This window comes from Apodemus sylvaticus, chromosome 2 (assembly GCF_947179515.1).
Source record: "Apodemus sylvaticus chromosome 2, mApoSyl1.1, whole genome shotgun sequence".
Lineage (NCBI taxonomy): Eukaryota > Metazoa > Chordata > Mammalia > Rodentia > Muridae > Apodemus > Apodemus sylvaticus.
The window spans coordinates 159,474,901-159,536,067 of NC_067473.1; the positions used below are offsets into that span (position 1 = coordinate 159,474,901).

The 61,167-nt window shown below is 38.8% G+C and overlaps 1 protein-coding gene across 1 annotated transcript; it reads right to left on the bottom strand.

The window, feature by feature from the left end:
* Positions 1–3,092: 3,092 nt before the first annotated feature.
* Positions 3,093–40,380, bottom strand: LOC127677652 (vomeronasal type-2 receptor 26-like). The gene is made up of 6 exons (XM_052172686.1): positions 40,163–40,380; positions 39,554–39,851; positions 35,838–36,647; positions 17,613–17,837; positions 13,983–14,106; positions 3,093–3,985 (listed from the first exon to the last, which is right to left on the bottom strand). The coding sequence occupies exons 1-6, from the start codon at positions 40,375–40,377 to the stop codon at positions 3,093–3,095; spliced, it is 2,565 nt and encodes an 854-aa protein (XP_052028646.1). The 5' UTR covers positions 40,378–40,380.
* Between the last annotated feature and the right edge of the window lie 20,787 nt (positions 40,381–61,167).

The following is a 61,167-nucleotide window of genomic DNA, read 5'->3' on the forward strand; positions in this document are numbered from 1 at the left end:
AAATTAATAGTTTGGCAATTGTAAAACCAAAATGGTGAAAGTTGAGTCATATCTGGCCCCAAAAAAACCTAAAGAACTGATGGGAGGAGAAAGTAAGGTATGTTCAACATGGAGAAGGTACTTATATGTTGATGTAGAAAAACAGAAGGGATGCAGTGGACCCTGTCTCTAATTCAGTGTTAAAAATCAATGGAAATACAGAGCATATGTGCCCAGTACTTGAACTCTAACTGAAATTCATATGGCTTCCCACTAAAATAGAAGATGACGTTTAAAAACACCATGTCATAATTTGCAAAAACTTTTATTTGGACTCATTATACAACTATATCAAGAAACTAGGAGGTTAACGTTATTCATAGAGATAATCATGCTCTTTCCCTCAAATAAAATATAAAGTATAATTTAAGACACATTAAGCATTGAATAATACTATTTATTGTTATATCCTGTGAGGTAGGAGATAGAAAGGAAAAGAAAACTTTGAAGGATGAAGTCAAAGAACAGCCATGAAAAGAGAACACTATTTGAGATACTGAGTAAGCCATGAAAATCATAGCTGGGATGAATAAAGAAAACTATTTTTATATCATTGTGCACCTGTAGAATTTCCCAAAAAGTTATAAATTGCAATCTGATTGTTCACAGTTTCAGTATAAATTAAGACAAAATGTAACACCATTTTATAATCACAATGTGAAGGAAGTTAACTGTAACAATGACTAAGTAAGGATTGCATCTTTTAAAGACTTTATTGAGGACTGAATTATTCAAATAAAATTTAGAAAATGATTTGGTAGGTGATGACAAATTAATATTTCCTACTATAACAATGATTATAAAGTAAAATTCTAGATAATATGTATGGGTATATACCAATAGACTATTCGAGAAATAGAATAAACTTTACTTGTGATGGGAAAATGATAAAAGTTTCAATTTCTAGCATGAAGAGTATCTGTTGCTTATTGAAGTAATTTTATATACAGAGATTTAATACTCCTCAGTGGAAAAGATGAATATAGCTACATTATAGATGATGACATGTGTAAACTCCTAAAGCTGTCTTAAGAAAAGCTGTAAATCAGAGAATACATGAAGTATGCCACATTTACATGAACTGAAAACTGACAATTGTACAATGCATAACATAGACATGAAAATAACTGCTTAAGGCACAACAAAGGAATCAACACAAAACTTACACTAACGCATCCCTCTAGAGAACTGCAAGTAAGGGAACATGCTTGAAGAAGGGAAAAAGTGGACTGGAATCATTACAAAATTTCATATGGAAAGTGGTGCAAAATGATTGTTTATATAATGAAAATTCTCTAAAGAATTTATGAGATTTTAATACATTATTCCTCCATGTACTTAAAAGTCAAAATCAAGCATTAAATTTATATTGGTTTTAAGAAATTACTGGGTGATGAGTAGTCTCCATTAACCATACAGTGATTGACACAATGTAACAATTTACAACATACTTGAATGTCTAAAGATTTAGTTAGCAACATATATTTGATGAACAATTTCATATTCTTTCTGATAACTTCAACCCGGATGTGAGATTCCTGCCATCCACTTGGAAATGTCCCTGGGCTGTGCTTCGCTTCGAACACTATGGTACATGGCTTCAAGAGAGGAAGTGGTTCTAGGAAACAGGGATTTCTTTACACTTATGGTGTCCATATGTCTGGCAGCTTTTCAGAGTGGGATGTCTTCCTCTTTAAGGTATCAAAACCCGATGATTGAACAGTTTCAGACAATTTGATTCCAAGTATCTATGTCCATCAAGTAATATCTTGGAACAAACTTTACTATACCGCTAACAAACAAGATTCCCATGGGATCTTCTGTGCTGCTTTTATTGCCAAATAAAAGCAACTCAGTCTAGTATGACATAAGTTTGCCTAAGTGAAAGATAAGCAACAACTGAGAGAAAAGGTAGACTTGAAATACCCTAAATGTTTCTTGATCTTAAGATGGCAATGTATCCAACATTACAGAGTGCAAACACACTCTTGATTTAAAATCTAAGGAAGACATAAATAAGCTTTGTTCCAAAACATAATGAAAACCACTTTGGCCAAGTAGTCTTTCCTGTGCTGGTTTTTGAGGATGGTTGAGCAATGATCCCCCACAGTGTTGCAAGGTCCAACTTTAGTCTGAACTGGGCTTGGTCTGGTAATCTTGTTTAAAACAAGTCCTTTGCTAGATAAAGAAAAATTCCTGAAAATTACATGGTCTAGTATATAAAATTCTATGACTCTCCAAGTCCTGTGGAATCCCTGTCCTTATACCTCTTGTCCATACACACATTTTACCATAATACAATCTCTCCTTGAGAGTAGATTCCAATGATTGTAAATGATATCAGCTTTCACTCTGTGAAGACAATATGAAAACTCCTAACTCTGGAAGAGAAAAGCACTTCCCAAGGTGACTGTTTACTATCTCAGGAGACTCCATCCACTGATCTTTTGGATATCCTCAGGATGAAACTCTCTGTGTTTCCCCTGGTACTCTTCCTAATCTTGCATTCATGTTGTTTCACCTGAGCATAGAGAAGACATCAAAAACATCCCAAGATGGTGAAACTTACATGATAAACTGTGTTCTTTGTCAGGCCCTTCAGAACTGAGAAACAGCAACCATGAAATTTCTGTTATAGAACTCATGATTACATTGAAATTAACCTGTATTGAATATAAAGAGTAAGGCTGCATATGACTAACAGAGAAGAATAACATTTTAAAAAATCTGTTACTTTTATTCCACACAAATAATGTGCTCTCATTCTTAAAATTAGCATTTCCAGTCTTGTTACATTGTTTAAAAATTAAAAAAAAAACTGTGATTTAAAGAAACATCTAGGAAGCATACGTAAAGTCACCACTAGTAGGCAACTATCTAAACTTTGATGGCTTTCTTCATGGTGTCTAGTCTTCTCAAATGATTGCAGGGACAGGTAAGTAAATTGCAGATGCCATTCTTTGATGAAATGCATTGGCTTCACACCACTCTTTGGATATTCTGACATGATTCATTTTACACAAATCACAATAAATTCCTTTGTCTTAAAGAATTTATTTAAAGACCTTCTTTCTGAAATGGCTACCTGACCTCAGTAGGATCATATAGCATTTGGGAAGAAACATACATCCTAGTAAACCAGCACTGGAGGCCAAAATTGAAAAGATTTCCACAGCTACCATGGTTTTGCCTGTGGAGCTTAGGTAAGTAGGTATAAAAGAAATCCACACACTACAGAAAACCATCATGCTGAATGTGATTGTTTTTGCCTCATTGAAGGTGTCAGGTAGCCTTCTAGCTAGAAAAGCAATCAGCAAGCTGAGACTGGCCAGAAAGCCCAAGTACCCCAGAACACAATAGAAAGCAAGGGTGGAACCCTCATTACACAAGAGGATGATTTGCCCATACTCTGACTGCATGTCAACATCAGGGAAGGGAGGATATGTTCCCAGCCAGACTGCACAGATGCACACTTGAATGATGGAGCCACAGCAGACTATAGCATTTGAGACTCGGGTCACCATCCACATTTGTAAAGTGCTTCCTGGTTTGATGATTTTGAAGGCCATTACCACAATGAAGGTCTTTGCCAAGATAGCAGAAACAGCAACAGAAAATACAACCCCAAAAATCATTTGTCTCAAGACACAAGTGACTGTTCTGGGTTGCCCAATGAATGTCAATGAGCAAAAGAAACAGAGCATTAAAGAAACAAGGAGGACATAACTGAGATTTCTGTTATTTGCTCTGATAATGGGTGTGTCCCGATAGTGAATGAATAATCCTAAAATCATGGCTGAAAAGGCAGATAAACTAATGGCCACAGAGACCAAAACCACTCCCAGAGTATCTTCATGGGATAAAAATGCTATAATTTTAGGGAGACATTGATTCCTCTGCTTATTTGAATACTGATCTTCAGGACATTTGAAGCATTGGTCCATACCTGAAAATGAGGCAGATTGTTTTATTACATTCAACCCTTAAATTTCCAAATATACCTATAAGACCTATATCTTGCACAGAGAAATTTTTGAATTCCCTAGAAAATGTCTGTGGATATATTCACTGAAACAAGATATTGAAAAACATTTAATGACTAAGTTATTTTTTCTGAGAGAAAAATACAGATATACTGTATACATAATATATTCAGAACATGAGTGGACTTGAACAATACGAGAGAATGAGAAATGTTGAAATGATGTTGAGAGGAAATCAGACAATATGAAAATTATATTTGTTTATGAAAGAAAGTAAAAGTTGACTTTGAGAGTTTAATATTTTTCTCTTTGTTCCATTTGTTTAGTAAATATTGTTTATTACTTGAGAACATCATATATGCATATCATGTATTTTAATCAAATCTACCCCAATTCCTTCCCCTGCAGCTACTTCTCTTTGCCCCTCCAATAATTCTTTATCCCAACTTTATTTCTATTTTGGTTTCTTTTTCCCCACTGAGTTCACTTCATGCTACCTGTATGTATATCAATATATAGCCATTGACCATAGCATGAGCAGGAACACATATTTGAAACAAACAAACAGATGATGCTGATAGAGGATTTCAAGAAGGACATAAGTAACTCCATTAAAGAAGTACAGGAGAACATGAGTCAAATGACCCTATTAAAAATGGGGTGCAGATCTAAACAAATAATTTTCACCTGAAGAAATTCGAATGGCTGAGAAGCACATTAAGAAATGTTCAACATCATTAGTCTTCAGGGAAATGAAAATCAAAACAACCCTGAGATTTCACCTCACACCAGTCAGTATGGCTAAGGTTAAAAACTCAGGAGACTGCAGGTGTTTGGAAGCATGTGGAGAAAGAAGAACACTCCTGCACTGCTGGTGGGATTTTAAGATGGTACAACCTCTATGGAAATCAATCTGGCGGGGTTCCTCAGAAAACTAGACATGACACTTCCGGAGGATCCTGTTACACCTCTCCTGGGCATATACCCAGAGAATTCCCCAGCATGCAATAAGGCACATGCTCCATTATGTTCATAGCAGCCTTATTAATAATAGCCAGAAGCTGAAAAGAACCCAGGTGTCCCTCCATGGAGGAATGGATACAGAAGATGTGATATATTTACACAATGAAATACTAGTCAACAATTAAAAACAATGAATTCATTAAATTTTTATGCAAATGGTTGAAACTGGAAAATAACATCCTAAGTGAGGTAACCAAATCACAAAAGAATACACTTGGAATGCAATCTCTGATAAGTGGATATTAATTAGCCCAGAAGCTCTAAATAAGCAAGACACAATTAGCATAACAAATGACTCCCCTGAAGAAATAAGGAGAGGGCCCTGATTCTGGAAAGGCTTCATCTAGCATTGTAAGGGAGTACCAGGACAGAGAAAAAAAAAGGGAGTTGATTGGAGAATGGTTGGAGAGAAGAAGCCTTAAGGAACATATGGTGAGGGGGGAACTGAGAAAGGGGAAATCATTTGGAATGTAAACAAAGAATATAGAAAAAAAAGAAAAAAGAAGAGAACATGAGTCAACAGGTAGAAGCCCTTTAAAAGGAAACACAAAACCGCTTAAAGAAATACAAGAGAACATGGGTCAATACCTAGAAGCCCATAAAAAGGAAATACAAAAATCACTTAAAGACATACAAGAGAACAAGGGTCAACAGGCAGAAGTCCTGATAGAGGAAACACAAAAATCCCTTAAAAAATTAGAGGAGAATGCAAACAAACAAATCAAGGAACTGAGCAAAACCATCCAGGATCTACAAAGGAAGTAGAAACAACTAATAAATGATAAAGGGAGACAACTTTAGACATACAAAACTTGGAAAGAAATCAGGTGCCATAGATGCAAACTTCAACAATAGAATACAGGAGATGGAGGAAAGAATCTGAGGTGCTGAAGATCCCATAGAAAACATTGACTCAACAGTCAAAGAAAATGCAAAATGAAAAAAGCTTGTAACCCAAAACACCCAGGAAATCCAGGACACAATGGGAAGACCAAACCTAAGGATTATAGGTATAGAAGAGAGTGAAGATTTACAACTTAAAGGGTCAGTAAATATCTTCAACAAAATTAAAGAGCTCTTCCCTAATCAAAAGAAAGAGAAACCCATGGGCAGACAAGGAGCTTACAGAACTCGAAACAGGCTGCACCAGGACAGAAATACCTCCCATCACATAAAAATCAAAACCCCAAATGTACTAAACAAAGAAAGAATATTAAAAGCAGTAAGAGAAAAAGGCCAAGTAGCATATAAAGGAAGACCTATCAGAATTACACCAGACTTCTTGCCAGAGACCATGAAAACCAGAAGATCCTGAGCAGATCTCACACAGACTCTAGAAGAACACAAATGCCAGCCCAGACTACTTTACCCAGCAAAACTCTCAATCACTATAGATGGAGAAACCAAGATATTCCATGATAAAAACCAAATTTACACAATGTCTTTCCACAAATCCAGCCCTAAAAAGGATAATAAGTCAAAAATGACCATACAAGGAGGGCAATTACACCCTGCAAAAAGCAACATAGTAATCTAATTTCAACAAACCCTAAAGAAGATACCCACACAAACATAAAAATAACATCAAAAATAAACAGAAAACAACAATCACTATTCCTTAATATCTCTTAAAATCAATGGACTCAATTCCCCAATAAAAAGACATAGACTAAAAGACTGGATACATAAACAGGACCACAAATTTTATGGCATACAGGAAACCTACCATGTTGTCATAGAAAAACACTACCTCAGAGTAGAAGGCTGGAAAATAAATTTCCAAGAAAAGGGTCCGAGGAAATAAGCTTGAGTGGCCATTCTAATACAAGATAAAATCAACTTTCAACCTAAAGTCATCATAAAAGACACGGAAGGACACTTCATATTCATCAAAAGAAAAATCTACCAAGAAGAACTCTCAATTCTGAACATATATACTCAAAAGGGCACACTCAGTCATAAAAGAAACTTTACTAAACCCCAAAGCATACATTGTACCTCACACAATGTTTGTGGGTGATTTTAACACTCCACTCTCCACAATGGACCAATCAGGGAACACAAACTAATCAGAGACACAGTGAAACAAATTGAAGTTTTGTACCAAATGGATTTAAAAGATATCTATATAACATTTCAACCTAAATCTTAAGAATAGACCTTCTTCTCACCACCTTTTGGTATCTTCTTCAAAATCGACCACATAATTGGTCACAAAACAGACCTCAAAAGATATGAGAAGATTGAAGTAATTCCATGCCTCCTATCAGATAACTACAGATTAAGACTGATCTTCAATAGCAACAAACAAACAAACAAAAAAAACCAGAAAGCCCATATAAACATGGAGGATGAACAATGTTCTACTCAATTATACCTTTGTCAAGGAAGAAATAAGGTTAAAAATTAAAGACTTATCAGAATTTAATGAAAATAAAGGCACAAAATTCCCAAACTTATGGGACACAATGAAAGCAGTCCTAAGCGGAAAACCTATAACCCTGAGTGCCTCCAAAAAGAAACTGTAGAGAGTATACACTAGCTTCTTAATGGCACACCTGAAAACTCTGGAAAAGAAAGAAGCTAATACACTGAAGAAGAGTAGAAGGCAGGAAATCATCAAACTCAGGGCCGAAATCAACCAAGTTTAAACAAAAAGAACCATACAATGAATCAACAAAACTAGGAGCTGGCTCTTTGAAAAAACAACAAAGATAGATAAATGGTAAGCAAGACTAATCAGAGGGCACAGAGACAGTATCCAAATTAACAAAGATCTTTACCAACCTTATGATAGACAGAGGGCTAATATCCAATATATACAAAGAACTCAAGATGTTAGTCCAGAGAAACAAATAACACTGGTAAAAAATGGGGGCAAGAGCTAAACAAAGAATTTTCAACTGAGGAATATTGTACGGCTGAGAAGCACCTAAATAAATGTTCAACATGCTTTTTCATCAGGGAAATGCAAATCAAAACAGCACTGAGATTTCACCTCACACTGGTCAGGATGGCTAAGATCAAAAACTAAGGGGACAGCAGGTGCTGGAGAGGTTGTGGAGAAAAAGGAACACTCCTCCACTACTGGTGGGATTGCAAAGTGGTATTACCACTCTGGAAATTAGTTTGGTGGTTACTCAAAAAACTGGGCATAATACTACTGGAGGACTCTGCTATACCACTCCTGGGCATATATCCAGACGATTCTACAGCATGTAATAAGAACACATGCTCTACTATGTTCATAGAAGTCCTATTTATAATAGCCAGAAGCTGGAAAGAACCAACCTGTCCCCCAACAGAGAAATGGATAAAGAAAATGTGGTATATATACACAATGGAGTGCTATTCAGCCATTAAAAGCAACGAAATCTTGAAATTCTTAAACCAGTGGATGAAACTGGAAAATATCATCCTTAGTGATGCAACCCAGTCACAGAAGAACACTCATGGTGTGCATTTACTGATAAATGGATATTAGCCCAGAAGCTTGGAATACCCAAGACACATTTTACATATCAAATCATGCCCAAGAAGGATGAAGAACAAAATATGGATTTTTGGGTCCTTTATAGAAAGAAGAAAACATACCCACAGAAGGAGATACAGAGACAAAAATTGGAGCAGAGTCTGAGGGAAAGACCATCCAGAGACGACCCCACCCAGGTATCCATCCTATACACAGTTACACAACCCAGACACTATTGTGGCTGCCCACAAGTGCTGGCTGACCTGAGCATGATATACCTATCACTTGGGAGGCTCTCCTAGTGCCTGAATACCTTGGAGGCCAATACTATATCAAAGCAGGAGGTGAGAACAAGAAGGGAAGGAGAAGAACAGCACAGTAGAATAACTTACAGATTTTAAGAGATCTTAGATATTAAAAAGGAACTTAAAGATTGGGAAGATTTTTTAATGAGAGAGTTTAAAATATAGAGAGTAAAAATCGCGTTTCAAAGTGTCCCTTTTTCTTCCAGAGACTTTCCTTAGCAGGCTGTAAGTCTCAGCCTCCAAGTTCATGCAGAGATATGAAGGAAGGCTACTTTACATAATCCCCGACTCTTTTATTATGAAGTTCTAAATGCCAGAGGCTATAGTTTCTGGCCCCTAGAAGAACTGAGAGGCAGGCCAGGTACTACTGCAAAGTAACTTAAACTTAAGCCAGGTAAATGTTTCATTATTGAAAGGCATCTATAAATATCTCACAAGACCAAGACTTGCTCTCCATCCACCACCACTCAACTCTTTACCACCTCAGCTACCTCCAAGAGAGAACTAGACTGTCAGAGCAGGTCTCTAACAGGAACACCTAGAAAATAAAACTCTCTAGCATTTACTGTCATCTATGTTTAGGAACAGTAATATTTTCTTTTGATTCTTTCATTTCGTTTTTTATCCAAGGATGTATCATTGTTCTAGAAATAATGCTGAAGCCAATACATTTTAGGAGAATAGTTTTTTTTAGGGTGAAAAACTCTTGTTTCTGACAAGTTAATATCCTAGAGTAAAATCAATTTTGAATTTACCACTAGAAAAAATTTTGTGGTGACAATGGCATGATCTGTGGATACAGTTGAATCTAGGCCTGCATATAAAGCTTTAGGTTCTATTCCCAGCACAAAAATGTGTTAAAAATATGATGATGGTAGAAATATTATTCTCAGAAATTTTAGTAAACTAGAAAGATATCACCCAATTAAAACACTTATTTTCAGTAAATGTAGACTTGCAAATCACTCAGAGTCCTCCCTGCACATCACTCACAACCCCACACATCACTCACAGCCCTGCACATCACTCACAGCGCCTCAAATCATTCATCCTCTGGGATCTCTCAGTGCTTGGTTATACTGTGACCTGATGCTGGCTTACCATACCAAGGAATGCATAATGACAGCTCCCTCAAGAATCAAAGTATTTCAAAGGCAACCTTTTAGTTCATACAGGAAATACGTATTTAATCATAAACAAATAGTTATGGATTTTCTACAATTCACCATAGGAAATAAACCATGGGTCCCAGTGTCCATGTGTCCCAGTGTCCCACTGTCCCAGGGTTCCAGAAAATGTATTTGCCATCAATGTCACTCTGATACATTCTTTTCAGCAGTTGCTCTCACTTGACAAGTCTGTATTTTCTCTCAACCGACTCTAGGTTTTATGACTTTAGCACATTATATGGTTTCTCGGAAGTCTTATTTCCATGTAAATAAAAATATTGCTTATATTAATATTTATTGTAAGCATGACATAAGGTCATGCTCTATAATGCATCTCATAGTTTAGGGTATACAGGGAGTACTAGGTGTTTATAGTATACACAGAGCACTAACCTTACCCATTAAAACTGCTCTACCTATAATAGAACCAGTAGTGAAAAACAGGGAACCAATGAAAAGAAACTTAAACTCCAAGCAGATGTGCAGAAGACAAAGCTGGACCAGATACAGGAGAACACTCTTGCGGTCATAGTCACCAGGAGGCTCAGCTGTAGGATTGCTGTAACCCAGGAGTTTGAGATCAATACACACAGCATAGCAAATAAAACAAACAGATAAATATATATCAGTAACAAAAATGACTGGGTTGAGATCAATGTTTTTCATTGTTTTTTGTTTTCTTTTTCTTTTTTATTTTTTTTATTCGATATATTTTTTATTTACATTTCAAATGATTTTCCCTTTTCTGGCCCCCACTCCCCGAAAGTCCCATAAGCCCGCATCCCTCCCCCTGTTCTCCCATCTACCCCATCCCACTTCCCTGTCCTGGTTTTGCCCTATACTGCTACACTGAGAATTTCCAGAACCAGGCCACTCCTGAATTCTTCTTGTACATCATTTAATTTGTGGATTATGTTTTGGGTATTCCAATTTTCAAGGCTAATATCCACTAATTAGTGAGTGCATACCATGATTAATCCTTTGAGACTGGGTTACCTCACTTAGTATGATGTTCTCCAGCTCCATCCATTTGTATAAGAACTTCATGAATTCATTGCTTCTAATGGCTGAATAGTACTACATTGTGTATACCACATGTACCACATTTTTCTGCATCCATTCTTCCGTTGAGCGATACCTGGGTTCTTTCCAGCTTCTGGCTATTATAAATAGGGCTGCTATGAACACAGTGGAACACATATCCTCATTACCTGCTGGGGAATCCTCTGGGTATATGCAGGATCCTCTGGCAGTGAAGTGCCCAGTTTTCTGAGGAACCACCAGACTGATTTCCAGAGTGGTTATACCAATTTGCAATCCCACCAGCAGTGGAGGCATGTTCCTCTTTGTCTACATCATTGGAACAATTGCTGACTCCTGAATTTTTAATCTTAGCCATTCAGACTGGTATAAGGTAAAATCTCAGGGTTGTTTTGATTTGCATTTCCCTAATGACTAATGAAGTTGTGCATTTTTTAAGATGCTTCTCAGCCCTCCAAAGTTCTTTGGGTGAAAATTCTTTGTTTAGCTATGTACCCCATTTTTAATAGGGTTATTTGGCTTTCTGGGGTCTAACTTCTTGAGTTCTTAGTATATATTGGATATTAGCCCTCTATCAGATATTGTGTTGGTGAAGATCTTTTCCCAATTTGTTGATTGCCGATTTGTCCTTTTGATGGTTTTCTTTACCTTACAGAAACTGTAATTTCATGAGATCCCACTCAGGGTTAAAATCAATCGAGTGAAAACAAAGAGAACCATACAAAGAATCAATGAATCCAGGATCTGGTTCTTTGAGAAAATCAACAAGATATATAAACACTTAGCAAGACTGAACAAAGAGCACAGAGAAAGTATCCAAATTAAAATTAGAAATGAAAAGGGGGATATAACAACAGAAACTGAGGAAATTCAAAAAAATAATCAGATCCTACTACAAAAGCCTATACTCAACACAACTGGAGAATCTGGAGGACATGGACAATTTCCTAGACAGATACCAAATACCAAAATTAAATCAGGACCAAATAGTTCATCTAAACAGTTCCATAACCCTTAAAGAAATAGATGGGTTCATAGAAAGTCTTCTAACCAAAAAAAGGACAGGACCAGATGGTTTCAGTGCAGTATTCTATCAGACCTTCAAAGAAGACCTAACACCAATACTCTTCAAACTATTCCACAAAATAAAAATGGAAGAAACACTACCCAAATCCTTCTACACAACCACAATTATGCTGATACCAAAACCACACAAAGATCCAACAAAGAAAGTGAACCAATTTCCCTAATGAACATCAATGCAAAAATACTCAATAAAATTCTTGCCAACCGAATCCAAGAACACATCAAAACATCATCCACCATGATCAAGTAGGTTTTGTCCCAGGGATCTAGGGATGGTTCAATATACAGAAATCCATCAATGCAATCCACTACGTAAATAAACTCAAAGAAAAAAACCACATGGTCATTTCATTGGATGCTGAAAAAGCATTTGACAAAATTCAGCATCCTTTCATGCTTAAAGTCTTGGAAAGAACAGGAATTCAAATCCCATACTTAAACATAGTAAAAGCAATATACAGTAAACTGGTAGCCAACATCAAACTAAATGAAGAGAAACTTGAAACAATTCCACTAAAATCAGGGACTAGACAAGGCTGCCCCCTCTCCTCTTCTCTTTTCAATATTGTACTTGAGGTACTAGCTCAGGCAATTAGACAACATAAGGTCGTCAAGGTGATACAAACTGGAAAGGAAGAAGTCAAACTATCACTATTTGCAGATGATGTGATAGTCTACCTAAGTGACTCAAAAAACTCCACTAGAGAATTCCTACAGCTGATAAACAACTTCAGCAAAGTAGCAGGTTATAAAATCAACTCAAGCAAATGAGTAGCCTTCCTATACTCAAAGGATAAGCAGGCTGAGAAAGAAAATAGGGAAATGACACCCTTCACAATAGTCACAAGCAGTATAAAGTACCTTGGTGTGACTCTGACCAACAAGTGAAAGATCTGTATCATAAGAACTTCAAGGCTCTGAAGAAGGAAATGGAAGAAGACCACAGAAAATGGAAAAATCTCCCATGCTCATGGACTGGCAGGATTAATATAGCTAAAATGGCCATTTTGCCAAAAGCAATATATAGATTCAATGCAATAACCATAAAAATCCCAATTCAGTTCTTCATAGAGCTAGTTAGAAAGAGCAATTCTCAAATTCAGCTGGAATAACAAAAAACCCAGGATAGATAAAACTATTCTCAACAACAAAAGAAATACTGGGGGAATCAGTACCCCTGACCTCAAGCAATACTACAGAGCAATAGTGTTAAAAACTACATGGTATTGGTACAGTGACAGGCAGGTGGATCAATGGAATAGGATTGAAGATCCAGAAATGTACCCACACACCTATGGCCACTTGATACTCGACAAAAGAGCTGAAAACATTCACTGGAAAAAGCCTTTTCAAAAAATGGTGCTGGTTCATCTGGAGGTCAGCATGCTGAAGAATGAGAATTGATACTTACTTATCTCCTTGTACTAAGCTCAACTCCAAATTGATCAAGGACCTCCACATAAAGCCAGACACTCTGAAGCTAATAGAAAAGAAACGGGGGAAGACCCTTGAGGACATCCATACAGGGGGAAAGATCCTGAACAGAACACCAATAGTTTATGTTCTAAGATCAAGACTTGTTTTGTTTTTCAAGACATGGTCTCTCTCTTCAGAGCTGGCTGTCATGGAACTCACTCTGTGGATCAGAATTGCCTTGAACTCAGATATGCACATACTGAGAGTTGGCTTTAAGAACTTTGCCACCTCATCCAAGCATTAATTTGTTTTAAAATATTAAGAGTCAGCCATATAAATATAACTGTGTCTTCAGGTGTTGTATTTTCACCCCTATCTAATGGGGCATTATTTCCACATTCAGAACCATTTCTAGAAATTTCCACACTTAGAACCATTTTATAAATACCTGTTTCATTTGTAATCTCTCCAGCTGGACATGGGACACAGTAATAACAACAGATTGCATACCAACTGTATTGTGTTTTCCTAAATCCAAGAGGACAACTTTGTTTGCAAAGAGAAAAAGGAATCTGTATAGGAGACATGAGAGGAGCAAAGGCAGTCAGCTCATGACATTCAGTATTAGCATCGAGATGGTAAATTTCAGCAGAACATCTGTGTACTATAAGAAAGAAGTATCAGACTTTTAGAGAGTATGAAGCCAAAATGCCTGTTTCTCCCTATCCCTAATTCTCTTTTTAAACTGTTGCTTTATTTTATTTCATTGTTTGATTGATTTTCTTGCTTTCATTTATTTCATTTTATTTATTTCATATATTTTGATCATCTCCTTCCCGTCTCCCATCTCTGTTCAGGTCCTCACCTTCTCTCAACCTGCCCAAAATTGAGTTCTTTCTCAAAAAAACAGACTGAAGTCCCAAAACTCAACTAAGCATCAAAACCTTGAAAATAAAACACAACAGCACAAAAAGCAAAAGAAATAAAAACAAAACTGTAACTAAATAAAAGATGGCTTCTGGCTATTTAATTATCTCTATTCTGGTGGTAGGAGCTGATGGCTTTGGACAATTAATTGGTTTTGCTTATCCTGGGCCAAAAGCTGATGTCTTCTTGCAGGTTACTCCTCCTGCAGCAGAAAAGAAAGAAAGAAAGAAAGAAAGAAAGAAAGAAAGAAAGAAAGAAAGAAAGAAAGAAAGAAAGAAAGAAAGAAGGAAAGAAGGAAGGAAGGAAGGAAGGAAGGAAGGAAGGAAGGAAGGAAGGAAGGAAGGAAGGAAGGAAGGAAGGAAGGAAGGAAGGAAGGAAAGAAAGAAAGAAAGAAAGAAAGGAGGGAGGGAGGGAGGGAGGGAGGGAGGGAGGGAGGGAGGGAGGGAGGGAGGGAGGGAAGAAGGGAGAGAGGGAGGGAGGGAGGGAAGGAAGAAAGAAAGAAGGGAGGGAGGGAGGGAGGGAGGGAAGGTGGGAGAGGGAGGGAGGGAGGGAGGGAAGGTGGGAGGGAGAGAGGGAGGGAAGGTGGGAGGGAGGGAGGGAGGGAGGGGAGGAAGGAGGGAGGGAGGAAGGAAGGGAAGAAGGAAGGGAGGAAGGAGGGAAGGAAGGAAGGAAGGAAGGAAGGAAGGAAGGAAGGAAGGAAGGAAGGAAGGACAGAGGGAGGCAGTGAAAGAGGGAGGTAGGCAGGGGTGGAAGGAATGAAGGAAGAAAGGAAGGAAAAGGAAGGAAGGTAGGAAAGAATTGATGAAGGAAGGAAGAAAAGAAAAGAGAAAAGGAAAGGAAGAAAAGAAATTAAGAAAGTCAAAGGGCACAGAAAAACAAACACACAGTGGGAGAAGCACAAAGAGGCTACTCCAAATCTTTATTATTGCTTTCAGTGTTTTTATAGGTTTTCTGTAACAAAATCTATGTAAAAAAATTACCTCATACACAAAATGTTTTTTAAAAAAAAAGGAATTACAGCAGAAAGGATATTAATTCAAAGCATTTTTTTCTTTGTATCAGTTCGTTATAAGTTAAAAGCAACAGTTTCATATGGTCTTGCTTTTCCACAGTGAACACCTATGGGATATTTCTTAGATCTATAATTTAATAAATGTTTTCTCATTGATAATAAATTTTTTCCAATTTGTTTTTTTTTCTAGCACAATTAATCCAAGAAACATGAAGGTATAAAGAGCTCTATTTGCAAATTTTATTTAATAGGGTCTTTGAGAATACTTGTATCAATTTAGGAGCTCTTTAAAATCATGATCAGCAATTGGAAAATCAATTCATCAGAACACCTTTATTACATCAAAGTATATCTTCATATTGATTCTGAAGGAAATGTACCAAATAAAATGAGTAAATATACAGGAAATTAAGCTGCATAATACTGTGAGGAAAGAGGAGCAATATCTAAGTCAAAGTGTCTGTGTGCACCCTGATACTCTCAGAGCGCATCCATTACAACCACTCAAAACTGTGGACTATCTCCAGGATTTTACCCACTTGTCATAGCATTTCCTAGATGGCTTCTGTTAGAAACATAAAGGAATAGTGCATGAGGGTTGGGGGGCAATGAGTTTTACTTGCACAACTTGTACAGAGACAAGTTGTAGAGAGGACAAGTTAGACACAGGTAATGACAGAACCAGGAGAACTTGAGAAGGAGCCAAAAGATTAATACATATTGACAAACTTACTATGAAGCAAAGCAGAGCAAATTCAGTCAGAAACTGAGAGAAGTCAGATTGAAACAATCAGCTTGAAGAAGACATTGAGGCAGAATGCCTGAATTGAACCAGCCAGCCAGAACTCAGAAAGAGGTAGAGATGGGGAGCTTCTTCAGCTTTAAGTCTCAAAGGCTGTAAATGTTCTAAACCTAGAATAGACTATAGGAGACTAGAATCATCCTGAAGTAGAATTAGGATAGCAGGTGGAGGCAGTAAGCCTCAGAGATGACTATTAACTTCATAAAATCAAAGTTATATTTATAAGTCCAAATAATTGGGGAGACTGGTTTCATCCACATGTGTTTATTTTATTTATTTACTGAAGGCAGTTACTTCCACTAAAGCCTTGACCACTATGACCAATCCAAATAGCTGTCCAAGATGTTGTTTCTTTTTTCTTTTTTCTTTCTAGGTAAGGCATGGGTGTATCTGATCTTTACAAGAATGAAACCATCTGAAGAATTAATCCAAAATGCATCTGTAATACTTACAGTGATTCATAGGCAGAAAGTTCTGGTATTCAGCATTAGAAAGGACGAAATAAGGGAACTCTCATCCTGATGGCACTCAACATTCCCTTAACCCTGTTCTCTGAGGAATTCCACTCTGAGCACAGCACACAGTGCTTGTGGGACCATGGTGTGTGTAGCTTGGTTGGGCAAGGCCGCTCTGAAGACTCAACTCCATAATCCTGTGGCCATAAGTCACATGTGGCATGCCCGACTCCCTAGTGTTCTGGCTGGACTCCACCTCTGCAGTCACCTGGCTACAGGCAGGCTTTCCCTGCCCCTTGGTTACCTGGCAATACCAGGTAACCCAGCTTACTATAAATGGATTTTTCCTGCCCCTTCTAGTTCTCTTTTATCCTTCTCCCTTCTCTGTCTCTGTCTCTGTCTCTCTCTATCTATTTATCTATTTATCTATCACTTATCTCTCATTCTCTCTTTCAAGTGGTCATGTTCATCCCTCATCTCTTATCTTCTCTCTCTCCTTTTCTCATTTTAGTCTTTTAATAATAAAACATAAAACTATGAACTGTCTCTTTTATTAAACCTGAAGTGTAAAAGCACAGAGCAAGCCTCAGAATTTCCAGCAGACATGGGAAAGGATCCAAGCCAGACTCCACTCAGCTTGCTGAGCCCCCTCACAGCTAAATAGCTTCACCTGTAACAGGTATTCAGGGCTGTGCTAATGGCCCTACCCGTTAGCCCTGCAGCTCCAGTCCTGTGGCCTTCAGTATCTTTGATCCTGCTGGTGTTCCTATCCCCTCAGGATCTGCATGCCAGAGCTCTCCTATGAAGGACCTCCTGCCACCATCACAGGCACACTCTCCTCCTTTTTTTTTCTCCACAAGTGCTGACTTTAAAGATACTCACCTGATTGTTGTATACACCCAAATTTATGAGTTTGTCATTTAGGAAAAGATGCTGAACACTGTGAGATTCAAACAGATATTCGCCAACTTTCACTTGAGCTTTGGTACCACTCTGCAGAGAATGGTAATTAAAGATGTCAAGCTTGGTTGCTGAATCTTCCTGGGTCACAATGTTCTCCTCATTGATGTTTCTTCCAAGTTTGCCTTTTTGTAAGAATGGATGGAGCTAAAAGAGAAAATAACTGTCAGAAATTGCAGTATACCTCACTGGGATGCAAATAAACCTGGTTAGTATAATTGCACTCTCTTTCACAAACTGTACGTTCCTGTGGCTTTGATTTTTGTTTCATTTATCAATTATTTATCATAAGGCTAGCACATGTATGACTATACGAAGACATTAACATAGTTATATGCTTTTCAGCAAATCTATCAAAACTATTCAGGTTTTATTTCTAAACTTTTCTCTGTCACTCAGTGATGACTCTGGCAGACAGATTCTAAATTTTGAAATTTACAATTTGAAAAATTATGAAAAATAAAAACAATTTGAATGAGGTTGTTTAAATTTGCATAAGAGGTTTTCAGAAAAGTCATAATTTTTCACCACTATACATAACTCAAGAAAGTTCAAATAAAATAAAATTTTCAGATTTTAAAAAATGAAATTTGCAACTAAGGAAGAAGGCAAAAGAAGAAGACCTGTGGTACAGAAATGTATAGGAACATTTGATGGAGACCTGCAAAGATGTCGGCGAGAATAGAGTAGGGTAAGTTTACCAAAGCTGAAGATTATGAAGGAGTCATATATAGCTACAACTTTAAGCTAGTTACAAAGTAAAAGGCAATTTAAAAAGAATTTAAACAGAGGTATTACAGTTTATTATATATAAAATATCCTTGTAGCAGTGAAGAATTCCCCAAAAGACCCCAAAACAATGCAGGTTATGATCCTTGCTTTGGTTACACATATAAACCAGATGGTAAGAACCTATTGCTGAAGACACCACACACTTTGCTGCAGGACACAACAGTGAGGCCAGAACTAATGTGAAAATTTTCACACTGTTGTCTATTCTGCTTGTCTGTCTGGCATATTTCACTCTGGTAGAAGCTAAACTACAAGCTGCTGAGGAAGTAAAGTCAGCAGAGGCTTTTCCCAACTGTAGACCTTGCATTCTATAATACCCACTTTCCAGACATGATATGCATACTGAGAAAATACTGGCACAACTGTTATGGGAATAAACAACTTCTTGCACATGGTATTTTAGGAAGTCCTAACAAGACAGACTCATGCCTGATACTACAAATGTATTTTAGATCAATATCTTGGGAGATCATAAGTCATATGGGTGTGCCTACTACTTCTGTTTGGCTAAGAAGACACTTTATTGAATTTCCTCCTGAATATTTATACACATAGATTCCTGCTATTGTCAGATTATATCAGAGAATTTCTCTATGCCACAGATATTGATTGTACATATTGAAATAGGACAACCATGAGAGGATTCCCAAATCATAGAAACAATTGTGAAAGAGGGGATTGAGAGAATGAACAAATCAGATGCTGGTTAGGAGGTCCATGAACTACTGTCTTTTAGGTATGACATGGTCATGGCACTCAGGAGCTTATGATAGCGAAGTGTGCCTGTATAGAAACAGAACAAGATTGAGCCCATAAAAATGTATAACTTCAAATGAGGGAGGAAGTTTATGGGGTCAAGCCCATCACATGAGCAATGTAAGAATTTAAAAGATTCTAAAGGAGAGGAAGTCATTGTCGTTAGAAATAACATTTTTTAATTCCTTCTGCATCGCTGGATAACTGCATATTCTTGCCCATAGGGAAGGAGCTGTAGGTCATAAATCTAGTGGGTTATGAGAGAAAAAACAAATCAAAAGACATGAAAATAGAATACGGAGATAGTGGGAGACTGGAGGATCTGTGAGTATGCAGAGAGCTGAGAGATTTAGAGAAATGGAAGTAAAGAAAAGCATTTACTATTTGTATGCTTGTTGTACCTGTCAAAGAATACATTATTTTAATAGACTATATAGGGTAGATATACAAAAAACTATATCTGACTTTATAATTTAAACTAAAAACAAACAAAAAACTCAATTCTCTGAAGAATTAAGTGAAAAATATCCCTTCCTTAGAGAGGAGGATGTTTTACTTTTAAGGTTAAATCAGCAAAATTCTCTCCTCTTAAAGTGAAGGGAAAATGAATATGATCACATTTAAAAATACCTGGGAGTAAAATTTTATTCATGTTCCTGCCTTGTAGAAAAGTTAAAGGAAACGTTCACAGAAAAGGAAAATTTTGTTATCTAGAAAATGATCTTCTTTATCTTCTTTATCTTTGTGTTAGGCTATAATCTGCTCAAAACCACAAAGTGAATGCAATACCACCTGGGTATATATTTAGATGAATGAAACACTTGACAACACTGCTACAATAGAAAAGAGAAAGCAGAAGAATTCCCAAATAGGTCAGCATTACTGATAAGCAGTACTTGCTAATGTGTCTTGAACATGTTTGAAAATCACTAGAATATTTTAAGTACAACTGATATTCTTAGAGAAAAAGTGGAATGGAACATCTTCAATTGAATCTAAAGAACTCAGATAAAAAGATGAACAAAAGGGGTCAACTGTCCCATATAGAAAATTCTCACATGATAGACATTATTAAAGAGATTAATAGTGAATTTAAGGTGAGTACTCTAAATGCAAGAATTTAAAACAGAAACAAGACACAGCACCCTGTCTCCAGGCCTTGCAAGAGGCCAGCTGTGCACCAGGAGGCTGGCTGGGAAGAAGCAGCATGCTCTGGTGAGTCCGGCCCTGCAGAGCTGAGGATCCAGTCCTGCGGCCTCTGGTGGTAGCCTTCCAGTCTCTGCCTTGGGATTGGGAACAACCTGGGCCACGGCACCTGTCACCAGGATGTGCAAGAGGCCAGCTGTGCACCCAGAGGCTGGCTGGGAGGAAGCAGCATGCTCTGGTGAGTCCGGCCCTGCAGAGCAGAAGACCCAGTCCTGAGGCCTCTAGCGGGATCCTTCCTGTCTCCACCTCTGGATTTGGAACAACCTGGGCCACAGCACCCTATCTCCAGGCAGTGCAGGAAGCCAGCTGTGCACCCAGAGACCAGCTGGGAAGAGGAAGCTTGCACTAGTGAGTCCAGCATTGACAACAAGTCCAACGAACACCAGTGAGAACTAGATGGTAAAAGGCAAATGTAGGAATGTTACTAACTGAAACCAAGGCAGTATGGCAGCATCTGAAACCAAATCTCCATTAAGAGCTTGTCCTGGATACCACACACCAGAATAACAAGATTTGGAATTAAAATCACTAGTCATGATGCTGTTACAGGATCCCATGAAGGACATAAATAAATACTAAATAATAAATCCAACAAAGAAAGAGAACTTCAAGCCAATTTCCCTTATGAATATCGATGCAAAAATACTTATTGAAATTCTTTCCACCGAATCCAAGAATATATCAAAACGATCATCCAACATGATCAAATAGGCTTCATCCCAGGCATGCAGGGATGGTTCAATATAAGGAAATCCATCAATGCAATCCACTACATAAACAAACTCAAAGAAAAAAACATATGATCATTTCATTAGATGCTGAAAAAGCATTTGACAAAATTCAGCATCCTGTCATGTTACAACTCTTGGAAAGAACAGGAATTCAAGGCCCCATAACTAAACACAGCTAAAGCAATAGACAGCAAACTGGTAGCCAACATCAAACTAAATGGAGAGAAACTTGAAGCAATCCTACTAAAATCAGGGACTAAACAACGCTGTCCTCTCCATATCTTTTCAATATAGTACTTGAAGTTCTACCTAGAGCAATTAGACAACATAAGGAGGTCAAAGTGATACAAATTGAAAAGGAAGAAGTCAAACTATCACTATTTGCAGATGATATGATAGTCTACTTAAGTGACTCAAAAATTCCACTAGAGAACTCCTACAGCTGGTAAACAACTTCAGCAAAGTGGCTGGTTACAAAATCAACTCAAGCAAATCAGTAGCCTTTCTATACTCAAAGGAAAGGCAGACTGCGAAAGAAATTAGGGAAATGACACCCTTCACAATACCCACAAACAGCATAAAGTATCTTGGGGTGAGTCTAACCAAACAAGTGAAAAACCTATATGACAAGAACTTCAGATCTCTGAACAATGAAATTGAAGAAGACCTCATAAAATGGAAAAATCTTCCATGCTAGTGGGCTGCCAGGATTATTATAGTTAAAATGGACATCTTGCCAAAAGCAATCTACAGATTCAATATAATCCCCATGAAAATCCCAACTCATTTCTTCAGAGATCTAGAAAGAGCAATTCTCAAATTCATCTGGAATAACAAAAAACACATGATAGCTAAAACTATTCTCAACAGTAAAAGAACTTCTGGGGGAATTAGTGTCCCAGACCTCAAACATTACTACAGAGCAATAGTGATAAAAACTGCATGTATTGGTACAATGTCAGGCAAGCAGAAAAATGGAATTGAGGACCCAGAAATGAACCCACACACCTTTGGTCGCTTGATCTTTGACAAAGGAGCTGAAAGCATCCAGTGGAAAAAAGATAGCCTTTTCAACAAATCATGCTGGTTCAATTAGAGGTCAGCATGCAGAATAATGCAAAACTTTCCATTCCTATCTACTTGTAGGAAGCTCAACTCCCAGTGGATCAAGGACCCCCACATAAATCCTGACACACTGAAACTAATGGAAAAGAAACTGTGGAAGACCCTTGAGGACATGGGCACAGGGCAAAAGTTCTTGGACAGAACACCAATAGCTTACACTATAAGATAAAGAATTAACAAATGGGACCTCATAAAACTACAAAGCTTCTGTAAGGGAAAGGACACAGTCAAAAGTACAAAACATCAACCAGCAGATTGGGAAAGGATCTTCAACAACCCTAAATCCAACAGAGGGCTAATATCCAATAGATACAAAGAACTCAAGAAGGTAGAACCCAGAGAACCAAATAAGTCTATTACAAAGTGGGGAACAGAGCTAAACACATGAAGAACTTCGGATGGCTGAGAAGGACCTTAAGAAATGTTCAACATCATTAATCATTAGGGAAATGCAAATGAAAACAACCCTGAGATTTCACCTCACACCAGTCAGAATGGCTAAGGTCAAAAACTCAGGAGACAGCAGGTGTTGGCAAGGATATGGAGAAAGAGGAACACTCCTCCAATGCTGGTGGGATTGCAAGATGGTGCAACCACTTTGGAAATCAGTCTGGTGGTTCCTCATAAATCAGGGCATGACACTTCTGGAGGACCCTGCTATACGACTCCTTGGTATATACCCAGAGGATTCCCCAGCATGCAATAAGGACACATGCTCCACTATGTTCATAGCAGCCCTATTTGTAGTAGCCAGAAGCTGGAAAGAAACCAGGTGTCCCTCAATGGAGGAATGGATACAAAAACTGTGGTATATTTACACAATGGAGTACTATTCAGCATTTAGAAACAATGAATTCATGAAATTCTTAGACAAATGGATGGACCTGGAGAAGATCATACTAAGTGAGGTAATCCAGTCTCAAAACATCAATCCTGGTATGGACTCACTGATAAGTGGATGTTAGCCTAGAAACTTTGAATACCCCAGACATAATCCACATATTAAATGATGTCCAAAAAGAATGGAGGAGTGTCCCCTGCTTGTGGAAAGACTCAGTGCAGCATTATAGGGCAATAGGAGAACAGGGAAGTGGGAAGGGTAGAGGGGGGAACAGGAGGAGGGAAGAGGGCTTATGGGACTTTTGGGGAATGGGGAGCCAGAAAATGGAAAATCATTTAAAATGTAAATAAAGAATATATCGAATAAAAAACAAAAACAAATAGTTAAAATGGCCACCTTGCCAAAAGCAATTTACAGATTCAATGCAATCCCCATCAAAATCCCAATTCAGTTCTTCACAGAGTTAGAAAAAGGAATTCTTAAATTCACCTGGAATAACAAAAAACCCAAGATAGCTAAAACTATTCTCAACAGTAAAAGAACTTCTGGGGGAATCAGTATCCCAGATCTCAAGCAATACTATAAAAACTGCATGACATTCACAGTGACAGGCAAGTAGACCAATGGAATAGAATTGAAGACCCAGAAATGAATCCATACACCTACGGTCACTTGTTATTCGAAAAAGGGGCAGAAAACATCCAGTGGAAAAAGATAGCCTTTTCAACAAATGATGCTGGTTCAACAGGAAGTCAGCATGCAGAAGAATGCAAATTGATCCATTCTTATCTCCTTGTACTAAACTCAACTCCAAGTGGATCAGGGACCGCCACATAAAACCAGACACACTGAAACTAATATAAAAGAAACTGGGGAAAACCCTTGAGGACATGAGCACAGGGGAAAATTTCCTGAACAGAACACCAAAAGCATATGCTCTAAGATCAAGAATTGACAAATGGGACCTCATAAAATTACAAAGTTTCTGTAAGGTAAAGGACACTGTCAAAAGGACAAAAAGACAACCAATAAATTCGAAAAAATCTTCACCCACCCTATATCTGATAGAGGGCTAATATCCAATATATACAGAGAACTCAAGAAGTTAGACCCCAGGGAAACAAATAACCCTATTAAAAAATGGGGTACATATCTAAACAAAGAATTTTCACCTGAAGAAATTCGGATGGCTGAGAAGCACCTTAAGAAATGTTCAACATCATTAGTCATTAGGGAAATGCAAATCAAAACAACCCTGAGATTTCACCTCACACCAGTCCGAATGGCTAAGGTTAAAAACTCAGGAGACAGAACTCGGCTTCCCACCAGTCAGGAGAGGAGCATCCATCTTGGCTCCGTACTCCAGGAATCGGACAGACTGAGGTACACAAACATAATCCGAGGCCAACACCGCGGTGGTCTGAGCCCGACGGGCGTTGGCCTGCACCCAGGCCCTGGGCGGGTCGGGGGGCCATCGGGGTGCCAACCCAACCAGGAGGTTTTTTGCCCAGGCCTGCGAGCACGCCGCCGCCATTTTGCCTGCAGGGCGACAGAGAGCTCAGGCGGGCAGACCTGTAACAGGCATAGCCTAAGGCTAACAAAGCGGGGGTCTAGGCCCCAAAAGGCACAGGACTGACCCCAAGAACTGGGCGGCTGGGTGGGCCATCTGTGAGTCAACCCGCCCAGGTGATTGTTAGCAAAGCAGACTCTCCCAGCGCTTTCAGGGAGCGCGGGCACGCACGCCCGCCATCCTAGTCACCTGGCAAACCCAATTAACAGTCAAAGCCGTAGGGGAACTTTGCTCAGACCTTGGCCTCCCAGGCTTTTGCCTGGACTCAGGGACTGGGCGGCCAGGCTAACCTTGTGTGCGACAGCCCGGTTGGCGGATCGGCTGCCCAGCGGAGTGAGCGGAACACAGGGGAGGTCACAGTAGCATACACCATCGGCACTCCCTGGGAGTGCACACGGGCTCCATCTGCTCCACAGACACAATCTGGGGCAAGGCCTCAGGCAGAAGCCCTTAGCTCTACTCTCTCTGCTTCCGGATCCAGATCAGTCTGGGCGGCATCATTACATCTCCAAGTCCTGCAAGTGGCTAGCTGGGCTTCCGGGCGGCCAGCTGGGAGAAGTCAGGGTGCTCCAGTGAATCCAGCGGGCCCCAGCGGGAGCCTTCGGGTGCCTGCTTTGGGATCTGAACAGCCTGGGCAGCAGCACACTGTCTACAAGCAGTGCAGGAGGTAAGCTGTGCACCAGAGGCCAACTGGGAAGGGGCAGCTTGCACTGGTGAGTCCAGCACTGACAAGATAAACTAACACCAGTGAGATCTAGATGGCAAAAGGCAAACGCAGGAACGTCACTAACAGAAATCAAGGCAATATGGCAACATCTGAACCCAATTCTCCTCTACCAACATGTCCTGGATACCCCATCACACCAGTAAAACAAGATTTGGATTTAAAATCACTGGTCATGATGCTGGTACAGGAACACATGAAGGTCATACATAAAGAAATTCAGGAGACAATGGATCAAAAGTTAGAAGCCCTTGCAAGGGAAACACAAAAATCATTGAAAGAAATCCAGGAGAATACAAAAGCCAACAAGGAGGAAATGCAAAAAACACTTAAAGAAATACAGGAGAACTTTGCTCAACAGGCTGAGGTCATGAAAGACGAAACACAAAAATCTCTTAAAGAAATACAGGAGAACTTTGGTCAACAGGCTGAGTTCATGAAAGAGAAAACACAAAAATCTCTTAAAGAATTACAGGAAAACACAAACATGCAAGTGAAGGAGCTAAGCAAAACCATCCAGGATCTAAAATCAGAAGTAGAAACAACTAAGAAAACTCAAAGGGAGACAACTTTGGAGATAGAAAGCCTTGGGAAGAAATCAGGGGACAGAGATACAAATATCAACAACAGAATACAAGAGATAGAAGAAAGAATCTCAGATGCTGAAGATTCCATAGAAACCATGGACTCAACAGTTAAAGAAAATGCAAAATGCAAAAAGCTTGTAACCCAAAATATCCAGGAAATCCAGGACACAATGAGAAGACCAAACCTAAGGATTATAGGCATAGATGAGAGTGAAGATTTACAACTTAAAGGGCCAGCAAATATCTTCAATAAAATTATGGAAGAAAACTTCCCTAACCTAAAGAGAGAGATGCCCATGAATATACAAGAAGCCTACAGAACTCCAAACAGACTGGACCAGAACAGAAATACTTCCCGTCACATAATAATCAAAACACCAAATGTTCTAAACAAAGAAAGAATACTAAAGGCAGTAAGAGAAAAAGGCCAAGTAACATATAAAGGAAGACCTATCAGAATCACAGCAGACTTTTCACCTGAGACTATGAAGGCTAGAAGGTCCTGGGCAGATCTCATGCAGACTCTAAGAGAACACAAATGCCAACCAAAACTACTATATCCAGCAAAACTCTCAATCACCATAGATGGAGAAACTAAGATATTTCATGACAAAACCAAGTTTACCCAATATCTATCCACAAACCCGGCCCTAAAAAGGATAATAGGAGGACAACACCAATACAAGGAGGGAAACTTCACCCTGGAAAAAGCAAGATAGTAACCTTTCATCAAACCCAAAAGAAGTTACGCATTCAAATTTAAAAAATAACGTCAAAAATGATAGGAAGTAACAATCACTATTCCTTAATATCTCTTAACATCAATGGACTTAATGCCCCAATAAAAGACACAGACTAAGTGAATGGATACGTAAACAGGACCCTACATTTTGCTGCTTACAGGAAACACACCTCAGGGTCAAAGACAAACACTACCTTAGAGTAAAAGGCTGGAAGACAATTTTACAAGCAAATGGTCTCAGGAAACAAGCTGGAGTAGCCATTTTAATATCAGATAAAATTGACTTTCAACCCAAAGTCATCAAAAGAGACCCTGAGGGACACTTCTTGCTGGTCAAAGGAAAAATACAAAAAGAAGAACTGTCAATCCTGAACATCTATGCCCCAAATGCAAGGGCACCCTCTTTTGTAAAAGAAACTTTATTAAAACTAAAAGCACACATTGCACCTAACACAATAATTGTGGGTGACTTCAACACTGCACTTTCCTCAATGGACTGATCAGGAAAACAGAAACTAAACAGGGACACAATGAAACTAATTGAAGCTTTGGACCAATTATATGTAACAGATATATATAGAACATTCTATCCTAAAACAAAAGAATATACCTTTTTCTCAGCACCTCATGGTACCTTCTCCAAATCGACCATATAATTGGTCACAAGACAGACCTCAACAAATATAAGAAGATCGAACTAATCCCATGCCTCCTATCTGATCACTATGGAGTAAAAGTGGTCTTCAATAGCAACAGAAACAACAGAAAGCCCACATACACGTGGAAACTGAACAATACTCTACTCAATGATACCTTGGTCAAGGAAGAAATAAAGAAAGAAATTAAAGACTTTTTAGAACACAATGAAAATGAAAACACAACATACCCAAATCTATGGGACACAATGAAAGCAGTGCTAAGAGGAAAACTCATAGGCCTGAGTGCCTCCAAAAAGAAAATGGAGAGAGCATACATTACCAGCTTAATGACACACCTGAAAGCCCTGGAACAAAAAGAAGCTATTTCGCCCAGGAGGAGTAGAAGGCAGGAAATCATCAAACTCAGGGCCGAAATCAATCAAGTAGAAACAAAGAGAACCATACAAAAAATCAACAAAACCAGGAGCTGGTTCTTTGAGAAAATCAACAAGATAGATAAACCCTTAGCCAGAATGACCAAAGGGCACAGAGAAAGTATCCAAATTAACAAACTTAGAGATGAAAAGGAAGATATAACAACGGAAACTGAGGAAATCCAAAAAATCATCAGATCCTACTACAAGAGCCTGTACTCAACACAACTGGAGAATCTGGAGGAAATGGACAATTTCCTTGACAGATACCAAATACCAAAATTAAATCAGGACCAACTAGACCATCTAAACAGTCCCATAATGCCTAAAGAAATAGAAGGAGTCATAGAAAGTCTTCCAACCAAAAAAAGCACAGGACCAGATGGCTTCAGTGCAGAATTCTACCAGACCTTCAAAGAAGAGTTAACACCAATACTCTTCAAACTATTCCACAAAATAGAAACAGAAGGAACACTACCCAATTCCTTCTACGAAGCCACAATTACGCTGATACCAAAGCCACACAAAGATCCAACAAAGAAAGAGAACTTCAGACCAATTTCCCTTATGAACATCGATGCAAAAATACTCAATAAAATTCTTGCCAACCGAATCCAAGAACACATCAAAACGATCATCCACCATGATCAAGTAGGCTTTATCCCGGGAATGCAGGGTTGGTTCAATATACGGAAATCCATCAATACAATCCACTACATAAACAAACTCAAAGAACAAAACCACATGGTCATTTCATTGGATGCTGAAAAAGCATTTGACAAAATTCAGCATCCCTTCATGCTTAAAGTCTTGGAGAGAACAGGAATTCAAGGCCCATACCTAAACATAGTAAAAGCAATATACAGCAAACCGGTAGCCAGCATCAAACTAAATGGAGAGAAACTTGAAGCAATCCCACTGAAATCAGGGACCAGACAAGGCTGCCCCCTTTCTCCTTATCTTTTCAATATTGTACTTGAGGTACTAGCTCGGGCAATTCGACAACATAAGGAGGTCAAAGGGATACAAATTGGAAAGGAAGAAGTCAAACTATCATTATTTGCAGATGACATGATCGTCTCCCTAAGTGACCCAAAGAACTCCACTAGAGAGCTCCTACAGCTGATAAACAACTTCAGCAAAGTGGCAGGTTATAAAGTCAACTCAAGCAAATCAGTGGCCTTCCTATACTCAAAGGATAAGCAGGCTGAGAAAGAAATTAGGGAAATGACCCCCTTCACAATAGCCACAAACAGTATAAAGTATCTTGGGGTGACTCTTACCAAACATGTGAAAGATCTGTATGACAAGAACTTCAAGACTCTGAAGAAGGAAATGGAAGAAGACCTCAAAAAATGGGAAAACCTCCCATGCTCATGGATCGGCAGAATCAATATAGTTAAAATGGCCATTTTGCCTAAAGCACTATACAGATTCAATGCAAGGCCCATCAAAATCCCAACTCAATTCTTCACAGAGTTAGAAAGAGCAATTATCAAATTCATCTGGAACAACAAAAAACCCAGGATAGCTAAAACTATTCTCAGCAACAAAAGGAAATCTGGGGGAATCAGTATCCCTGACCTCAAGCAATACTACAGAGCAATAGTGTTAAAAACTGCATGGTATTGGTACAGTGACAGGCAGGAGGATCAATGGAACAGGATTGAAGATCCAGAAATGAACCCACACACCTATGGCCACTTGATCCTCGACAAAGAGGCTGAAAACATCCAATGGAAAAAAGATAGCCTTTTCAACAAATGGTGCTGGTTCAACTGGAGGTCAGCATGCAGAAGAATGCGAATTGATCCATCCTTGTCTCCTTGTACTAAGCTCAAATCCAAATGGATCAAGGACCTCCACATAAAGCCAGACACTCTGAAGCTAATAGAAAAAAAACTGGGGAAGACCATTGAGGACATCGGTACAGGGAGAAAGTTTCTGAACAGAACACCAATAGCGTATGCTCTAAGAGCAAGAATTGACAAATGGGACCTCATAAAATTACAAAGTTTCTGTAAGGCAAAGGACACCATCAAGAGGATAAATCGGCAACCAACAAATTGGGAAAAGATCTTCACCAATCCTACATCAGATAGAGGGCTAATATCCAATATATATAAAGAACTCAAGAAGTTAGACTCCAGAAAACCAAACAACCCTATTAAAAAATGGGGTACAGAGTTAAACAAAGAATTCTCACCTGAAGAACTTCGGATGGCGGAGAAGCATCTTAAAAAATGCTCAACTTCATTAGTCATTAGGGAAATGCAAATCAAAACAACCCTAAGATTTCATCTTACACCAGTCAGAATGGCTAAGATTAAAAATTCAGGAGACAGCAGGTGTTGGAGAGAGTGTGGAGAAAGAGGAACACTCCTCCACTGCTGGTGGGGTTGCAAATTGGTACAACCACTCTGGAAATCAGTCTGGCGGTTCCTCCGAAAACTGGGCACCTTACTTCCAGAAGATCCTGCTATACCACTCCTGGGCATATACCCAGAAGACTCCCCACCATGTAATAAGGATACATGTTCTACTATGTTCATAGCAGCCCTATTTGTAATTGCCAGATGCTGGAAAGAACCCAGGTATCCCTCAACAGAAGAGTGGATGCAAAAAATGTGGTATATCTACACAATGGAGTACTATTCAGCCATTAGAAACAATGAATTCATGAAATTCTTAGGCAAATGGATGGAGCTAGAGAATATCATACTAAGTGAGGTAACCCAGACTCAAAAGGTGAATCATGGTATGCACTCACTAATAAGTGGATATTAACCTAGAAAACTGGAATACCCAAAACATAATCCACACATCAAATGAGGTACAAGAAGAAAGGAGGAGTGGCCCCTGGTTCTGGAAAGACTCAGTGAAACAGTATTCAGCAAAACCAGAACGGGGAAGTGGGAAGGGGTGGGTGGGAGGACAGGGGAAGAGAAGGGGGTTTGCGGGACTTTCGGGGAGTGGGGGGGCTAGAAAAGGGGAAATCATTTGAAATGTAAACAAATTATATCGAATAATAAAAAAAAAAAAAAACTCAGGAGACAGCAGGTTTTGGCAAGGATGTGGAGAAAGAGGAACACTCCTGTACTGCTGGTGGAGTTGTAAGATGGTACAGCCAGTTTGGAAATCAGTCTGGCGTTTTTTCAGAAAACTGGACATAACACTTCTGGAGGACCCTGCTATACCTCTCCTAGGCATATAACAAAAGGATTCCCTGGCATGCAATAAAGGCACATGTTCCATTATGTTCATAGCAGTCTTATTTATAATAGCCAGAAGCTAGAAAGAACCCAGATGTCAATCAATGGAGGAATGGATACAGAAAATGTGGTATATTTATACAATGGAATACTACTCAGCAATTAAAAACAATGAATTCATGAAATTTTTAGGCAAATGGTTGAAACTGGAAAACATCATCCTAAGTGAGGTAACCCAATCACAAAAGAATACACATGGAATGCAATATCTGATAAGTGGATATTAATTAGTCCAGAAGCTTTGAATGCCCAAGGCACAATTAGCTTATCAAATGACTCCCATGAAGAAGTATGGAGAGGGCACTGTTACTGGAAAGGCTTGATCTAGCATTGGAGGGGAGTATGAAGACAGAGAAAAAGGAGAGAGGTGATTGGACAATGGGTGGAGAGAAGAAGGTTTATGGGACATATCGGGAGGGGGGAACTGGGAAAGGGGAAATCATTTGAAATGTAAACAAAGAATATTGAAAATGAAAATATATAATAAAAAATCATACAGAAAAAGAAAAAAAAAAAGAAAAAAGAAACAAATTAGAGTAAAATACTACACTCAACCAGACAAACAAAAATCTGTCAAGACTTGACTGTGTGCTAGAAATGAAATCCACAGGGAGAGTAAGTGTCCCTGACACAAAACATACAGGAAATATGGGGCACTGAGAAAGAACAGATTTAATAGAAATAAAAGTCAAGATAACAGGAATAGAACAAGGAGAAGATCCTAGCTCAAAGACCCATATTTAACACTCTCAAATAAGAAAAATTACCTAATTCCTAAAAGAAAAGGAAAAAGAAAAAAGAAAAAATGCCTATAAATGTAGAAGAACTATATAGAACATAAAATAGATTGGATCAGAAAATAAACTCACTTTTCTATACAATAATCAGAACACTGAACATATAGAAAATAGAATAATAAATGCTTCAAGGAGAAAAGGCCAAATAACTTGTACAGGTAGACATATTCAAATTCCACAAACATATCAGTGCAGACACTAAAACTAGAAATGCATAGGCAATTACATTGTAGACTCGAAGATACCACAGATGCCCAGATCACTATACCCAGTAAAACTTTCAATCACCATTGCTGGAGAAAACAAGATATTCTGTGATAAACACAACTTTAAACAATATCTGTCGACAAATTCATTGCTACAGATGGTGCTAAAATGAAAACTCCAACCCTAGAAGGTAAAATATACCAATGAAAACATAGGGAATACATAACCTCACAGCAGAAACACCAAAAGAGGGAAGTATGCAGAAAAACAAACACACATACACTCATACTCACATATACAACCACTTCTGGCACCCGATAAAAACAAGAAGAATCATTGATATCTCTCAATATCAATGGACTTAATTCCTCAATTAAAAGATACAGGCTAACAGAACGGATATGAAAAGAAGATTCAACCTTTCAAAGCAAATATGAAACACATCTCAAAATCAACATAGTAGTTACATCAGATTAAAGGGTTGGGGAAAGGATTTCTAAACAAATAGACCTAAAAGTCAATGTACAATAGATATTCTAACATCTGATAAAATAGACTTCAAAAGAAAATTACTCAAAAGAGATGGGAAAGAACATTTGTACTCTTCAAAGGACAAATCCACCAATATGACATCCCAATTCTCAACAACTATACTACAAACATCTAAATCCAAGTCTGTTAAAAGAACACCAGGAAATCTCAAATCACCCATCGATCTCACATATTGATAGTGGGAGACTATAATACCCAACCCACTATCACCAATGCATGAGTCAACCTGATACAAGTTAAATAAATACTGGAGCTAGGAGATGTTATTAATAAACTGGACCTTACGCAGTAAGTTAGCCAAAGAAGATCAAAGGATACAGACAAGAAAATAAAAATTCAAGACATCATTATTACAGATAATGTGATAGTATACATAAGCAAACCCCAAAATTCTACAGGGAACTTGTAAGGCTGAGATCACTTTCAGCAGTGTGCCTGGTTACAAGATTAACTCAAAGAAATAATTAGTAGCCTTCCTATATACAAATGACAAACTGAGAAATATATCAGGGAAACAACACTCTTCACAATAACTACAAAATATAAAGTACTTTGGGGTAGCCAAATCTAGGAAGCAAAAGACTAGTATGAAAAAAGTTTAAGTCTTGGAAGGAAAACGAGGAACATATCAGAAGAAGGAAAGAATTCCCACCCTCATGGATCAGGAGAAAAACATACTAAACAGTAAAAGAACTTCCAGAGGTAACACCATCCCTAATTTTAAAGACTACCACAGTGCTATAGTAAAGAAAACCACAAAGTATTCTCATAAAAATAGACATGGTGAGCAATGGAATCGAATTGTAAACCCAGAAATAAATCCACACATGTATGGACACCTTATTTTTTATAAAGGATCCATAAACACAAAATAGAAAAAAGAGAGCATAATCAAAAATGGTACTGATCTAATTGGCTATCTTCATGTTAGAATACTCCTAGATACATATTAGTCCTGTTCAAAAATCAAGGCGAAATGATAATCATTACATTAAAACACACTGGATGGAACACTGAACTTTATGGAAGATTAATAGGGATTAGCATTGAAAATATTTGTAAATTCTTGTAATATGAATGGTAATTTTGTTCCCAAAAAAACAACTCTTTAAATGAGAAAATTTACAAGCACATAGCTGATGGAAACCAACCTTTGATAGAAGAAAAAGTAGTGAACAAGATAACTCTGGATTATCAGAGGGAGGTGGATTAGCCAAATGGAGGTTAGCAAGTGGCCCAACCATTGAGTTGTTTAAAGCATATGAAATTATAAAGACTGAGTGTGTGTTTTTCATTTGAGAACCCAGACCTTTAGGAAAGATAGTGTGGAATGTGCTGCCAAAATGTATTTAATTCTACACATCCTAGCACAGAAGAAACTTTGTAAACAGAACACAGATAGAACCTCATGACAGCAAAAAGTTTCTGAGAGGCAAAGAACATCAATAGGACAAAACGGCAGTCAACAGAATGGAAAAGGATTTTTTTACCAACTCTAAATCTGACAGAGAAATAATACACAAAATATATAAAGAACTGAAGACACAAGGCATCAACAAACCACAAATCTAATTTTTACAGTTAGGTATGGAGTTAAACAGAGAATTCTCAATAGAGAAATCTCAAAGGGGTGAGAATCATATAAAAATAATATTCAATATCCTTATCCATTAGGGAAATGCAAATCAAAACTACTTTGAGCTTCTCTTGTACACATGTCAACATGCCTAAAATCAATGTTAAAAGTTAGAGCTTATACTGGCAAGGAAATGGAGCAAAGGGAACATAATTACATCAATAAAGGGAGTGCAAATATGTTCAGCAACTACAGAAATCATTATGACAGATCCTCAGAAAATTGGGAATCTATCTACCTCATTACCCATCTATACCACTTTTGAGAATATAGCCAAAGGACACTACATCTTACCACAAGGACACTTGCTCAATTAGTTCATAGTGACTTTGTTTAAAATATCAGGAAACTAGAAACAAATTAGATGTTTCTCAATGGAAGAATGGATAAAGAGAATGTGGTATATTTACTTAATGGAATACTACTCTGCAGAGTATAAGTGACAAGGTGAGTTCTTGGGGTTGGGGTAGACTGGTCAAATGAATATCCCTGGGAATGCAAAAGATTTGTTGGGTAGAAGAGAGGGTGTGTGAAGATAGGAACAGAAAGGAAAAAAATTGTGAAGGCTGGCACACAGGGAGAGGGTATGGTCAGGGAGACACACAGAGAGAGATGGAATACTAGGGCATTTAGAGTAGATGTCAAACCTAGTGAAGCAGAACTTCCTGAAACCAATGAAGGTCAACTTAGTGAGAACTTAGTAATGGAGAATATTGAACCTGAACTGGCCATCTTCTGTAAGTAGGCAAGGCTTCCAGTGGAACATGTTGGACACCAACCCATTCATCAAACCTTGGACTCAACAATCTGTCCTGACTACAACATGGACTGGGGCAATGGTGGCTCAGAATGTGTGGGACTGATCAACCAGTGAATGACTGGTTTAATTTGAGGCTCAGGACATGAGAGGCAACCCATGAAAGACACAGCCTGGATTGCCAGGAATGTGAGAATGTGTGGTACAGAGACCTAAGGTAGAACCAAGTACAATAGACCACATAAACAGCAACAAATCAAAGAAGTAGGCTGGAGAACAGTCGTGGATGATAATGTCTAATCTCATAAAAGCTGTCTTCTTCAAGGGTCTGTTTACCAAAACCAAACAAACTTTTGGCAACAAACATACCTAAAATCCTTAAAATATGCCACAGTTATACTTGTACAAATTTCCTCAGTTGTTTATTATCATTATTTCACAGAACATTAAGAGGAGTAATAAAAAATGTGAAAATTAAATGACTTAAATATTATTGTTTCAATTTCCTTAAACTAGGAATATCATTTTCTCAACAACAGGCACGTATTTTTTTCTGATAGAAATGTTAGGTCAACTTTAACACTATGACATGTTTTTTTTCTAAGTATGCTCCTGTATGCTCCTGAATAAACATGATACGTTGAGAAGGAGATAGTAGTATAAAGAAGCATGCTAGCATAAGAAATGTTTTTCTAACACTAACTATTTCAGATCATGAATCAAAATGCAGAAATTAAAAGCCAGGGCCCAATACTCTAGGAAAGCATAAACATATGTTACCTTCCATGGGAGAGGGGACTGGAGTCCACATTTATCAAATGAGTCTAGATTCACTCTGAGTGACAGCTCCTCATGAAGTGCCTGGGCAATGGCATACACAGCTTCGTGGACTTTGTAGCTCAAAGGTGAGGTATTCATATCCCAAACATTCAGAGATCGTGTGCTCAGGCTGCCATTTTGCTCACATTGACTTAGTTTCTTGACTACATGCTCATAGACATGTGGACATTCAAATAAAATCGACCAAACATCCTGGATAAAGATATCATAAGGGTATTTTCTAGGTTGAACACTTTTTTGAAAATCCTTGAATCCCAGAATTTCATCCTTGTGAACCGAAAATGATAATGCTCCATCAAAGGGTGTATAAATTCCATTTTGTTTAAAGGGTAATATGGCAGTATACCAATCAGAAGTTGTGATCCAGATATTACCAAAAATAGCACCGGAATTTATGAGAGAGACAAGTGTCAGAAAATCATGACTGTCACCAAATGCAATTACAACACGTGTCATTATGAGATGTACTATTAATTGGTACCAGCGTACTTGACCAAAAGAAGAAAATACTGGATCCTTTTCTGCAAATGCAACACAAATTCCATGCTTGATCATCTCCTCTGTGATTTCCTTAATGAAGAGTTCTCCCCTCATTTCATCTGGAACTACCAGACCAACCCAGACCCAAGTGAAGTAGAGTAGCAGTTGAATAATTCCCTGGTACAGAGCTGCAGTGTGCACAGGAAACTGGTAAGGAGACTGGAGCTTGTCTCTTGTCCCAAGACTCTGGTCAAAAGGAGCATAGCTGATCTAAACAGAAAGAAAGTTACTATATAAGTCATGACAAATAGATTTATTTAAAAATGATTTGTTTTACCTCTTCTGCTTATGCACTCTAGGAGAAATTGAACAGTTAAATAACTTTACTAAGTAATACCAATTAGTTACCTATGTCATTTACTCTTCACTGCATACACAAAATGTACCTTTTCCTTTGTCCTTTTATAGAACATATGAAAAAAGGCCATAGAGTGTCTATCTCCTGATCTCCACTCAGGTAATACCAGTCAAACACAACCATTTGCAAATCTGTTACTTCAAAACTTTCATCTTCCTGATAATAGAAGTGGAAAAACGGTAACACTAAAGGCTTGTTTACTTGATGTCACAAATCCAAAACAAAAACAAAATGAAGCAAACAAACAAACAAAACGGAATCTATGGAGCATTATAAAAGGGAATGTGGAGTGACAGCACCTCACAGAGTCTGCAGGAAAGTGAACAAGCCTGGATGAGGTTGCCTCAGAGGAAGGGGTCAAAATGGAGGTCACAATGGCAAGAAACTGAATAGTTAGGTAAGAAGAGGTTTGGCTCAGGTAGTTTATGGAGGGAATATTTAGTTCACTGTTTTGGTGTCTAGAAGGTAATCTCAACATCAAATTTTAACTGTAGAGTCCAGTAGGCCAAAGTCAGGGCTGAGGAGACTGAAGAACAATGTATAATGCTATACATGCATGAATATGTTATGACAAATCCATTATATTGTAGGATATTATATATGTATGTATATATATATATATATATATATATATATATATATATATACACATGTATAAATATAATCAAATCACTGAAAGGTGGCTCGGCTCACTGGGTTTGAAGTGCTTCCTTTATAAGCAGAAGAGCCTGCAGTAGAATCTTCAGAATCCCCATAAGTCAGACATGGCTGTGTCCCTTGTACCCTAACATAGGAGGGTGGAGACAGGTAAATCCCTAGAGCTTTCTGGGCAATCAACTCAAAATCTTAAGCTTCTGATTCAGAACTCAGATTTCAAACAACGGTGGAGAAAGTGAGGAAGAAAGAATATCAGTTGTCCTGATATGCCTACCTACACAGTCCTGACATACATCATATGTGAGACACATATCACACAAACACACATACACTCATGTACACCCACAAGAGTATGCACACACACACACACACACACACACACACATGCACACACATACACACACATGGTCAAACACAAGCAAACACTCATGCACACATACACAAAAACACAGACAAACAAACTGAAAAAGACAGACAGGGACAGACACTGAGACAGAGACAGAAAGGGGGAGAGGGAGACTCAGAGAGAGACAGAACAAACAACTATGGCAACTTCATCAGGTCATGATTCCTCAGTATTAGAAATCAAAGAGAATAAGAAAAATGGCATGAGTTACACATGCTGCATAGAGTTACCAATAATAACAAAAAATCATAAACAATGCTCACATAAGCAGGTACATGCAAAAAGAGAATCAATTCTGAATCTAAATAGAACTTAGCAAACAGGCATTAGGTGGAGAAATTTTAAAATGTGGAGAAAAAAACTGAACATAAAAACAGATAGCTAAATAAACCTGCTGAAAATTACTATCCAAGTAAGTCAAATGAAAACCCACCACAGAACAACCTTTGTAAATTTTCTTAAACTCAAAAATGTGCTCTGAAAAAGTGAAAATTAATCAAGAAAGAAAGATGTAAGACTTAGCATACAGAGGACCTAACACCCAGAACTAGTTGAGAACAGACATAGAGCACTTAGGCTGGAGAAGACAAGAAATTGAAAGAAGGGATTATCTGTCACTGGTAAAGTAGGAATGATTTATATATACTAGGGATTCATTTACATACACTACAGACGGTGTACTTATTCTACACAGAAAAATGCTAACAAAAATGCCAACATGATAAAACCAAAGAAACATGAATAGAATATGGTCTACAATACAGCACTGCCAGCTCCACAGTTCATGCTTAAGAAGTGTGAGGGGATTACTAAAAGAAATGATAAAAATGTCTCAGGACATTGTGAGGATATTGAACTTGTGTTAGGCTATGTGTGTAAGTTTCAGTAGCCACAGGCACCCAGTTAGTCATAGGTGAAAGAGAAAAATTTAAATTTCAACTATTAAAAAGGAGGATAGCATGAATGAGGATATTAGACAAAAAGTACAGAATTACTTTGAATTAGAATTAGCCAAAGAGACAGGGCCCCAAGTAGAGGGATGGCATCACTGAACTACCCTCAAGCTAGTATAGCTGTCCTCTGAGAGGTTCTGCCAGCACCTAGAGAAGACAGAGGCAGACTCTTACTGCCAACCATTGGATTGAATCTGGGGACCCCAGTGGAAGAGTTGGGGGAAGGACTGAAGGAGCTGAAAGGGATGGCAACACCTTATGAAGAACAGTATCAACTAACTGGACTCCTCAGAGATCACATGGACACAGGAATATACATGGGTGGTTCCACGGCTCCTACTACATATGTATCAGAGGAATGCCTTATCTGGCACCAAAGGGAGGGGAGGCACTTGGTCCTGTGGAGGCCTGTTGTCCCAGTAAAGGAGGATGCTAGAGGAGTGATGCTAGAGTGGGTGGGTGGTTGCAGAATTACCCTTTTAGAGTCAACGGGGAAGGGGATAGGATGTAGGGTTTGGGGAGGTTAGACGGAGAAAGGAGAAAACATTTGGAATGTAAATAAATAAAATGACAAATAATTAAAAAATAACTCATAAAATCTTATAAAATAAAAATCTAGTCAAGCATGATGGAGTATGATTAAAATCCCAGCCGTGGGAAAGCAAAGGCATAAGGATCTCATTAATGCTATCTTGGGCTGCAAAGGAAGTTCAAGACTGGAAAGCAGGAAAGCTTTGTGTACCTGTGGGACATTGTAGAGACTTAGAACTCGGGAGATCTGAGTTGATATTCCTGTTGAAATGCCTCCTATTACTGCAACCAGCTTATCAGTCTTCTCAGGCCTGCAGCTGTAGTTAGGAATTGGGGGGCTTGCTCCTGAGAGCAAAGCCATAGAACTTTCCATAGCCTTTGTTTCAAAAAAGTCATCATTGAACAGATAAAATCCCAGGGACATATTGAATAGAATATTTGGCTCCTTGTTGATTTTTTCCATAGCAAAAACCATTGCCAACATGTGCTGATAATTTTTGGTGAGATTCCTGGGAGGAAAATTTGAAAGATCATATTTCCTTTTCTGTCAGTTTCATTAGGAGGTTTGTCTAGTAGCTTGCCTAGACTCTAGATAATGCCCTCTACTCCTGCAATACTGGCATGTCTAAATGAACTCAATATGTTAAAATTGGAGAGAGACTGGGAGAAAGACAGAAAGACAGACACAGAGAACCCATAAAGTTGAAGACAGGAGACATTGCAAGGGAAACAGCAGACTACAGTCAGATCAATATGTCTTGTTTATATGTATGAAATCCTGAAACTCTATTTTTTTTAAAGAGAGAATTCAAACACTTACACAATAACAGCTTCCGGTATAGCCATTGCATCATTAAAGGCAAATTTAATTTTATTGTCTCTAGCAGTCACTCTGAGGGAAAAGAGTCCTCCAATAACAAAATCCCCATCTTGATAGTAGCCAGGAGAAGCAGGTATACTTAAGGAGAAACAAGAAATTTGTTCCTGGAATTCAATGAGGACAATCAGGAGAGAGAAAGCAATGAGTAATTCCATAACACTGATAAATAATTGATAAAACCCAGATATCTGTTCAGTTGAGAATCTTGGACTATTCATCCCTGGGAGCATATCAACAAACTGGTAAAGATATCTGGTTGATCTATGTGGATGAAGGTTATGAAGCATTGTTTTGTCCTGGTTCAGGCCCACCAGTATCCAAACACTCCCTCAGTTCCCTGGAGTCCAATCTGCTTTATACCTTTTTAGCCCTAGATTATGTCCCCTTCATAGAGTCACTGTGAGTCTCCAAGGGCTCAGAAATCTCTCACTTGGCACCTGGGAATCCTGATTCTCAGTAGGAAAACATACAATTAAGAAAAAGTGTGACGTCCACTAAAACACCTGTGGGGTGTGTACACTCACTGAGCTGAGCCTAACCAGTGGAAACAAAATTAAGTCATGAAGAGTCATCTGAAGGAGGCATCAAAGTGCACAGTGTTTGTTAGGCAAGAACTAGGCCCTGAATTATTTAACATCAGTATCATTTTAGAGTATATCTGTAAGGAAAAGAAATAGTGTTACACTAGAAAATATTATTTCTGGTCACTATATTGGGTGAAATAATCAACTCCTATTTTTTATTGGATATTTTATGTATTTACATTTCAAATGTTATCCCCTTTCCCCCATTCCTCTCCAGATCTGTCCTATCCTATCCCCTCACCCCATACTTCTATGAGTGTGCTACCCCACCCACCCACCTACTCCCACCTCACTGACCTGTCATTCTCCTACACTGGGCAATCAAGCATTTATTGGACCAAGGGCCTTTTCCCCCATTGATGCCAGACAATGTCATCTACTACATATGCAGCTGGAACAATGAGTCCCTCCACATGTACTCTTTGCTGGATGGTTTTGACCCTGAGAGCTCTGGGGAGTCTGCTTGGTTTTTATTGATGTTCTTCCTAAGGGGTTGCAAACCCCTTCAGCTCCTTCAGTCCTTTCTCTAACTCCTCCATTAGGGACCCTATGATCAGTTCAGTGGATGGCTGTGAGTATCCACCTCTGTACATGCCAGGCTCTGGCAGAGACTATCAGGAAACAGCTATATCAGGATCCTGTCAGCATGAACTGAATGGCATCCACATAGTGTCTGCATTTGGTGACCGATTGTTAATTCTTCCTTTGATATATGTGGTGATAGTGTGTAGGTTTGTGTATGGGGTGTGTGTTTCTGTCTGTGATGTGTGTGCTTCTCTCTCTCTCTCTCTCTCTCTCTCTCTCTCTCTCTCTCTCTGTGTGTGTGTGTGTGTGTGTGTGTGTGTGTGTGTGTGTGTGTGTGTGCACTTTCATGATTTTTTGGCTTTGCTAGCATGCAATGTTTTATTTCCTGCATTTTTGTGCATGTACTTAATGTCCTTGGATTACAGTTTTTGGTCTTGTATCCTGTGTAAGGATGGAATTGTGCATGGATGTTTAGTTTGATATTTCTCATAAAATATTTTCTTTTCTCCATCTATGGTGATTGAAAGTTATGCTGGGTATAGGAGCCTTAACTACCATCTGTGGTCTCTTACAGTCTCAATGACATTTATCCAGGCCATTCTGTCTTTTAGAGTTTCTGTAAAGATGAAAAGTATAATTCTAATAGGTTGGAATTTATAAGTTACATGATCATTTTCCTTTGTAGATTTTTTTTACATTTTTTATTCGATATAATTTATTTACATTTCTAATGATTTCCCCTTTTCTAGCCCCACCACTCCCCGAAAGTCCCGTAAGCCACCTTCTCTTTCCCTGTCCTCCCACCCACCCCTTCCCACTTCCACATTATGGTTTTGACAAATACTGCTTCACTGAATCTTTCCAGAACCAGGGGCCACTCCTCCTTTCTTCTTGTACCTCATTTGATGTGTGGATTATGTTTTGGGTATTCCAGTTTTCTAGGTTAATATCCACTTATTAGTGAATGCATACTATGATTCACCTTTTGAGTCTGGGTTACCTCACTTAGTATGATGTTCTCTACCTCCATCCATTTGCCTAAGAATTTCATGAATTCATTGTTTCTAATGGCTGAATAGCACTCCATTGTGTAGATATACCACATTTTTTGCATCCACTCTTCTGTTGAGGGATACCTGGGTTCTTTCCAGCATCTGGCAATTATAAATAGGGCTGCTATGAACATAGTAGAGCATGTATCCTTATTACATGGTGGGGAATCCTCTGGGTATATGCCCAGGAGTGGTATAGCAGGATCTTCTGGAAGTGAGGTGCCCAGTTTTCAGAGGAACCGCCAGACTGATTTCCAGAGTGGTTGTACCAATTTGCAACCCCACCAGCAGTGGAGGAGTGTTCCTCTTTCTCCACACCCTCTCCAACACCTGCTGTCTCCTGAATTTTTAATCTTAGCCATTCTGACTGGTGTAAGATGAAACCTCAGGGTTGTTTTGATTTGCATTTCCCTAATGACTAATGAAGCTGAGCATTTTTTAAGATGCTTCTCCGCCATCCGAAGTTCTTCAGGTGAGAATTCTTTGTTTAACTCTGTACCCCATTTTTAATAGGGTTGTTTGGTTTTCTGGAGTCTAACTTCTTGAGTTCTTTATATATATTGGATATTAGCCCTCTATCTGATGTAGGATTGGTGAAGATCTTTTCCCAATTTGTTGGTTACCGATTTGTCCTCTTGATGGTGTCCTTTGCCTTACAGAAACTTTGTAATTTTATGAGGTCCCATTTGTCAATTCTTGCTCTTAGAGTATACGATATTGGTGTCCTGTTCAGAAACTTTCTCCCTGTACCGATGTCCTCAAGGGTCTTCCCCAGTTTCTTTTCTATTAGCTTCAGAGTGTCTGGCTTTATGTGGAGGTCCTTGATCCATTTGGATTTGAGCTTAGTACAAGGAGACAAGGATGGATCAATTCGCATTCTTCTGCATGCTGACCTCCAGTTGAACCAGCACCATTTGTTGAAAAGGCTATCTTTTTTCCATTGGATGTTTTCAGCCTCTTTGTCGAGGATCAAGTGGCCATAGGTGTGTGGGTTCATTTCTGGATCTTCAATCCTGTTCCATTGATCTTCCTGCCTGTCACTGTATCAATACCATGCTGTTTTTAACACTATTGCTCTGTAGTATTGCTTGAGGTCAGGGATACTGATTCCCCTAGATTTTCTTTTGTTCCTGAGAATAGTTTTAGCTATCCTGGGTTTTTTGTTGTTCCAGATGAATTTGATAATTGCTCTTTCTAACTCTGTGAAGAATTGAGTTGGGATTTTGATGAGTATTGCATTGAATCTGTATATTGCTTTTGGCAAAATGGCCATTTTAACTATATTGATTCTACCGATCCATGAGCATGGGAGGTTTTCCCATTTTTTGAGCTCTTCTTCCATTTCCTTCTTCAGAGTTCTTGAAGTTCTTGTCATACAGATCTTTCACATGTTTGGTAAGAGTCATCCCAAGATACTTTATACTGTTTGTGGCTATTGTGAAGGGGGTCATTTCCCTAATTTCTTTCTCATCCTGCTTATCCTTTGAGTATAGGAAGGCCACTGATTTGCTTGTGTTGGCTTTATAACTTGCCACTTTGCTGAAGTTGTTTATCAGCTGTAGGAGCTCTCTAGTGGAGTTTTTTGGGTCACTTAGGTAGACTATCATGTCGTCTGCAAATAATGATAGTTTGACTTCTTCCTTTCCAATTTCTATCCCTTTGACCTCCTTATGTTGTCAAATTGCCCGAGCTAGTACCTCAAGTACAATATTGAAAAGATAAGGAGAAAGGGGGCAGCCCTGTCTAGTCCCTGATTTTAGTGGGATTGCTTCAAGTTTCTCTCCATTTAGTTTGATGCTGGCTACCGGAGAGAGTTGAGCTGAGGGCTCCCGCCTGAGTCCTTGTGCCAGATTGTGTCTGTGGACCAGATGGAGCCTGTGTGCACCCCCAGGGAGCACCAACGGTGTATGCTGCCGGGACCTCCCCTGTGTTCCGATCACTCCGCTGGGCAGCCGATCCCCCAACCGGGCTGGCACACACAATGTCAGCCTGGCCGCCCAGGCCCTGAGTCCAGGCAAAAGCCTGGGAGGCCAAGGTCCGAGCAAAGTTCCCCTAGGGCTATGACTGTTAATTGGGTCTGCCAGGCGACCAGGATGGCGGGCGTGCGTACTTGTGCTCCCTAAAAGCACCGGGAGAGTCTGCTGTGCTAACAACCTCCTGGGCGGGTTGACACACAGATGGCCCACCAAGCCGCCCAGTTCTTGGGGTCAGTCCTGTGCTTTTGGGGGCCTAGACCCCCGCTTTGTTAGCCTCAGGCTATGCCTGTTACGGCTCTGCTCGCCAGAGCTCTCTGTCGTCCTGTAGGCAAAATGGCAGCGCGCGCGCAGGCCAGGGCAAAAAACCTGCTGGCTGGGTTGGCACCCCGATGGCCCCCCAAACAGCCCAGGGCCTGGGTGCAGGCCAACGCCCGTCGGGCTGAGACCCCCACGGTGTTGGCCTCGGATTATGTTTGTGTACCTCAGTCTGTCCGATCTCTCTGGAGTCCGAAACCAAGATGGAGGTGAGCCTTTCTCTAGTTTCTGTTTTCCTGATCGATCCATTGAGGAAAGTGCAGTGTTGAAGTCACCCACAATTATTGTGTTAGGTGCAATGTGTGCTTTGAGCTTTAATAAAGTTTCTTTTATGAAAGAGGGTGCCCTTGCATTTGGAGCATAGGTGTTCAGGATTGAGAGTTTTTCTTGTTGTATTTTTCCTTTGACCAGCAAGAAGTGTCCCTCAGAGTCTCTTTTGATGACTTTGGGTTGAAAGTCAAATTTATCTGATATTAAAATGGCTACTCCAGCTTGTTTCCTGAGACCATTTGCTTGTAAAATTGTCTTCCAGCCTTTTACTCTAAGGTAATGTTTGTCTTTGACCTTGAGGTGTGTTTCCTGTAAGCAGCCATTCTTATCTAAACTACAACAGGCCACTCCTTGACACTGACAGGCTTGTAGCTATATCTATATCATAATGAAAAAGTACATCCAGTCCAACTTCACAAGGTTCCATAGGCTATCCACCAGAGAATTCTACCCGAGAACTCCTACATCTGATGAACAACTTCAGAAAAGTGGTTGGTTATAAAATCAACTCAAGCAAATTAGTAGCCTTTCTATAATCAAATAATAAGCAGGCTGAGAAAGAAATTAGAGAAATGACACCTTTCACAATAGCCAAGAACAATATAAAGTGTCTTGGTGCTACTCTAACAAAATAAATGAAAGATCTGTATGAAGAGAACTTCAGGTCTCTGAAGAAGGAAATCAGAGAACTCAGAAAATGGAAAAATCTTCTGTGCTCATGGATTTGCAGGATTTATACAGTAAAAATGGTCAACTTGTCAAAAGCAATATACAGATTCAGTGCAATCCCCATCAAAATTCCAGCTCATTTCTTTATAGAATTAGAAAGTGCAATTCTCTAATTCATCTGGAATAACAAAAAACCCAGGATAGCTAAAACTATTCTCAACAGTAAAAGAATTTCTGGGGGAATCAGTATACAGGACCTCAAGCAGTACTACCGAACAATAGTGTTAAAATCTGCGTGGTATTGTTACAGTGACAGGCAGGGAGACCAATCGAATAGAATTGAAGACCCAGAAATGAACCCACAAACCTATGGTCGCTTGATCTTCAACAAAGGAGCTACAACCATCCAGTGGAAAAAAAGATTGACTTTTCAACAAATGGTGCTGGTTCAACTGGAGGTCAGCATGGAGAAGAATGCGAATGGATCCATCCTTAGCTCCTTGTACTAAGCTCAACTCCAAGTGGATAAAGGACCTCCACATAAAATCAGACACACTGAAACTAATAGAAAAGGAACTGTGGAAGACCCTTGAGGACATGGGCACAGAGGAAAAGTTCCTGAACAGAACACAACTTATGCTCTAAGATCAAGAATTAACAAATGGGACCTCATAAAATTACAAAGTTTCTGTAAGGCAAAGGACACTGTGAAGCAGACAAAGCAGCAACCAAATTGGAAAAAGATCTTCACAAACTCTATATCTAACAGAGGGCTAATATCCAACATATACAAAGAACTCAAGAGACCAATTAAACCTATTATAAAATAGGTACAAAGCTAAACAGAAAATTTTCACCTGAAGAATTTTGAATGGCTGAGAAGCACCTTAAGAAATGTTCAACATCATTAGTCATTAGGAAAATGCAAATCAAAACAACGCTGAGATTTACCTCACATCGGTCAGAATGGCTAAGATTACAAACTCAGGAGACAGCAGGAGTTGAAGGGGATATGGTAAAAGAGGAAAACTCCTCCACTACTGGTGGGATTGCAAGCTGGTACAACCACTCTGTAAATCAGTCTGGTGGTTCCTCAGACCACTAAGCATGACATCTCTGGAGTACCCTGTTATACCACACCTAGGCATATACCCATAGGATTCCCTGGAATGCAATAATGACACATGCTCCACTGTGTTCCTAGCAGCCTTATTTATAATAGCCAGAAGCTGGAAAGAAAAAACATGTCCCTCAATGAAGGAATGGATATAGAAAATGTAGAATATTTACACAATGGATGGAATACTACACAACAATTAAAAACAATGAATTCATGAAATTTTTAGGCAAATGGTTTTCCCTTGCCATTGCCCTCCGGTTAACTCTGGTGTTAGCTCGTCTTATGGCTCTGACAGTAACTTGTCCCTCCAGTAATTCTGTGTGTCACCCTTCCTGGGAGACATGTTCTTTCTGGGAGGAATTTGGGTATGGAGATATGGGGCACATGATCAGCTCTGGGGCACAGAAGGAAACCATATGGATCCTGACCCTGCCTGTTCTTAAAGCTTAGGAATTGATGCATAGAGGAATCAGAAAGATTGTGAAAGCTGAAGGTAATGGATGGTTCTGAGTAAAAAAAAATGTGCTTTCCACTGAACTCATGCACACAAATAAACTCACTGTGCCAACATGTACAAAACCATTATAGGTTAAAGCCAGCAAAGACCTAGCATGGAGAGGAGGAAGTGAACACTCAGTTCTACCCCATAATTGAGACGACATTTGCAATTGATGCCTGTAGTCAGTTTTTTTCAATTAAAAATCAGAAGCTACAGAGCTCAATAAGGGTACAGGTGGTGCTTCGGTATTATGTGACCTTCTGATAGGCAACACATCTAGATCTGAGGCTGACTGTGACTCCGGCTGAGTCTGCTGGCTTTGGTTCCTAGTGTCCTGTGCTTTAAAGTGGGGTGTACTGACAGGCAGATCGGTCAGTACAGCCTTCCTGGAAATCCTGCCAAGGGGCAAGCCTTCTAAATAGATAATGTCCTGGGTCTGTCTGTTCTCCTATTCTGAGATAAAAGGAGAACACAGATTCACATCACCTAACTTTTTCTGCTACACTTTACTCACGATATTCCACTATAGAGCCTATAGTCCTTAGTGACCACCTATGACAAGAATAGTTAACAACCAAAACAGCTGTAGAATACAACTACAGTCTCACTTCCCACCTAACAAAGCTGTGAAAAGAGCCTGGAAAGATTCTGTTATAGGTTGGTGACTGAGTGTTTGCCTGGCTTGCCCAGGGCCTGGATCCTATCTATAGTGATGAAAACACAAAATAAAACAAAAAGTACTTTACTGTCTAAAAAGGCATTTAACTTCCTTTTCACCCTGCTCAGAATAGTCTGTACTATACAGAACAAAAATTGCCTCTTGGTAGGTGATAAAATAAAATAAACATCCAAGGATTTGGTAAGGACACAGTTGTGCAGGGACAGAGATGGAACAGAGATGATGGTAATGGCCAACCACTGACTGCCCCAAGCTGAGACACATCTCCTGGGAAAGAACCAATCCTTGACACTATTAATGGTAGTCCTTTAGAACTGCAGACAGGAACCTAACATGACTGTCTTCTCAGAGGCTTCATCCAGCAAACACTTGAAAGAGATTCCGAAACAGCATAACATAAAGTGGATCTCTGGGAATCTTATGGAAGACTTGGGAGAAAGATAGATGAACCCAAATAGGATAGGTCTCCAGAGGAAGAACAAGAGAGTAATTAACCTGGAGCATTGGAGAGCCACCAGCCTGAGTCACCAAACAGAGGGAGCATTGGCTGGACCTAGGTTCCCTGTACATATGTAACAGATGAGCAACTTGGTCTTCAACACCTGAAGTAGGACTGTCCCTGAGTCTGTTACCTTCCTTCCTGCCTGTGGATCCTATGCCCCTAATGTGTACTTATTTTTACCTTAATGAGAAAATATGTGCCTAGTTCCAGAGTGACGTCAGGGGACTTCTTGGGATGTATTGACACACAAAGGGTGGCTTAACATTATCAAAGGAGAAGGACAAGATTGACTGGGGAAAGGACTTGTGTGAGGCAGAACTGGGAAGACAAGAGGGCCTGATATTGGGATGTAAAGTGAATAAATAAATACATTTAATAAATATCATCTTAACTAGTTATATGCTTTATACATATACATACATACATATATACCTATATACTTATCTACTACTTAACAGAAATATCAGAATTAATTTCTGTCATTTATATAAATCTCTTAGAATCTATTAATCAACTTACAGAGATGTTATGTTCTGAGATCTTCTTGACTTCGTGCATGTGAACCCACTGAAAGAGATGATGGAGATCTGCCAGGGGGTAACGCACTGTCTTCAAGTCATTATCAACACTCAAACCAGGTCTGCACCTGTGCATGTGTACAGTAGACCTGCATATATCAATATCTTCCTCAAATATCTTATCTTTCATATCAGTTTATCCCCAGAATACTTCCAATCCCTTCGTAAGAATGTTACCTACATTAATACTTGTTAGTGAATAAAAAATGTTTAGTATTTATCACATCTCACAATTTTCATATAGATTTCAGGTCGACATTATGAAGGAGAGGCTAAGTATACACACACACACACCATTTTCCTTGTTTCTCACTTTGTAGCAATTATGTCCTTCCATCCTCCTCTTTAAACTTATTCAGCGTCATATAGCACCATTTTACTTTTCTGGGTGTTGTAGTGACTCCAGGTTATAAACTCACAACTACAGATTCAGAGCTAATATGCACAAGGAAGAGAGAGAAATCTTGTTGCTTTGGCCTCTTGACTCTTGATTTCCTTGCTCAATATAATGTTTTTTAGTTCCATACATTTATTGACATTTGTTTTCTTTCTATTGTCTCTCAACTATGCCAATTCCTCTCTGAAGTCCAGTATTTTCTGTAGAGTTCTTTTGGTGGATATTAATTTTTCCCCTGATTCTACTGTGGAAAGTTTTTTATTTCTTTCTCCTTCAACTATGGCAGACAGTTCGTTGGGTATTTTAATCTAGTTTGGCATGCATAGTTCCTTTATTCAAAAACTTTAGATATTCTCCCCCCATGCAATACTTCCTGACCACAGCTTCAGCTAACTCTATTCCTCCCAGTACTCCGCTCACCTCCCTTCTCTCCTGATATACTCCCTGCTGTGTGTCTCCTAACAGCAGGCCTTCTAGGGCATCAACTCAGTACAACAAAAGAAGATAGAATAAGACATAAATCCTCACATCAAGTCTGGAAGAGGCAATGCAGTAGGAGAAAAAGGATCCCAAGAGCAGGCAACAGATACAGACACCCCATCTTCCATTGTCAGGAGTCTCACAAAAACAAGAAACCAACAACCATAACATATATGTAGAGGACCTAGCACAAACCCATGCATGCTCTGTGATTGCTGCTTTAGTCTTTGAAATCTCCAGTGAGCCCTGCTTAGTTGATTCTAGAGGCATGTTCTGGTGTTCTCAAATTCCAAGGGGAGAGATCCAAATGGAGACTTCTAACCTGGGCTCTCTCTCCTCCTAATGTCTGGAAGTGGATTTCTGCATCTGCTCCTGTCAACTGCTGGAAGCAGCCTGTCTAATGAAGGCTGGGCTAGGCACTGACCTATGAGTATAGCAGAACATCAGAGCATTTGAAGTATTTTGTTCCAGGCTCTTCTGGTATTTAAATTTTTCATTGAGAAATCGGCTGATGTTCTGTTGGCTTTTCTTTTACATGTTTTTTCTATGGGTATTTGTTGGTGGTGGTGGTCTTATAAGTACCCTCTCTTTGTTCGGCATGTTTGATGTTGAGATTTAATATGCTTTGTGGAAGTTCTTCTCTGGTCCTGACAGTGCCTGTGCTGCCACAGTACCAAGTTATGGGCGTAGGCCTAGGGGATTGACAGAAAACACTGACTCGGGTCCTTCAGAAAGGAGAATTCCAAAGCTTTATTGAGGGACCAGCAGTATATACTAGAGGCCAGGAAAAACAACAGGAAAAAACAATTTTAGCCATAGGTCAGGCACCTGGGAAATCCATACCAATTTTCTGGGAAGCAGGAAATTAGGAATCAAATTAACCACAGGATGTTCTGCAGGATGTTTCCTGTGCAAACAGCTCAGCTGGGGTCATTGACCTAAGCTCACCAAAGCCCAACAGGTCCTACCTGATCAGTGTTCCTCTCAGACCTGAAGTTTTGCATTTCTCTATTTGGGAAAGCCTTCTTCTATTATCTTGTTAAATATCTGGTCTATGCTAGTGAATGGGGATTATTCTTCCTCTATTCCTATATTTCAAAGATTTAGTCTTTTGATGGTGTCTCAAGTTTCATATTTGTGTGTGTGTGTGTGTGTGTGTGTGTGTGTGTGTGTGTGTGTGTATTCTCAATTTTTGTCTTGAGTGGTCCCATTCTTCTACCTTACCTACAAGTCCTGATGTTCTGTCTTCATCTTTATCAATTTGACTTGTAAGGCTTTACGCCCAGTTTATTAAATGAAATGTTGGTTCCAATTCCATTTTTTGTTTAATCATGAATATTCTTCAATAAGTCTATCACTTTTCAGAATTCTGTTTTCAAATCTGGAATTTAGTTTTTCATTTGATTCAGCTGCATATTGTGTGTCCTTGAATATAACAAGGCTATTACATTCCTACTGCCTTGCTTTTTGTTCATTTCTTCTTTAAATTCCCTGCATTATTTGGTATTTGTCACTATTCTTTTAATTCTGCTTCCTAAATTTCAGTGACATTTTATTTCAACGTACTTCTACAAGACTAGTGGTTTCGTGAGGGCACATATTGCCTTGGTCATTCACATTGTGTGTGTGTGTGTGTGTGTGTGTGTGTGTGTGTGTGTGTGTTTTGTGACACAACCTAAGCATGTATTTCTGTGCCTGTGTTTTTGTCTGGTGTTGTATTCTATATAGTCTCAGGATGGACTTGTATAGGGGTTTTACAACCAGGTAAAGTTTTGCCATGTAAAGATGGTGTAGGCAGGCTTGGTTCTGGCTTTGTGTGAAAGCCAAGCTTCCTGGTGCTTCAGTTGGGAGTACAGGGATGCAGTAGTGTGTTTGGGGTATTGACTATGCTAAGTCTTTGAGTTACCTTTGCTTCCATAGCTCAGCGTATTTTTATTTTTAAATATGAATACATGCATTTGTGTATGACTATGTGCACTCAAGTGTAGTTTTCAAAGGGGCCCAGAAGTGGTGGATGCCAAGAAGCTGGAGTGTAGGCAGTTGTGAGTTCCTCAGTGTGGGTGCTCAGAACTAAATTAAGATCCTTTGCAAGTGCTGTATGAATTCTTAATTTGAAGTCATTTTTCCATTTCTATTACATTATTATATATTTCTAAATATTGTACTGTACAGAACTATATGTCATATATACTTCATATGGTTATATATTTGTGAATATTTTAACTGAAGGTCACATGAATAAGACATAACTATGTTAAAAGACACAAGGGTGGTTGAATAGTTTGAATTTCTTGATTGTGGTGCTTTGACATTTTGCAGATCTAAAGCCAAATATTAATAGAATATCTTGAATCTTAACAGCTACGAACGGCTTATCTCTGAGTATGATTGCAGAAATTAGCATTTCAACAATCAGGTAAAATCATTTTTTTTAGATTTTTTTATTTGATATATTTTCATTTACATTTCAAAGGATTTCCCCTTTTCTAGACCCCCACTCCCTGAAAGTCCCATCAGCCCCCTTCCCTCCCCCTGTTTTCCCACCCAACCATTCCCACTTCCCTGTTCTGGTTTTGCCCTATAATGCTTCACTGAGTCTTTCCAGAACAAAAGGCCACTCCTCTGTTTTTTTGTACCTCATTTGATGTGTGGATTATGTTTGGGATATTCCAGTTTTCTAGGTTAATATCCACTTATTAGTGAGTGCATACCATGATTCATCTTTTGAGTCTGGGTTACCTCACTTAGTATGATGTTCTCCAGCTCCATCCATTTGCCTAAGAATTTCATGAATTCATTGTTTCTAATGGCTGAATAGTACTCCATTCTGTATATATACCACATTTTTTGGTATCCACTCTTCTGTTGAGGGATACCTGGGTTGTTTCCAGCTTCTGGCAATTATAAATAGGGCTGCTATGAACATAGTGGAACATGTATCCTTATTACATGCTGGGGAATCTTCTGGGTATATGCCCAGGAGTGGTATAGCAGGATCTTCTGGAAGTGGTGTGCCCAGTTTTCTGAGGAACGGCCAGACTGATTTCCAGAGTCATTGTACCAATTTGCAACCCAACCAGCAGTGGAGGAGTGTTCCTCTTTCTCCACATCCTGGCCAACACCTGCTGTCTCCTGAATTTTTAATCTTAGCCATTCTGACTGGTGTAAGATGAATTCTCAGGGTTGTTTTGATTTGCAATTCCCTAATGACTAATGAAGTTGAGCATTTTTTAATATGCTTCTCTGCCATCCGAAGTTCTTCAGGTGAAAATTCTTTATTTTACTCTGTACTCCATTTTTTAATAGGGTTATTTGGTTTCCTTGATCCGTTTGGAGTTGAGATTAGTACAAGGAGCTAAGAATGGATCTATTCGCATTCTTCTGCATGCTGACCTCCAGTTGAACCAGCACCATTTGTTGAAAAGGCTGTTTTTTTCATTGGATGTTTTCAGCCCCTTTGTCGAGGATCAAATGGCCATAGGTGTGTGGGTTCATCTCTGGATCTTCAATCCTGTTCCATTGAGCTGCCTGCCTGTCACTGTACCAGTACCATGCAGTTTTTAACACTATTGCTCTGTAGTATTGCTTGAGGTCAGGGATACTGATTCCCCCAGAATTTCTTTCGTTGTTGAGAATAGCTTTAGCTATCCTGGGTTTTTTATTATTCTAGATGAATTTGAGAATTGCTCTTTCTAACTCTGTGAAGAATTGAGTTGGGATTTTGATGGGTATTGCGTTGAATCTGTATATTGCTTTTGGTAAAATGGCCATTTTAACTATATTAATCCTGTCAATATAAGGAAATCCATCAATGCAATCCACTACATAAACAGACTCAATGAAAAAAACCACGTGATCATTTCATTAGACGCTGAAAAAGCATTTACAAAATTCAGCATCCTTTCATGCTAAAAGTCTTGGAAAGGACTGGAATTCAAGGCCCATACCTAAACATAGTTAAAGCACTGGAGAGCTAACCAGTAGCCAAAATAAAACTAAATGGAGAGAAACTTGAAGCAATCCCACTAAAATCAGGGACTAGACAAGGCTGCCCCCTCTCTCCATATCTTTTCAATATAACTCTTGAAGTCCTAGCTAGTGCAATTAGACAACATAAGGAGCTCAAAGGGATACAAATTGGAAAGGAAGAAGTCAAACTATCACTATTTGCAGATGATATGATAGTATAATTAAGTGACCCAAAAAACTCTACTAGAGAACCCCTACAGCTGATAAACAACTTCAGCAAAGTGGCTGGCTACAAAATCAACTCAAGCAAATCAGTAGCCTGTATATACTCAAAGGATAAGCAGACTGAGAAAGAAATTAGGGAAATGACACCATTCACAATAGCCACAAACATCATAAAGTATCTTGGGGTGACTCTAACCAAGCAAGTGAAAGACCTATATTACAAGAACTTCAGATCTCTGAAGAAGGAAATCGAAGAAGATCTCAGAAAATGGAAAAATCTTCCATGCTCATGGATGGGCAGGATTAATATAGTTAAAATGGCTGTCTTGCCAAAGGCAATCTACAGATTCAACGCAATCCCATCAAAATCCCAACCCAGTTATTCATAGAGCTGGAAATAGCAATGCTCAAATTCATCTGGAATAACAAATAACCCAAGATAGCTAAAACTATTCTCAACAGTAAAAGAACTTCAGGGGGATTCAGTATCCCAGACCTCAAACTTTACTACAGAGCAATAGTGATAAGAACTGCATAGTATTGATACAATAACAGGCAAATGGATCAATGGAGTAGGATTGAACACCCAGAAAGGAACCCACACACCTATGTTCACTTGATCTTCGACAAAGGAGCTGAAAGCATCCAGTGGAAAAAAGATAGTCTTTTCAACAAATGGTGCTGGTTCAATTGGAGGTCAGCATGCAGAAGAATGCGAATAGATCCATTCTTAGCTCCTTGTACTAATCTCAACTCCAAACGGATCAAGGACCTCCACATAAAACCTGACACACTGAAAGTAATTGAAAAGAAACTGGGGAAGACCCTTGAGGACATGTGCACAGGGGAAAAGTTCCTGAATAGAACACCAATAGCTTATGCTCTAAGATCAAGAATTGACAAATGGGACCTCATAAAACTACAAAGTTTCTGTAAGGCAAAGGACACTGTCAAAAGGACAAAACATCAATCAACAGATTGGGAAAGGATCTTCACCAACCCTAAATCTGACAGAGGGCTAATATCTAATATATACAAAGAAATCAAGAAGGTAGAACCCAGAGAACCAAATAACCCCATTAAAAAGTGGGGTACCGAGGTAAACAAAGAATTTTCACATGAAGAACTTCGGATGGCTGAGAAACACTTAAGAAATGTTCAACATCATTAATCATTAGGGAAATGCAAATCAAAACAACCCTGAGATTTCATCTCACAGCAGTCAGAAAGGCTAAGTTCAAAAACTCAGGAGATAGCAGGTGCTGGCGAGGATGCAGAGAAAGATGAATACTCTTCCACTGCTGGTGGGATTATAAGATGGTGCAACCACTTTGGAAATCAGTCTGGAGGTTCTTCAGAAAACTGGGCATGGCACTTCCAGAGGACCCTGCTATACCACTCCTGGGCATACACCCAGAGGATTCCCCAGAATGTAATAAGGACACATGCTCCACTATGTTCATAGCAGCCCTATTTGTAGTGACCAGAAGCTGGAAAGAACCCAGGTGTCCCTCAACGGAGGAATGGATACCAAAAATGTCGTATATTTACACAATGGAGTACTATTCAGCCATTAGAAACAATGAATTCATGAAATTCGTAGACAAATGGATGGACCTGGAGAACATCATACTAAGTGAGGTAACCCAGTCTCAAAAGATCAATCATGGTATGCACTCACTGATAAGTGGATATTAACCTAGAAACCTGGAATACCCAAGAAATAATCTACATATTAAATGATGTCCAAAAAGAATGGAGAAGTGGCCCCTGGTTCTGGAAAGACTCAATGCAACAGTATAGAGGAATACCTGAACAGGGAAGTGGGAAGGAGTAGATGGAGGAACAGGGGGAGGGAAGAGGGCTTATGGAGCTTGCAGGGAGTGAGGACACAGAAAAGGGGAAATTATTTGAAATATAAATAAAGAATTCATCGAATAAAAAAATAAATAAACAAAAATCATTTCTTTTAAAAATATTTTTATGATTTTTTTTGCAACACTTTATTATTACACCAAATTGTACCTGGAGATGTTACAACTTTACTTGGAGAGATTTTACATTAATGTTCTCTATGTCAAGGAATGGAAGCATATCATAAACTGTAGCTTTCTCCAAGTCATGTTTCTCAATATTTATTTCACATCTATCTTGAGAACATCAGAGGCTTAAATCCACTTATGGCATGCTTAAAGCTGAGTCTTAGCCAAAAAAAATGTATCTTAACACATTTTGAAAATCATTTTCTTAAAAATGTTAAAAGCCCATTGTTAAGAGAAAACCATTTCTTGGGGAAGATCTTTCTAATGAAATTATTTTATTGGTATTTTTTTTAAAGTTAGCTTATGCTCTTTTAAAGTTGGAAGTAAATGCTTTTATAATTATCAGGATCCACAAAGCAAAAAAACCACCCTTTAAATCTGTAGTAGGTTTGTATGTAGGAGGCAGGCCAAATTTTAATGTCTTCATAGTTTCTACATAGCCCTATTAACCTTTCACAGATCTAAGTTTGAACTGTATTTTGAACCACATCTGTATGAATCTGTTAAAAATGTTCTCTTGGCCAGAAACTCTCTAGGTGAGGCCTGCAAGAAGAAAGCTGTATCTCTCAAGCCTTTGCTAAGGCAACTCTGAGCTTTTCATTAACTCAGATGTAAGTCTTCTCATCTGAGTCTATTATCTCTAAGGCCGGACCTACACCCACTGTTCCTGCAAGGAGTAGCCTGTAACCAGACCCCAGTGTATGAAGGTCAAATAACAAAAGGAACCTGTAATATCAAAGCATACCTACAATTTTTGAAAGCAAAACCCAGTTTTAAACAATCTTTTCTCCTTAAAATTAATGGCAAGCACATTACTTACACATTGCAAAATTTGTCCAACATCTTGTATGTTTGACTGCATGACAGTCTAACTTACTGAAGAGACATTATTTTAAATCTTGTTTTTTATAAGTCTAATTTTTAGGATAAGAACAACATAAAATGTTATGCCAATTTAGAAATATCTTAGATGTCTGTTTTTCTTGGGTTGTGTCATGTCACATATTGCTTAAGATAGCCCTTACCCGGAATTATCATTTGGAAACTGACCTTTTGTTACCACTATTGTATTTTATAAAATATGTCCAATAACTTGTGAGCCAATACTCTATAGTCAAGACATGTAAAACTTTTATACCTTTAATACCAACTAGAAATAAAGATGAAGCAATCACAAGAATCTCATAAATTTGAACCAAATACACTTTTTCCCCAAGGGAGGAAAGTGAACCCAATCTTCACCGTTGTAGAAAAAAATTTTAGGAGAAATATCTGTTAGTCCATTTATCTCAGAACTGCTGGCCCTTAAAGAAACAGTTTTTTCCTCCAGCTGTGTTTGACTCCTAGTTAAGAATGTGAGGCACCTTAAATCAGCCCCCTCTGTTTAAACTGTGACTAGCAGGACTGCTAGCAGATAACATAATTTTTTTTACCATTTTTTACTTTTCAACATAAAGCATAAAAACAGCAATCATTCAGCCAATGAAAACAATAGGCAAACATGAATTGACACACATATGGACAGGGTTTGGTGCACCAAAGACAGACAACATACAGAGAGGGAACTTGATGTCCCAAAGAGATCCAAATATCTTAACCAGAACTAAGGATATCTCCAGTAGGATTCAGAGCGGAAACAGGATGCCTCCGTTTTCCTCTCCTCCCTGGGAGAGTATTGAAATAGCTTTTAACCATTTTTTCTTTCTTTTTTTTTTTTTTTGATACCAAGTCCTACACATGGAAAAACTGATTTTCTGAAATCTGCTTTTCTCTTGTTTAAAGTTTAACTCCTTATCTTCTTTTCCTTCTGGGAATTCTGCCAGAGAAGTGAGGGGAGGCACAGTGGCATCCAATCGTAGCTACTGATTGTTACTCCCCAGTGACCTGCTTTTTTAACCACTCTTGGGTTCATAAAAAGAAAAAAGGTTTAGAGAATGTGAGGAAGGGGTTGCCTAGGTGGACAGACACAGACATGGTATAGAATAAAGCTGGATAAATTCCTCAGGTGTGAGCCAGCCCTTGGTGGAAGATTTTAAGTGCCAAAGTGAAAGGAGCAATCTGCCCATAGGCTGTGACTGTGGACTTTAATTTTTCTAAAATTTTAAAGTCAAGGGGCTTGTTTTGGCTTTGGCTTTTTCTAGGTATTTGTCTTTGAAATAAACCCTGAAGTTAGAGTGACCATTTGTCCCTCTAAGTCTCATAGCTCCTTTAAGAGGGCTACTTGCTCCCTGAAGCTATCATTTGGTAAAGAGAAAATTTTTTTTCAGTGGCTCTCGTGCTGGCAGCTTTCTCCTCCAAGTTGACTTCCTCCCCGGGAGATAGTGTCAGCACCTGAATTATGACTAGATTTCAGAATTTATAAAGAAGGTCTTTTTGAGAAATTAGGGAAACCGTTTTAAATTAGGGAGACCATTTTAAATGTCCCTCCTCCATAACTATCAGAGGCAGGATGGATAAGAGAGCACTGAGACAGTGTCCAGACAAGCACTTTTTCAGAGAACTAGATCCTGGAAGCAGGAAAAAATTCTGAATAATGTCATTAATCAGAGACCAGTAGTTAAAGACAGTAATTGGAACTTTTTTCCCCGGACCAAAGTTGCATAGTAATCTCTAAAACAATTACTTACTCTAGCCCATGTTTTCTTATCTATGGCTCCTTACTCTGGGAACCAGGACAATTTGTCTGACATAATACTTAAGACCCTAAGTAATTCTCAAAGAAGTACTTAAGATCTCATTTTCTTAACCCAGTCCCTCGTGTCTTGAGCCTTAAAACAGGTTGAATAAATTCTTGTCCCATGGGGTCTCACCTTCCAAGAGACATTGTTGCCATGGAAATTTTCCCCTGGCCAAGTGCATCATCAGATCAACCATGCTTCGAACAAATCTGCTCTTGAAACTGTACTCGAAGGGCCTTCTTTCCTATGGCATCCTTCTTAACTGCTCCATAGGTACCTCACTGTTGGACACCAGATTGTACCAACCCACAAGACAGTCAACAGGGTTCCTGGAACTATCTAAGAAGAAGGCGAGGGGGCAAGACACAAGGATGGCATATTTAAAGACTTTATTGAGGACTGAATTATTCAAATACAATTTAGAAATAATTTGGTAGGTGATGACAAATTAATATTTCTTACTACAACAATGATAATAAAGTAAAATTCTAGATAATCTGTATAGGTATATACCAATAGACTAATCGAGAAATAGAATAAACTTTACTTGTGATGGGAAAATGATAAAAGTTCCAATTTCTATCATGAAGAGTATCTGGTGTTTTTTGAAATATTTTTATGTACAGAGATTTACTGGTCCTCTGTGGAAAAGCCTGAATATAGCTACATTATAGATGATGACATGCGTAAACTCATAAAGCTGTCTTAAGAAAAGCTGTAAATCAGAGAATACATAAAGTATTCCATATTCAGAGAATATTTACATGAACTGAAAACTGACAATTATACAATGTATAACGTAGACATGAAAATAACTGCTTAAGGCACAACAAAGGAATCAACACAAAGCTTACACTGAGGCATCCCTCTCGAGAACTGCAAGGGAGGGAACATGCTTGAAGATGGGAAAAAGTGGACTGGAATCATTATAATATTTCTTATGGAAAGTGGTGCAAAATGATTGTTTATATAATGAAAATTCTCTAAAGAATTTACGAGATTTTTAATACATTATTCCTCCATGTACTTAAAAGTCAAACTCAAGCAGTAAATTTATATTGGTTTTAAGAAATCACTGGATGATGAGTAGTCTCCATTAACCATACAGTGATTGACACAATGTAACAATTTACAACGTATTTGAATGTCTAAAGATTTAGTTAGCAACATATATTTGATGAACAGTTACATATTCTTTCAGATAACTTCAACCAGGATGTGAGATTCCTGCCATCCACTTGGAAATGCCCCTGGGCTGTGCTTGGCTTAAAACACTATGGTACATGACTTCAAGAGAGGAAGTGGTTCTAGGAAACAGGGATTTCTTTACACTTATGGTGTCCATATGCCTGGCAGCTTTTCAGAGTGGGATGTCTTCCTCTTTAAGTGAGTAAAACCCCATGAGTGGACAGTTTCAGACACTTTGAATCCAAGCATCTATGTCCAGCAAGTAATATCTTTGGAACAAACTTTACTATACCACTATCAAACAAGATTCCCATGGGATCTTCTGTGCTGCTTTTATTGCCAAATAAAAGCAACTCAGTCTAGTATGACATAAATTTGCCTAAGTGAAAGATAAGCAATAACTGAGAGAAAAGGTAGACTTGAAAGACCCTAAATGTTCTTGATCTTAAGATGGTAATGTATCCAACATTACAGAGTGCAAATGCACTATTGATTTAAAAACTAAGGAAGACATAAATAAGTTTTGTTCCAAAACATAATGAAAACAACATTGGCCAAGTAGTCTTTTTCTGTGCTGGATTTTAAGGATGGTTGAGCAATAATCCCTCCCATTGTTGCAAGGTCCAACTTTAGTTTGAACTGGGCTTGGTCTGGTAGCCATGTTTAAAACAAGTCCTTTGCTAGATAAAGGAAAATACCTGAAATTTACATGGTCTAGGATATAAAATTCTATGATTCTCCAAGTCCTGCTGAATACCTGGCCTTATACCTCTTGTCCATGCCCACATTTACCATAATATAGTCTCTGCTAGTGAGCAGATTCCAAAGATTATAAATGATATCAGCTTTCACTCTGTGAAGACAATGTGAAACTCCTAACTATGAAAAAGAAAATCGCTTCCCATGGTGACTGTTTACTCTCTCAGTAGACTCTATCCACTGATCTTTTGGATGTCCTCAGGATAAAACTCTCTGTGTTTCCCCTGGGACTCTTCCTAATCTTGCATCCATGTTATTTCAACTGAGTATAGAGAAGACCACAAAAACATCCCAAGACTGTGAAACTTACATGATAAACTGTGTGCTTTGTCAGGCCCTTCAGAAGTGAGAAACAGCAACCATGAAATTTCTGTTACAGAATTCATGATTACAATGAAATTAACTGGTATTGAATATAAAGAGTAAGGCTGCATATGA

Excerpts from the sequence above, each read along its gene's own strand:
- LOC127677652 (XM_052172686.1), bottom strand. The coding sequence starts at position 40,377 with ATGGAATTACTCATTGCTTTCTCTCTCCTGATTGTCCTCATTGAATTC. Across the intron at positions 36,648-39,553 it reads GTCTCTACAATGTCCCACAG|ATCAGCTATGCTCCTTTTGA; the intron begins GTACACAAAGCT and ends CTTTCTGTTTAG. Across the intron at positions 3,986-13,982 it reads AGAGATTACAAATGAAACAG|GTATGGACCAATGCTTCAAA; the intron begins GTATTTATAAAA and ends CCTCATTTTCAG.